General features: G+C 33.4%; 3 protein-coding genes and 1 long non-coding RNA gene across 13 annotated transcripts; 3 read left to right on the forward strand and 1 right to left on the reverse strand.

The window, feature by feature from the left end:
* Positions 1-1,866: 1,866 nt before the first annotated feature.
* Positions 1,867-5,942, reverse strand: LOC101263089 (uncharacterized). Of its 6 annotated transcripts, none has more exons than XR_003246003.2 (5): positions 5,848-5,942; positions 5,223-5,443; positions 3,189-3,288; positions 2,272-2,347; positions 1,867-2,188 (listed from the first exon to the last, which is right to left on the reverse strand). It is a non-coding gene; the product is annotated as an uncharacterized lncRNA (long non-coding RNA). The 6 variants fall into 6 exon arrangements; XR_011220003.1 differs by having other exon boundaries at positions 3,189-3,273; positions 5,848-5,933; XR_011220002.1 differs by lacking the exon at positions 5,848-5,942 and adding an exon at positions 5,619-5,783 and having other exon boundaries at positions 3,189-3,273.
* Positions 5,943-12,306: 6,364 nt separating this feature from the next.
* On the forward strand, positions 12,307-13,950 carry LOC138347614 (uncharacterized). The gene has a single exon (XM_069295916.1). It carries the CDS (start codon positions 12,307-12,309, stop codon positions 13,948-13,950), a length of 1,644 nt encoding a protein of 547 aa, XP_069152017.1.
* An 8,636-nt stretch (positions 13,951-22,586) lies between these two features.
* Positions 22,587-29,900, forward strand: LOC101262789 (probable LRR receptor-like serine/threonine-protein kinase At5g10290). 5 transcript variants are annotated; one of them, XM_010319776.4, is made up of 12 exons: positions 22,587-22,990; positions 23,635-23,785; positions 23,979-24,120; positions 24,265-24,336; positions 25,185-25,328; positions 25,422-25,493; positions 25,659-25,724; positions 25,834-25,898; positions 26,903-27,046; positions 27,276-27,617; positions 28,521-28,915; positions 29,390-29,900. In XM_010319776.4, exons 2-12 carry the CDS (start codon positions 23,719-23,721, stop codon positions 29,702-29,704), a joined length of 1,824 nt encoding a protein of 607 aa, XP_010318078.1. In that variant the 5' UTR covers positions 22,587-22,990; positions 23,635-23,718; the 3' UTR covers positions 29,705-29,900. The 5 variants fall into 5 exon arrangements, with proteins under 5 accessions (XP_010318078.1, XP_010318079.1, XP_069151089.1 ...); XM_010319777.4 differs by having other exon boundaries at positions 22,816-22,990; positions 23,671-23,785; XM_069294988.1 differs by having other exon boundaries at positions 22,816-22,990; positions 23,671-23,785; positions 29,395-29,900.
* Positions 29,901-34,206: 4,306 nt separating this feature from the next.
* Positions 34,207-35,442, forward strand: LOC104646423 (F-box protein At5g49610-like). The gene has a single exon (XM_010319826.1). It carries the CDS (start codon positions 34,207-34,209, stop codon positions 35,440-35,442), a length of 1,236 nt encoding a protein of 411 aa, XP_010318128.1.
* Positions 35,443-72,089: the final 36,647 nt, after the last annotated feature.

The raw sequence follows: 72,089 nt of genomic DNA on the forward strand, positions 1-72,089 counted from the left end.
AAATGAGAAACATAAAAAAAAGTGATGTGGCATTTATCTTCTCTTTATTAACCTTTTTCTTATTTAAATTAATTAATTTTTGTAAAAGTAATTTACTTAATTAATTAAAAATAATTTTTATTAATAGAGAAACATTTACAATAAAAACTTTTCACATACTACTTTTTTAGGAGTTAATAATAATCATCCATAACTCACATCTAATTTCCAATCCTAATAGATTAATTTTCCACTTTCTTTTCCTTTTTTTTTTATCTTCTTCTGATTATAATTTTAGAATAACAATTTTAAAAAAATATTTTAAATTATTTTCTCTTTATTATTTACTTACAACCAATATATCTATTTACATATAAAGTTAGAATGTTAGAAATAAATAAGATGATGTGGTACATTTCTATCACCTCCGATCACATTTATCTTTTCTCTAAATTATTTAGAATGTTTTTTATTTTTCTTCACCAGTGTGATATTGTAAAATATATTTTCAAAATTTCCTCTTCAAATAATTACTTAATAGTATTATTTTGCATAATTAACATTTTTTTTATATATGTAACTTTTATTTTTAATTGTAAATTGTTGATTAATAATATTCATGACTTCAAAACCTTGACCCCCTAAAGTAATTAATGTGCAAGTTATATAGTTTTTCTTATCTTACTTAGTTGCTACAAGTAACAATTTTAAAGAGATTTTCTATAGAGTTTTTGTATTTTATTAGTATTTTTTTTATATATTATAAATTTATAAGTGTTTATTAACAGTTTGGTATATTGCAACAATTGCTTTTTTTTCGTTCTGTAATAATAATTATTGTGTTGTTATTTTTTTAAAAATATTGAATGTTTGCTTTTCATATTAGATTCATGTTAAATTAAAAAAATTAAGTAGAGTATATTGTTAGTTGAATAATGAAAATATGATACTCCTATTGAATTGCTTATGTAGTGTTGACATGATTTTTCAATATACCGAAGATGATTTTCACCAAAATAAAAGTCAACCTTTTATTATTTTACAAGCAATAGATTCTAAAAGATGTAATTATTTTAGATAAAATAATATGATAAGCATGACTTGAAATTAGTTGTATATTTCCACTCTAGGAATTTCATTCACACACACATATATAGATATATATATATATATATATATATATATATATGATATGTTTTCTAATTTATTAAATTATTGGTTATCAATTTATTTAGAGTAACTTTTATCATTAATATTTTTTTTATGAACACTGTATAATTTAACTCCCTCCTAAAATATAATTTAGAATTTACTACAGCCGCATAAACAAAAAGAAAATTTTCATGAAATTATTTTTCTATCTTTACCTGTTTCTAAAGACAATATACCAAATAGATTTTAAACAAAAAAATTTATTCATAAATCTAATAATATTCGCGCGAAGCGCGGATATGTTAACTAGTTATATATAAAATCTAACAAATAAATATGTTGTGTGACCTTATAAAGAAGAACCACTGTTTATGGTGCAATCCAAAATCATAAAACACGCCAATTTGTCTCACAAAATCATACAACACGCCAATTTGGGGGCAATCCAAGTATTGCCTTTCACTAAGCAAAGTACGCCAATCTTAACTAATAGAATTGTCTTTCACTACGCAAAGGCAATTTGCACAAGTTAAAAAATCAAAGTGTTTAACCTTAGGGCTAGGCATAAATCAGTGAAGTTGTTTTTTCACCAACACAACAACATAATAACAATCTTAGGGCTAGGCATAAATCAGTGAAAGAAATTAGTGAAAATGTTTTTTCACTAACACAACAACATAATAACAATCTAACAAGTAATAATAATGCATCAGTATAGCTTCTTCCACGAGACCATTTTCAAGTTTCAAGTGCCAATAATAACAAACAACAATAATGAGCAACAAATAATGTAGCCTCTTCCACGAGATCACTTTCAAGTTTCAAGTGCCAACAATAACAAACAAAAATAACGAGCAACAAACAATGTAGCCTCTTCCATGAGACCACTTTCAAGTTTCTAGTGTCAACAATAACAAACAACAACAATGAGCGATAATGTAGTTTCTTGACTTTCTTTCACGAGACTACTTTCAAGACTCAAGCGCCAACAAGATTACAAAAAACACTAACAAAAGTTGGTACTTTATATCTTTCTTCATTGTCTCGACTCTTGGACCTTTTAAAATAAAATCAAATGTTAGAATACAACTTTTAGGATTAAAAAATGATATGATTAAATAAATGTCGTAATGAACTCACCACTATTAAATACTTGAGATTTGCAAGCCAATCATAGATCAAACAATGTAAGAGTTTCTTCCATTATTTGTCATTTCTATAAATAAGAAAATCAAATATGTCATACAACACAATAAGTATTTTATTTTTTCAAAAAAAAAATAACAAATCTTACCAAGTTCAATTTTTTCAATAAACTCCTAATTTTCTTCAACACAAATAGGCTTAGTTTCTTGTATAAACTAATCTTGGATACAAATAAGACATTACACACATTTGGGAGTCAATGAACTTTCTAAATGGATCAAGAATACGACCACCGGTGCTAAATGCACATTCCGATGCCACACTCGATATAGGAATGTCTAATACACAATCTCGAGCCAACTATGAAAGTATACGAAATCTAGGAGAATTAACTTTCCACCAAGTCAAAATATCAAATCCTCATATCCTCTTCAAGAAGATATCTATCCAACTCAAGTTTAACACCTAAACTTCCAGAATCTTCCTTTTGTTTCTTCATGTAAAACTTTGTTCTCAGAGATTTTATTTTCACATTTTGAGAAAGACAACAAGTAGATAAGTCAAATGAAGATGATTGATTTTTAGAACCTTTTGCATACTTACTTACATATACCGCAAATAAATTCTTCAAGCTAAGTAAGTCTCTACTTCCTTATGCACTATCTTTTTCTTTCTTCACCAAGTAATTCTTCAAGAGCAAAATTAATATACACAAATTTATTGTGAGGATTCAAAACAGAAGCAATAAAAAATATTTTGTTCATCTTTTCAAGAGTACCGAATATTTCTTGAACTTTTATTTCATCCCTCAAGCCATTTTACTCAAATAAACATCATCACTTATCATACATACTTTCAAATAATCATCAAGTTCACATATATCCTCAAAATGAACATTACAAGTAACATACCGTGAACCTGAAAGGAGATCATAACTTTTTTCAAGAAACTTTGTGATATTTCTCGCATTAGCCCAATCTTCATATTGAATTGAACCTGTAATACTTCCATCTTCACAAACATCAGTAGCAAAAAAAGAATTAAAATTACCATCATAAAAATCAAACCTCTCAAAAAACTTCTCAAACTCTATCGTGTCCAACATCAAATAGGTGAATTTCACCTATTAGGCACATCTAAAGACAACATTTTATCACACTATATATTTTGCATTTCAACACATTTCAAAAAGTTTCTTGTCCTTGAAGAAGATGATCCAACATATTCACCATTTGTCTCACTCGTTTGATAGAAGGACCAATTTTTTTCAAACCATCTTGCACAATTATATTAAGTATGTGAGACATACATTTCACATGAAGATACTTAGTTTCCATCATATTAGTTCCCCACATATCTAATTTATTGGATAACTTTAAAATTGACATATTATTTGAAGAGACATTATCAACTGTAACAGTAAAGACATTTTTCAATTTCCAATCAAGTAAACAATTACTAATACACTCAGTCAAATGCTCATCTTTATGACTAGTGATAGGACAAAAAATTAATATTCTTTTATCAAGCATCCAATTCCTATCAATAAAGTGAGCAGTCGAACACATATAATTGATTCTTTACACTAAAATCCATGTGTCTGTTGTGAGACAAATTCTTGGTTGTATTTCTCTTAAAGACTTTTTCAAATTCATTCTCAATTCACCATATACTTCATAACAATTAGAGTTGTCAATATGGGCTAGACCCGTTGGGCCGACCCGGCCTAATCCAGCATTAAATAGGATTGGACTGAGATTTTTGGAGTCCATTTAAGAAAATAACTTTTTATCCCAGCTTAAATAAATCTGTTGATTTGTGGGCCTGAGAAATATAGGTAGGGTCGGCCTGTGGGCCAATAAAAATTAATTAAAAAATAAAATATATTATTAAAATTTAAAATTAAAGCGAGTCCAAACTCAAACAAGTAGGTTAATATTTCTAATTAGATATTTATGCTTTTACTTGAAAAAAAAACTTAATAAATATTATAAAGATAACTTTATTTGTAGATTTGATTAACAAGTAGTAATATTAACATCATGTAATATTGTTTTGTCAATTTGTAATAATATTTTCAAATCATAATTTAAAATTTAATTTAATAATTAAAAAATATATATAATTTTTCAAATAGTGGACTGGCCTGACAAGCCTGTAACCCACATACTTGTGGGTTGACCAATCGTTTTCTAGCCCACACCAAAAACGGGCTAGCCCGGGCTGACCCATAAAATGTCAAAGCATGTATAGATTAGCTCAAATAGGGTGAGTTAGCACATATTGATAGCTCTAATAACAATCCATTGTTATGGTTCTACGAGAGTGGATATGAAACAAATGTTGGGCTTCAATCATAAACATCTTAAAGTCTTAATTTTCAAGAAACTAAAAAGTAGCTTTTATAATCTCAACTTAAGCTCTCCTAGCTACCTCTTCTCAAATTTTGAAGTCTCCATTGAAGAACTGTTACTTTGAATATTCAATAATTTTTGAATATCAGGTGCAACAGGTGGGGGCTTATACACTTTACACCTGTTAGTCAAATGTTGTCTTAGTCCACTTGTTCCATTTCTAGTTGTATTAGCAGCATAGTATTGTTTATAATGAAAAACACTTTACTTTAACTAATACATCATTTTCAAAACTAAAAATTCAAAATGTTTCCAAACAGTAGATCTAGGATCCACTTCTTTTTTTATGTGTCAATTGACGCATCATTGCTATTAGTAGGTGTATCATCCGTAGAACTAGCCATACTTATTTGACTTTGATCAGCCACACCCTTATTTAATTGATTTTGTTCAAACATCTATATATAAAAAATTATTTCACATTCACACACTAACTAGTAACAAAAACAAAAATTAGAAAGAAAAATAAATGAAAGAAGAAATTTTCATTTTGAAACTTCTTAACTTAAAATGGAAGAAGAAATACAATACCTGACGGGGATCGCCAGAAGTCGGCAGACGTCTAGCTGTGTGGAAATTGGGAAGGTCGGTTGGTGTGCTACGATTGCCTGCTGGTTGACTAGTTGCTGCTGCGTGCTACTGCTAGTCGTCGATTGTTGAAGCTCGAAAGTGGGATTGTTGCTGATGTAGTCTGTCGACGTGGGGAAGTGGGAAGAGGAATGGTCACTTTTGGCCTTTGAAACTATGGTCTCCTGTAAAGTGAAAAAAGAAAAAATAAAAAGTTTGAAAAATTTGACATACTTTTACTTTTTATTTTAGATTATAGTACTTATTATTTAACATTAGTTATTAATATAATATTAATATATATTACAAGATAATATATTTTGGTAAATCAAAATACCGAATAACACAAAAGTTACATACCGAAAACCAAATTAAAATACCAAAAAAATACAAGAACGTATATCAAATATCGAATCGAAAATTGAAATATCAAAATAATTTGATTTGGTTAGATGTCTCGGTTTTTGGTGTTTATGCACATCCCTATTTGAAAGAAAAAGAAATGGCTTAGCTATCCCACCCAGCCAAGCCAAATAAATAGAACATATATAAATTAGATGAAATAAATGAGTTGAAAAAAAAAGAATACTTAGGTTCTTCGATGGGTTCCTTTAATCTGCTGGTAGCACTTGCAAAATAAATTTCTTAATTGCTCTTTTTTCTATGTAAGTACACAAGTATTATGAATGACTTTGCTTCTATTTAAGCACAAATATTCAGAATGTTGTTCTTCACTTCAAACTCCTTGTTGACTTGAACTCTCTTTGACTTAGAGTTTTAATTTAAGTGAGTCTCCTTCTTCAATTTAAACTCCTTAACATTGGTCAAGATATCTTCATCCGTGGGGTTGGAAATATGAAGTGTGAGGGTGGTGAAATATTCCTTCACGTATGCTTTTGGAAATATGAAGTGTGAGGGTGGTGAAATATTCCTTCAGGTATGCTCGTATGTTGCTCGTTTGCTTCAACTCCCTAAACTTGTGCTTGCCTCATAGATGACATTATTGGGAAAGAAGACTTTCTTGAAATTTTCTCGGAGTTTCTCCATAGTGTTAATGGTGCAAAGCCCTTCCCTATCTCGGACTCTTTGCGCCTCTACCATAGCATGATCATCTCTGAGAGATACAACACGAAAATGTTGATCTTGTTCTCGTTGTACTTTACCCTGTTACATTTGAATTAATCCTCCAAATGTAAAAGAAAATTCTCCACCTTCTGCGCGTCACGAAGACCATTGAATATCGGTGTCTTAGGCCTCAAACTTAGCCTCCTTATTTTTGTCAAACGATGTCGATCCTCCAACGTCAAACCCCTCGTTCAGTGATTTCATCTCGACTCATGGTTTCAATTGTGCTAGATGCATCCATGAACTAACACTCAAAAGAAGCGATCCATATTCTACATGTTGGTGCCCTTCTAACTCCTTTCGGATGTTGTCATTCTCCACAAGGGTGAAGTCCCTCGAGAGTCTTGAAATTTCTATCGACCTCGTTCAAGCGCTTTCCTTTGATCTCCATAGCTAGCCTTGCCCTGTCAACCCTTACGATCCACTTTACTCCGGCGCGTGATGTCAATGAGATCCTCTCCATGTTCATCATCACTTGTTTCAATGGTCAAAAGTGGGGAGACGCTAGGGTTTTGCTTGGTGTATGGTCGAGTAACAATTCCTAGTTACTTTTAAGGTTCTTCCTTCCCTTTATATGATTCTTTCCACTATCCTGCTTGATATTGGTGGTGCTAGCAGCGTTGATGTCTCCCCCATTAATTATTCCTTTAGTAAAAACTGATTCTCATACCACTTTATTATAGAGTTAGACTTTTTACTAAGTACTCCGTGCGACACTTGACAACTTACTCACAGAGCTTTCACGTTTTTTAAAGTTCAAATAATCCTTTTCAAATTAGATCGCTAAGAGAATAAAGAAAGAAACAACAGAATTGCTAAGAAGATTTTATATTGCTTGGAGATTGCTTTTACATGGTTCATGTAACTACAAATAGGTATCACACTATTTATACTACTCATTAGGTGCTAATTTACAAATATTAATTATGTACAAGTTCTTATTCTAGAACACTCTACACAACTAGAAGATTCCAAGTACTCCATGCAAACCCATGCAACCTTAAGATCTTCAATAGAATTCTCCTGAAATTTCTAAAATATTCCATCAAAGACTATTGTTCTTTCAATATAAGTCTTCCACATGGACAATTTTATGCTATGTGACGTTTAAATGACATGAATAATGTGGCGAATCATGACAAAATGAAGTAATTGTTACTACGACTTTCATCATCCTCGTTCCAACAATGAATTGCCTTCCCAACTCTTGATTCTCATTTGTTTATTGCTATTAATTTTTTCATGATAATTACTATTCACATGATATAAAATTATTATAAGCATAATCAAATTATTCATGTATTAACATTGTCCTTATTCACTAATCATACTATCCTTGAAAAAATATAATTAAATTGCGGTTGGTAACTTGAGAAAATATAACGATAATAATTATTTTGTGCAAGATACAATAAAAATGACAATTTATTTCTCTATCCTAACTCATTTTTATTATTTGTCCAAGTATTTATATATTTCTTTTACAATTAAAAAAGTATTATAAAAGTATATGGATGTCATGTGGGTCATCCTTGAAGAGTCATCCTTTATTATATTAATATGATGACATGTGGAGTTACACATGTTTAAGGTGTAATCACTTGGACAAATGATAACTTATCAATGGTCAAGTGTTTAGTTTATATTTTCTTATTGGCTAAAAATTGCCATTGTGTTCTTCACAGAGAAATGTGAAGAAAAGTTTGGAATAAATTATTATACTCTTTCTTTGTTTGTTCTTATTTTTAATTTACTTTATTAATATTAGTTTGTTAACTAGTTATTTTATAACACGTTATCAGCACGAGACTCTGCCATCTTGAGCCACTTTAAATAGGTAAAAAGGGTAAGAATTTTATTTTTCTAAAAAACGTCCAATATTTCTAAACTTGAATTTATTGCGTTGGATATATCGGGCAAAGGATACTCATCTTGGATACTAGATGCTGAAATCCACCTGGATGTAATTGGTCTGGTAGAAACCATCAAAGATAATATAAGACATCCAGTCAAGAATGTGCAAAAGCTATGATATTTCTCTGTCACCATCTTGATGAGGGATTGAAAATCCAAGACCTCACTATTAAAGACCCCCTTGTACAGTGGAAAAATTTAAAAGATAGATATGACCACCTGAAGTTGGTCATTCTTCCACAGACACGTCATGATTGGTTTAATCTAAGATTATTAGACTTTAAAAGTATAACTGTATAGAATTATATCACAGTTAAATTTATGCGGAGAAGATTTCACTGAACATGATAAGCTTGAGAAAACATACTCCACGTTTTCTGCCTCGAATATGTTCCTGCAGCAAATATCAAGAAATGAATTTCAAAAAATATATAAAATTACTTTCACATCTTCTTAGTGCTGAACGACATAACGATCTTTTGATAAAAAAATCATGAAAGTCAATCTGTTTGTTCTATGCCACTCCCTGAAGTGAATCAGACAAATTATCACCAACAAGAAAGAGGTCGTAGCTCCTATCGTGGTTGTGGCTCAGATCATGGTCGTGGTCGTAAAATAAATTATAACCATGATGGTCGTCTTGCACTGAAAAGTAACCAACAGTATAAAAGGAAGGGCGAAAGACAAGAAGTGATACAGAAGAAAAATTTCAGAAAGTGTATGTCATAGATGTGGAGGAACGGTGCACTGGTCACATACTGGTCGATCATTTAAGCGCTTGGTTCAGATCTATTAGGCATCCTTGAAAAAGGGTGATACTAATCCAGAAGCAAACTTTATCTCTCAAAATAATGTTGAATCGTGCATAAGATGAATATAACGCAGAAGCAAATGTTGAGCCTATGCATCTAGATGTAGCTGATTTTTTTCTATTCCCTAAAGGAAAAACTTTCAGTGATGATCCCATGATAATCTAGATAATTTTCTTTTCTGTTTGTTTGTATTAGTTGGTATATTTGTATTTTTCTAATCCTTATAAATGTAATAACCATGTTTAATAGTAATATTAATTACTTTGTTTACATCTGTTTTTGAAGAAAATATATATGTGCCCCAAACTTCATTTGGATCAATGATCAATCATGAATAATTGATAGTAGAACAACGCACGCCATATTCAAAAATGAGAAATACTTCTCTCACTTGCTTAGAAAAAAAGGAAATGCTACTAATTGAACTTAATAGAAGGCTCCGAAAAAGCTATCATATTCTTGCCTAAGGGGACAAAACTTTTTATAAAAAATGCATAGTTTTCTTCTAAATCCCCAAGAAACTTGTTATGTTTTAAAGATATTCGCCGAAATGAATATCATATTGATACAATAAATAAAATGAATGTCGAATACCTTGGCATTTTGGCATTACCAAGATTGTCTCAAACCAGAAATATGTGTTGGAGAAATTATTAACTTTATCTTCTGGCTTATATTATGTAAAAATAAGCCAGTTAAAGTCATTCTATCGTAAACCAGAAGTTTACTGACTTAAAAACTTTGTGTTTTGGCATGACTGAATGGGTCATCCTGGATCAATAATGATGACACGAATTATTAAAACTCAAAATGGACATCTATTAAAGAACCTAAAGATTCTTACGTGTGATGAATTTTCATGTGCTGCTTATTATCAAGGCAAATTGATTACTACGCCATCACCAATGAAGGTTAACATTGAATCCCCTTAACTTTTAGAATGTATACATGAGAATATTTGTGGACCTATTCACCCATCTAGTGGGTTGTTTAGATATTATATGGTACTAATAGATGCATCTTCAAGATGGTCTCATGTGTGCCTCTTGTCATCTCGCAACCAGGCATTTGCAAAATTATTGGTACAAATAATACGATTAAGAGTGCCTTCCAGATATCCCATTAAGGCGATTTGCCTTGATAATGCTAGAGAATTCACATCCCAAGCTTTTAATGATTATTGCTTATTAATAGGGATAAAAGTTGAACATACGATAGCTCATGTTCATACTTGAAGTGGCCTTCCTGAGTCATTTATTAAGCGCTTACAATTGATAGCAAGACTTCTACTTATGAAAAGTAAGTTATCCACTACTGCTTGGGGTCATGTTATCTTACATGCAACATCACTTGTTCGTCTCAGACCGACTAATTATAATAAATATTCTCCATCACAATTACTATTTGGTCATGAACCAAATATTGCTCATCTACGAACTTTTGGATGTACTATATATGTGTTAGTAGCACCCCGCAACGCACTAAGACGGGCCATCAAAGAAGGTTAGACATATATATTAGATTCGATTCACCCTTCATAATTCGCTACCTTGAGCCATTGACGGGAGATTTATTTACTACAAGATTTACAGATTGTCGATTCGATGAAATAAATTTTTCGCAATTAGGGGGAGAGAAAAAGGAACTTAAAATTGAAATTGCATGGAAAGTTTTATCATTATCTCATTTCGATTCACATTTCCTTATGTGTGAACAAGAGGTCCAAAAGATCATCCTTTTGCAAAACATACCAAATCAAATGCCAGACGCAATTACTGATTTGAAAAGGATAACAAAGTCACATACTTCTGCATAAATGTGTCCATCCGAATTGACGTCTCAAAAGGACCATCTACAAGTGTCATGACTTCTGAATTACAAACACGTTTGAAGCGTGGCAAACCATTGAGTTTAAGGGATAAAAGTCCTAGAAATTTTTTTATGAAAAATGACACTACAAAAGAATCTCACGAAGAGATTCAAGATCTGTTTAGTCCTGATATTCCAAAAGAGATCAGTGAACCCGCTACTCAAGTGAATAAAGAACTTTCAATAAGCTCTATGTGTGATGGGATAAGTTTAGATCGATCAAAAATCATAGTTGATAATGTTTTCACATATAATGTTGCACTTAACATTATGCAAGACAATGATGATCTTGAACCCTTATGTGTCGATGAATGTTGATGAAGATGTTATTGACCAAAATGACAAGAGACAATTCAATCAAAACTAGACTTACTTGCTAAACTTGAGGTTTTGTCCCATAGATATTCCTAGAAAGGTTTTTAATGAGGCAGCAAGTAAAATATATTGTGAATGTCTATTGTTATTTGTAGTTTTGATGATTTGACAAACTTAGGGACCTTGTAAAGGTACCAGTTTCTTACTTGAGTACTGCAGGTTCTTACTTGAGTATTACTGATAAAACAAACCCAGGGACCTAGTAGAGGAACCGGGCTCTCATGATGACGAGCCAGTGGACTGCCAGCTGGAGACGGTACAGAAAGTTGGTGCACACTTCCCGATGACGTCAGAAAGTGTGACTTTTCCAGCCAATGGCAAAGAGGTTTAGGAAAGTGACCTATCCACATAAAAGGCACTTTCCTAAACATTTTTGAGCAGTTTTTGCAACTTGATAAAAACTTTTCAAAAACTCTTGCAAAGGCTACTACAAAACAAAGGCAAAATTATTCCAAGAACAACAGCAATCTCTGGAGCTTTTTGTCTAGTTTTTTAGGAATACATTCTCTTGTTCTTAAACTGTAAACTATTCCTGAATCTATAAAGGAATCGATGTGTAGTGTTAAAAGTCTAGGTTGTCCAGGTGGGATAACTTAGTGGGTAGATTGTTTTCTACTTAGGCTTGTTAAGCAATAGAGGACTATTGCTTAACTGTAAGATTGATAACTCTTTCTTACATTTGGTGTAATCGTGTTTTAATTTTGCTTTTGAAGATTAGTGAAAACGATTGAAAATCCTGTGAGACAGGTCGTGGTTTTACTCCCTTAAGCAAGGAGGTTTCCACGTAAAATCATCGTATTGATTTTGCTGCATTTAACTTTCTGTTTTTATTCATTAGTGTAGTAAGGGACCTGGTCCATTACTTGTTAAGTGAAGGCATATATTCTATCAAGTGGTATCAGAGCAGGCACTATCTATTTGGTCAACACCAACGAAGTGATATTTGCTCTAGAATGGCAGCTCCACTTAACCTCGAAGAAGGTCAGTCGTCAAACAGACCTCCTCATTTCAATGGAAATTTCTACAGTTGGTGGAAAGTTAGAATACACGATTACCTCATGGCTGAAGACAGCGAGTTATGTGATATTGTACTGGATGGACCATTTGTTCCGACAATGAAAGAAAAGGATGGAGAGAAGACTATTCTTATTCCAAAGCCTAGGCAGAAATATGACAAAGTGGACAAGAAAAAGATTGAAAAAGGTTTCAAAGCTAAAACTCTTCTTGTCTGTGGGATAGGACCTGATGAGTACAACAGAGTGTCAGCCTGTGAGTCTGCTAAGGAAATTTGGGACTGCTTGAAGACTGCACATGAAGGAAATGAACAAGTCAAAGAATCTAAGATTGACATGCTTACCTCACGATATGAGAACTTCAAAATGAAGGAAGGAGAAACAATACATGACATGTTCACCAAGTTGTCTTCCATTACAAATGAGCTGCGAAGTCTGGGTGAACCTATAAGCATGACCAAACAAGTCAGAAAAGTGCTTCGAATTCTTCCAAAGTCTTGGGAGAGCATGGTTGATGCCATTACAGAAGCCAAGGATTTGAAGGTGCTGACTATGGATGCTTTGATTGGTAATCTGAAGACACACGAGATGAATCAAAATTACAATTTATCGAAGAAAGAAGCCAAGAAGGACAAGTCATTGATGCTGAAGTACAAATCAGATGAAGATTCCAGTGATGATGATATGGCATATCTCATCAGCAGATTTCAAAAAATTGTGAGGAAAAACAAAGTTTATAAAAGAGGAACAAATGGTACTCGAAATGCTGCTCAAGGTGATACTTGCTACAAGTGTGGAAAAGCTGGGCACTTCATCAGAGAGTGTCCTTTGCTCAAGAATGAAAGCAAAGAACATCAAAAACCAAGAAGTGACAAAGAGAATAGAAGGGACCTGGTACTCGGCAAGAGAGATCGAAAAGCTGCTGCAGATTTGGTTGTCAAAAAGGCTCTTGCTGCATGGGGTGATTCCTCAAGTGATTCAGAAGACTCTAATGAGCCAAAAGATGTGTCCATGGTTTCTGTACATGAGGAGGAAACTGTCTTCAATGAAATGTTTGCTCTCATGGCTCACACAACAGATGAAGAAGAGGACAATCAGGTAACTCTTCCAGATATGAAAAATGACTTGGATAAATATTCTCTTAAAAAATTGAGAACTTTGGCAAAAGTCATGATTGGTTCTGTGATAGAGTTAACATCTGAAAGAGACACCATGAATGCTGAACTTGACAGTTTAACTGAAAATGAAGTTAAACTTGAAGAGAAAATGTCAAGAATGGTGTCTCTAGAGTCAAATAACTCTGAACTTAAGAACCAGTTGAACCAGATTACTGAAGAAGCTGAAAAATTGAATGGAATGTCTAATGGTTTGCAAGCTGAAATTCAAGAGAAATTGAAAAACTCTGAGAAAAAACTTGGTCTGTCGCTTGAAAAGAGTAACAAATTAGAACAGGATATTGTCAAACTTAAGGAAGAACTTGAAAAATCTCTTAAGTGGACAAAATCCTCAAAGTTACTGTCAAATGCAACAAATCAGAGTAATTTCAAAGAAAAAATATGTCCCTGCTCCTATGTCCTATGTTAGAAAGCTTCAAAATCTACCATATTGGAATAAATATAATCTAATCACTCCTTTGTCTGCCTACTGGGAACTCAAGCTGAAATGGGTTCCCAAGCTAAACAAGCGATTCTTGGTGTAGGTGAGTGAGAGGAGCAGCAGTCAATGTTGGTATATGGACAGTGGATGCTCTAAGCATATGACTGGTGATATAAAAAACTTTCTCTCACTCAAGACACTCCAAGGAGGAGGTGTCTCTTTTGGTGATGGTAAGAAGGGGTACATTTCGGGAGTTGGCAAAGTAGGAAGATCTCTTGAAGATTCAATTGACAATGTGTATCATGTGGATGGGTTGAAGTACAGTTTGTTGAGTGTGTCACAAATCTGTGACAAAGGAAATGAGGTCAAATTTACTTCTGAGAAATGCACTGTGGTGAGTCTAACTACAAACAAGGTAATTCTCACTGCACACAGAAGTAAAAATATGTACGTGGCAAACTTAGAAACGTCTCATGGAGATGACTTAACATGTCTTAGTGCTCAAAATGAGAATGTTGATCTCTGGCATCGTAGGCTGGGGCATGTAAGCTCATCTTTATTGAACAAACTGATTTCTAAAGACCTGGTCCGAGGTCTGCCCAAACTGAAGTTTGCTGAAAATAAAATCTGTGTAGCTTGTGTTAAAGGAAAACAAATCAGATCATCCTTTAAGCCCAAAAATCAAGTAACTTCATCAAGAACACTAGAGCTGCTTCATATGGACTTGTGTGGACCTTTAAAAGTTCAAAGCAGAAATGACAAGAAGTACATTTTGGTGGTTGTTGATGATTACTCAAGATACACCTGGACGAGATTCTTGAAGTCAAAGGCAGACACAGCTGAAGAGTTGGTGGTATTTTTCAAAATAATTCAAATCAAATTAAATCAAGTTATTTGCAGCGTTCGATCTGATCATGGTTCTGAGTTTGAGAACTCAACACTGGATAGATTCTGCATGGTGAATGGTACGAGCCATAATTTCTCTGCTCCAAGAACTCCTCAACAAAATGGAGTAGTGGAAAGAAAGAACAGAACCTTGGTGAACATTGCCAGAACTATGATTATTGAATCAAATCTTCCTCAAAAATTCTGAAGCTGTTAACACAGCATGTCATGTTACCAACAGATGTCTAATAAGAGTTATTTTGAATAAGACCCAATATGAGCTGCTCAACAACAGAAAGCCAATGCTGAGCTATCTTAGAGCATTTGGATGCAGATGTTTCGTGCTGAATAATGGGAAGGATGATCTGGGAAAATTTGATCCTAGAAGTGATGAAGGAGTGTTTGTTGGATATTCTTCATCCAGCAAAGCTTATAGAATATTCAATAAACGAACTCAATGCATTGAAGAAAGCATTCATATTGTATTTGATGAAGATGGAAGCTTGAAGAATGATGGATCAAATGATGATGATGATGTGATGAAAATGATCAAATCAAAAAAGACTGATAGAGATGAAGCTGATGCAGATCAACAACTGAAAAATGACTGTGATGATCAGAATCATAGTCTACCTGAAGAGGCTGGTGCTGAGGTTGAAAAGGATGATATGGTACCTGGTACTATTCAAAATTCCAGCTAGAGTACATCATACTCCCCAGAAAATGATGTCACTCTTGATGAAGAAGAACATGCTGATCAGCTCAATCAGTCTGCTCCAAGATCAGGATGGAAGCATAGTTCATCACATCCTCTTGATAATCTCATTTCTCCTTTGAATTCTGGAATTCATACTAGATCAAAAACAAGAAATCTAGTTGCATTCTCACCATTCATATCATCTATTGAGCCCAAGAATGTGAAAGAAGCATTAGGTGATGCAGACTGGATCAATTCTATGCAGGAAGAACTTCATCAATTTTAAAGAAGCAAGGTATGGTACCTGGTTCCTTGACCTGAAGGCAGAACAGTAATAGGAACTAGATGGGTTTTCAGAAACAAGCTTGATGAAAATGAAGTGATTACTAGAAATAAATCCAGGTTGGTGGTGCAAGGATACAATCAAGAAGAGGGAATAGACTATGATGAGACTTTTGCACCTGTTGCCAGAATGAAAGCTACTAGAATTTTAATAGCTTTTGCTGCATTTATGGGGTTCAAGTTGTATCAAATGGATGTGAAGAGTGCATTTCTGAATGGAGATCTTAAAGAAGAGGTGTTTGTCAAGCAACCTCCTGGTTTTGAAGATGCAGAGCTACCAAATCATGTGTTCAGATTGAATAAGTCACTATATGGCCTGAAGCAAGCTCCAAGAGCATGGTATGAAAGGCTCTCAAAGTTTCTGCTGAAGAATGGGTTCACACGAGGCAAGATAGACAATACTTTATTCTTATTAAAAAGAGAACAAGAATTGCTTATCATTCAAGTTTATGTGGATGACATAATTTTTAGAGCTACTTCAAAACATCTGTGTGAAAGAATTCTCATCTTTAATGGGAAAGGAGTTTGAAATGAGCATGATGGGTGAATTGACATTCTTCCTGGGTCTGCAAATCAAGCAATCATCAAATGGGATTTCAATATGTCAGGAGAATTACATTAAAGAGCTGCTGAAGAAATTCAATATGTTTGATTCTAAACCTATTGATACTCCTATGGGGACAAATTCCAAGATAATAGTAGAAGAATTTGATCCTCTTGTGAATCAGACAATGTAGGGGAATCATTGAATCCTTGTTATATCTGACTGCTAGCAGGCCTGATATTGTGTATAGTGTTGGAATGTGTGTCAGGTTTCAAGCATGTCCTCGTGATTCATACTTAAAGGCTGCAAAACGTATTCTCAGATACTTGAAGAAAACAGGGGACCTGGTTCTCTTCTATCCTGCAGGTGACACTTTTGGTTGGTTTTGCAGATGCTGATTTTGCTGGTTATCAAGTTGACAGGAAGAGCACCTCTGGAATGTCTCATTTCATTAGATCATAACTTATCTCTTGGGGTACCAAGAAATAGAACTCTGTGGCTCTTTCAACTGCTGAAGCTAAATATGTAGCTGCTGCAGCTTGTTGTTCTCAGTTGATGTGGATCAGGCAACACTTGGAAGATTTTGGGATTCACATCAAAGCAATTCCTTTTATGTGTGACAACACCAGTGCTGTTAGTATGGGAAAGAATCCAGTCCACCATAAGAGAACAAAGCATATTGATGTTAGACATCACTTTTTGAGAGATAATGTTGAAAAGGGAAATATTGTGCTCACATATTGTCCAACGGAGGAGCAAATTGCAGACATTTTCACCAAGGCTCTCAGCAAGGATCAATTTGAGAGAAATCGGTTGAAGTTGGGCATGTTGATCTCCAAGTGATGCTTTTGGCTTCCAACAGTTAAACTCCCTTGATGGCTGAAATTGCAGTGCAGGTATCCTTTGTGTGAATATTTAAATATTGAAGAAAGATCCTTTTTGTGCCTTTTGTAGGTACACTCTTAGTAAGGACCTGCTTAGCAAGGGAAGCAACTAGAACAACTGAGGAATAAAATTTAACTGTGCTATGGTACCTGGTGCCTGTCCAGGTTAGCATTTATACATTAAATTGAAACTGAAAATATGACCGTTGATAATGCCACGTGTCAGTCATCGGTTACTCTGACTGTTTGTCCCATCGTTTCTCTCTCAAACAACGCATCCAATCACGAACCTGGCACCTTTTCTCTTTCTTTAAAAACCCTTACTTCTTTTTGAAACTCTCATCTATTTCTTAACTTCTTCTTCCTGTTCACGAAGGGTTTTAGCAAAATTTCAAAAGGCAAAATTTGTCTTCTTCTTCTTCTTCTCCTCGCCGTTCAAAGAAACTATTCTCTAGTGTGAAAACCATGTCTTCTCCCTCATCTTCTTCCAAAGAGATGTTAAATGCTCTCAGTGAAATAGAGCCTCTTGCCTTCTATTCTCCGACCACTACACAAGCCAGACTTCCTCCCCCTTCCAGTTCTCAACAAGACACCCCTGATAACCCTTTTTTCGCCATAGATCTAAACAGTTCTGTCGTGCCTACCGAACTTGGTCCGTTTCAAGACATGTTGCCTGACAATATGTTTGAAGGGGATCTACCCAAGCATAAGGCTTCTGAGTCCAACATATTGGCAGCGAGTGAAGAGCTGGTGATTGAAAGCTTGGCCATGATGCGGGAAGAAGCAAGGGCAGAGCATACTGAAGTCTTGGAAAGGGAAGAGGTAAGACCTACTCAACCTATCTTTGATAAGACCCCTGATATAGGAAGGTACTCTTCTTCATCTTCCTCTGACTCTGCAAGCGAGGAGGAACCTTTAAAATGAAAGGTTCAGAGAAGAGAAGGGGAGAAATCTAGGAAAGGCTATAGAGAAGGTTGAAAACACAAAGTCAAAAGGGAAGAGATCTGAGAAAAAGAGAAAGCGGTCACAGGGACCTGGTTCCCAAGCCAGGATAGTTGAGAGTGTCAACATGCAGGAGGTGGTTGACAGCCTGAGAAACCAAGCTGTCTTGGCAGGAAGAATTTTTAATATGGGAATCATAACTCTTCCTGGCATGGACTCTCTTCAAGATATGGTAGAGATCCAATCTTGGTTACACTTGTTCAACAGAAAATCCCCCATCCTCCATGAAGAAGAAGTGCGTGAAATATACTATAATATTCAATTCAAGGACGATGGGAGCATCCTCACACGAGTAAATAACATTGTTGTATGTTTAGATGAGGGTGTGTTGAGCAAAATTCTCAGGGTGCCTAGAGAGGGGACCCGGTCTGTACTGGGCAGAACTTGCTCTTCTGAGTTTACTGCTGTGATTTCTAAGACACCCACAACCAAGGTTGATGGTATTTATAAGAAAATCATGAAGAGTGAGTACCAGTTGGTCTTTGAGTTCATCAACAAAGTTTTCATTCCTCGCACTGAAAAGAGGACAGTAGCAACTGCTGCTGATTTGTTTGTGATGTAGATGTTGTGCAACTTCGAGACTCTGAACCTCCCTGGTCTAATGCTTGAGCATATCCACAAAACTGTTATTGAGAGAAAAGGTGTTCACGGAATGGGTTATGGATACTTTCTCACGGAGGTATTCAAGCATTTTCAAATTCCTCTCAGTGTGGGAAAAATGGGGAAAGTTAAGCAGACTATCTCCGAAAGTACCTTAGTTGAGTGCGAATTCATTGAAGGAAGAGGCTATCCTAAGAGCAAGATGGCCCAACTTATTGATGATCAAGATCAGCTTAAGCACGAGGTTGAGGAGATTACTGTGTGATTAAGTGGTAGAGAGGCAGAGATTGCTATACTCAAAGCAGAATTGCTTACTGCACAGAGTGAGGGACCTGGTTCTTCAGTGGTTCAAGCTCTGGAGAAAGAGAATGCTGAGTTAAAGGCGAAGATAACTGCCCTGCAGGAAAAGGCCATCAAGGACAACGATGCTGCCAATGCACGACTCACTCTTGTTATCCAGTCCCTGTCTCATCCTCCCCCCTCTTCCTAGCCTGTTGAACAACCCTCCCTGTGTCAATTTTTTTGTGTGGCTTATTAATGTGTTGATGATATTCAGTTTGTTTTTAATGTATTTATGTTATTATGGCGTGCTGGTTAATTTATTCCTTTGCTGTTCTAATTATCTTCTTTTGTGCATGCTTTTCCATTACTAATTGATTGCTTGATAACTTTGATCTTGTTCAGTGTTTATGTTGAACTCACTAGTTTATTGCATATCTTTTTTATGATGCCAAAAGGGGTAAGTAAAACTGTGTGTAGCTAAATGATAATTCAGTGAAGTGGAATATACAGTGAGGGGGAATATAAAAAGGGGGAATGTACAGTGAATGGGAATATAAAAAGGGGGAACAAAGTTGGAGAAGATCCTAGATCATTGTTTGTCATCATCAAAAAGAGGGAAAATGTTATTTGTAGTTTTGATGATTTGACAAACTTAGGGACCTTGTAAAGGTACCAGTTTCTTACTTGAGTATTGCAGGTTCTTACTTGAGTATTACTGATAAAACAAACCCAGGGACCTAGTAGAGGAATCAGGCTCTCATGATGACGAGCCAGTTGACTGCCAGATGGAGACGGTACAGAAAGTAGGTGCACACTTCCCGATGGCGTCAAAAAGTGTGACTTTTCCAGCCAATGGCAAAGAGGTTTAGGAAAGTGACACGTCCACATAAAAGACACTTTCCTAAACATTTTTGAGCAGTTTTTGCAACTTGATAAAAACTTTTCAAGAACTCTTGCAAAGGCTACTACAAAACAAAGGCAAAATTATTCCAAGAACAACAGCAATCTCTGGAGCTTTTCGTCTAGTTGTTTAGGAATACATTCTCTTGTTCTTAAACTGTAAACTATTCCTGAATCTATAAAAGAATTGGTGTATAGTGTTAAAAGTCTAGGTTGTCCAGGTGGGATAACTTAGTGGGTAGATTGTTTTCTACTTAGGCTTGTTAAGCAATAGAGGACTATTGCTTAACTGTAAGATTGATAACTCTTTCTTACATTTGGTGTAATCGTGTTTTACTTTTGCTTTTGAAGATTAGTGAAAACGATTGAAAATCCTGTGAGACAGGTCGTGGTTTTACTCCCTTAAGTAAGGAGGTTTCCACGTAAAATCATCGTGTTGATTTTACTGCATTTAACTTTCTGTTTTTATTCATTAGTGTAGTAAGGGACCTGGTCCATTACTTGTTAAGTGAAGACATATATTCTATCATCTATGTATATTTGTTTTCAACTTTTCATTTATGTAGACGTCCAAGGTGAGTGTTGTAAAAGTATATGAATGTTATGTGGGGCCATTCTTGAAGAGTCATCCCTTCTTATATTAATGTGATGACATGTGGAGTCACTCATGTTTGAGGTGTAATTACTTGACCAAATGAATAACTTATTAATAGCCAAGTGTTTAGTTTATATTTTCTATTGGCTATAAATAATCTTTGTGTTCTTCACAAAGAAATAAGAAAAAAAAGTTTGAAATACATTATTATACTCTCTCTTTGTCTATTCTTATTTTTAATATACTTTATTAATATTAATTTGTTAACTAGTTATTTCATAACAAAAAAAACATCTTTTCCTATTAAAATTAATTGTCGGGAAAAATCTCATTCCATCTAAAAACAAAGGAACACTTGGAATTAATTACTCTAGCTAAAATCCACTACTAGCTAGCTACTATGAATGAGACAAAAAGACAAAGCAATACTCCATCAGTGACACAAGAATGATGAGTTGGCTATTTGACGGTTCACATGCTTTCAACAAACTTAATTGATTGGAAAAAATGTTACCTACTCAATATACACATACTAAAATAAATTTATTTCACATTCAAACAATGAAGTACTTTGAACAGTTAAATCTTTTTCGAGAGTTAAAAAAAAAGACAGGTCATTAGGTAGATTATATAAAAATAATGTTAAAAAAAAAGTGTTTACTTAAGTAGCTTATATTATTATTATTACATTAATTATATATAGATGATTTTTTTATGCATCATTTGATTTAATGTATTGAAAATAATGTGTATTACATAAAATTATTTAGTTACAAAGAAAAAATATATTTTTTTTAAGAATTAACTGAATCTTTAATCATTTTTACATGTATTAGATCATAATAAAGGAATTCATATGGGTTTCACAGCTTAGAAAAAAACCAATTTACCATGTTATTTTATTTATTAGAGATTTTTTAAAAAATAAATAATATTAAAAAGAAATACCTAATACAAGAATGTTGTTGAAAAATATACTAATGTTCATTTTAAATTTTTTAAAACAACACTTATTTTAAAATAGTTTATTTTAGTGTGAAGTGATATTTATTTTAAAATAAAATAATATATTTTGTAGGAATAAGAAAATGGGAACATTGCAATATTACAATGACGATTATGTTAATACTTGATTTGTTACGCCCAACACTTTTGTAATGATTTATCTTCCATGCTCGACATCCTTGTTACGTTATCAATAGGGTCATACTGCAATTTTCTAAAATTAATCTTTGTCTTAAAATATAATCAGCGCCATGATTGAATTTTTTTTTTTTTTATGATTTTAAATTTAAAAGTAGTTTCTTACTAAAATTCTTCATTATTTCACTTTTCTCCCATTGTTGCTGTAATTGTGTATTCTTAAACACCCTAGAGATTAAGGTGTAATCTCATTTGGGACAGACAACGTTAGTAAACATCTTAATGTGACCATCTTTTTCTCAATCTTAATTTTAGTTAGCATTTATCATACACTATTCTAACTTAAGTAATAGGAGTAGCAAAGGTTTTTATTTATACCTTGAACAAACAATGACCAATATCACTAATCTTTCCTAGCATTTGATTAGAGAATATCAGATTTCGAGAATTTATCTGTAAATATTTATTTGATTATGAAATTTAGTTAGAATTTCATGATAACTTTTTGAGATTTCTATTCAAAAGTTTAAATAGTTCAATATCATTTCAAAAATTCAATTCTTAACTTTCTAATTCCTAAATGTATAACTAAATTGGAGCTTGAATTTTATTGGGACTACAATTCGAGAGCTCAACCGAGAAACGCAATTCCTGATGGGGTCCACTTTAGTTTGACACTTTGACCGTTGAAAAAGAAAAGAGAAAGAGAAAGAGAGAAGATAAAGAATATTTTTGTTAGTATTTCATATCAAGGAAAATGTTTTTATTTGAAAAGTATATTTTAGAAAAATATTTTTTATTTAAGGAAATAAGTTTTTCTTTAAATATTTAATAAGTAAATATACTTATATCTAATTTAGCAAAATATTTTGAGATCAAAGAATAGAATTAAAGATATTGGCGGATGTTTCTACTTTAAGTAGTCATTTTTTTCTTTATTTTAAATAATATATTAGTACTTATTTTTATTAAACATAAAAAAAAAAAAAATGTAAGACCAAACAGATTACACACTAGTGTTTTTCTTGTTTAGTTTTAGTTGGTGCTTAATAGTCAATAAAGTGGAAACAGATTTGGGTGGATTCGAAGTACATATATTCTGTTCTTTCTTTCACATTTTCAAAGCCCTAAAGTTTTTGCTTCTTCCTTAAAAGGTAAGCTAATTTTCCTTTTTCCTTTTACTTGTTATCAAGCTTTGAACGTTTGAATTAACAGTTTAATGTTCAATTTGTTGTTAGAGTAATCAAATTCCGAATTCGTTGTTGATTTTGTCATTTCTTTTGGTTGATTCAAATTGTGTTTAAGTACATGCGTCTGTGCTATGTTTAATGGAGTTTCATAGCCTATCTTGTTTCATTTGATTTCTCATACCAGTTGTTCTTTTCACTTGTAATCTGAAATCTTACCAATTACCATATCTTTTATTATGATTCATATCTCAATTGCTATCTATACTTGGAGGAATGAAAGACTTGATGAATTTGTAGCTCCTAGCTATGAGCAAGGAAGTGATTGTCACTGTCATAAATAGTTTTGACATATCTAGTAGAAAAGACCAATGTCTTGTTGATTGACAGCTATATTACAATTGAAAATTGTGTACATGTTTTTCTCAATTTGATATGGTATTTCAGGGTTTTTTAGATTGAGGCATAGTTGTGGTTGTTATGTGTCACCCTCTGAAGATTCAGCTATTTTCTCTCTACGAATTTGTTTTTTTTTTGGTCATATCTTGTTAGGTTTAAGTGTGCCTAGTCTTGACCAATTTCCTCTTATTTTTTTCTTTAATGTTTTGTAGACATATTTTCATGGAAGATGGTGTCTTATGTCACAGTTATAAATTGCAACAAGGATACTTGACATAAAGTGCTATATCCAAAAGATGGTACTATTCTTTGCAATTGTGATATTGGCATGTCTCCGCTCATTTGTCTTACCTGATGCGCAAGGTACCTGGTTCTTCCAGTTTTACATCATAAAAACCAACTTTCTTTTTATTTATTTACTCAAATGGATAAAGAAAAATTTAGACGTGACTACTATATCTTGTTTACATTTTGCTTCTTGCCGGTGAAATGTTGTCTTTGTTCTTCTAACAAAGTCGGCTGACATTTGTTTTTTTTATACTCTGGCCCATTTTAGGAGATGCACTATACGCATTGAAGATCTCACTAAACTCACTAAATGCTTCAAATGGTCAACTTGCTGATTGGAACCAGAATCAAGTTAGTCCTTGTACTTGGTCCAAGATCACTTGTGATGATAAAGGCAATGTCATTATGGTGTAAGTACTATTGTTAGAGCCATTAGAATCACTGTGTGCATATACTATGATGTTACTGTTTTTATGCACTAGAAAGGTTAATCTTTGGTTGGTCAACTTCCTTTACTGGATGTGGTTTGATAATGTCTGAATCTGTGTTTGCAGGTCATTATCAAGTTTGGGATTCTCGGGCACTTTAACTCCCAGAATAGGTGTTCTAAAGAATGTGAATACACTGTACGTTTAAAGTACTCTGGCTGAGTTACTATTGATAGAATGTTGGCTTGAATGCTGCCCACATATAATTTTCTTGATGCTTATTGCTACTTTAAAATGTTGATTTAAGTTTTATTTCTGAATATACAAGTTTGATGTCATGGCATCGAACTAGAACAAAAATCCATTTTCAGATCATCAGATTCAACTAAAAGTTGAGAACACGATGATTACTATTTTCAAGGGAGCTTCACTTAGCTGAAGGGGAAAAAACAAAAACAAAGTACCTTTGTGATGTTATAAATGAACAAGGAGAAATATTTGGCCATTTCACAAAGGCAAACAGCTTTAAGAAAGATGGAAGTTGCATGAGCTGATCTAGCAAATGGGAGTCTCTGTTGGGATGGCTCTCTTTTTTCTTGTGGTACTGTATGGTGTCTCTACACTTATGGCTGCTGGTTCCATTGGACAAAGAACAACCTAAGCCATTTCACGAAGACTAGAAATGTGAATTGTACAAGATTAATCCTCAGTATCAGTGGCTTTATCTCTTTTCCGGAGTGGTCATTTCGTCACATTGGTCTTTGCACTTTGTCTACTTCTAAGGGCCCTAATTTAGTATTTGACTTATATATTTTTGAAATCAATAATTTGGGTGCATAACTATATGGAAGAGTACAAAGTTCTTTGATGTAGCTCTCGATGAATTTTGATTTGTTAGTATGTTGTTGAGCTCAAAATTTTTAGGTCTATGACTAAAATTTTTGGGACGATTTCTTGTTTTCTTTGATCCACAACTAAAATTTTTTGGATGATTTCTTGTTTTCTGCTACTAACCTAGCTGACTATGTCGTATTCACTTCCTGTAGGTCCTTGCAAGGGAATCATATAACTGGTGAAATTCCCAAAGAGATTGGAGATTTAACAAGCTTGACAATGTTGGATTTAGAAAATAACCGTCTTTCCGGAGAAATGCCAGCTTCATTGGGCAATCTTAAAAAGCTTCAGTCTCTGTAAGTCATATTATTTCATTTAATCATTTGAGGATAGAACTTAGTTTACTTGGTGATTAGAATAGGTGTGAACTCTATTATTCCATTGAGCAGGTTTTTGAGTCGAAACAATCTCACGGGGACTATCCCTCAGTCACTTTCGGGACTTCCAAACTTGATGAACCTGTAAGTTATTTATCTTGCCTTTTCCTTATTCCAAGTATAAATTACTTTTCTGAATAGGAAAACAATACATTTTCTTTTGGGCTGTCACCTTCAGACTTCAGTGATCCTTAACCTGTTACCTGTATCATTCGATGTTTGACTTGATTCTCTGATTCCTCATTGCAGTCAGCTTGGTTCCAACAGTCTTACTGGCCAAATTCCTGAACAGTTGTTCCAAGTTCCAAAATACAAGTACGATTACAGTTCTTACTTTAGACAGTAGCTCAAGGCTTCTTAGTTTTTGCCTTCTCAACTAATGCATAATCTTTAATGTTAGTATAACTTCATTTGGTTATTCTAGTTTTACAGGGAATCATTTGAATTGTGGCTTAAATCTCACTCATCATTGTGAATCTGCTAGTGGAGGTAAGTTCTACCAGCAAATATGTGAACTTTTTAACTGTATATACTTCATGCTTCTCTATTCTGAAACAATGAAAGTAATGTAGCTGAAATTTTTGAATTTTACTACCATTATCTAGATTTATTTTCTTTTAGCTAGAAAGGACGCTTTATCTTTTAGTTTTACTTTGTTAGAGAAAAATCTTTAGTATTTTCAAGAGGTCTAGCTTGTTTGGGATTTCATATTCTATATCTAGTATAAGTGTGTACTTTGTTTGGAACGACACTTGATGAATAGACTCTATGTTATCAAGCACCTCATGGTGCTGCCTGGACAAAAATGGATGAGTTTTTTTCCATTGGTACTAATCTTGGAGAGGTGTAGCTTGTAACACTTGCTCACTTGTAACACTTCCTCACTTATAGGTGTCAAGCATTCTCAACGGAGGGAGAATGATGTAGCTGAAAAATATAGCATTATTTACTACCTTTACTGTTGATCTATTGTCGTCATCTTTTAGCTAAAGTTTGAGGTTTGATATATCTTTTTTAGAAATACTATTATATATAGTAGGAGAGATTTTAATAATTTTTGGAGTTGTAATGCTTAAAAAAGAATTTAGTCATTCCAAGAGTTGTAATGATTTTTAGAAAAGAATTTTTTAACTCTTAAGAGTTGTAATGATTAAAAAAAGGAATTGTAACAATTCTAAGAGTTATAGTTATCTAGGTTCCCTAATCTGTAATTAGAGTCCATAATTCCTTTTTTTGGAACAACATTTGATGAGTAAATATTGTTGATCTCCTATCGTATATCTCGTCCCCTTTTCTTCTCGTCCTCTCCCTTAATCATCATGCTCATTCTCTCTCCTTTTGGTGCTACATCTCAGGAAGTTTCTGAAGTTGATAAAGCTGTTGATTACCTATCCGATGTATTACTATTCGTTTAGCGAGGAAATCGTCATTTAACATATGCACCTTGTTGAGCTTTCTGTACAAACCAAACTCTAGAGTTGAATTTCTTGCAGGTTCTCCTAGTAAACCAAAGACTGGTCTCATTGTTGGTATTGCTGTTGGATTTCTTGGACTTCTCCTTCTTGGAGGATCTGTGTTATTGTTCTGTAGAAGACGGCACAAAGGCTATAGACGTGAAATCTTCGTTGACGTTGTAGGTTTGTGTCACATTTTTTTGACAATACTTTCATCTGTTAAATGTACTTGTTATTCTTCTTAAGGGAAGAAGATATTCTGGCCATGCATTGTTGTATCTTGTAATTCCATCTTAAGTTAGTGACCTCATTCTTTATACACCAATACTTAGGTTTCATTTACCTTCAAGATGGTGTGATTCCTTTGAGTATATTATGATACTGTATTTTATGTTCTATTTGGCGCGCTCAGGTGAGGTTGATCGACGAATTCCATTTGGTCAATTGAGGAGATTTTCATGGAGGGAATTGCAGCTTGCTACTGATAACTTCAGTGAAAAGAATGTTCTTGGACAGGGGGGTTTCGGCAAGGTTTATAAAGGAGTGCTCAATGACGGCATTAAAGTTGCCGTGAAACGGTTAACTGATTATGAGAGTCCTGGGGGAGATGCTGCATTTCAGCGAGAAGTTGAGATGATAAGTGTGGCTGTTCATAGGAATCTCTTACGGCTTATAGGATTTTGCACCACACCGACTGAACGCCTGCTAGTATACCCATATATGCAGAATTTAAGTGTTGCTTATCGTCTACGTGGTATTGTTTCTTCATAGCAGTGTTTTTATTCACTGTATTTTCTTTTAATCCTGAGCATGCTATTTTCCCTTACTATGCCTGCTTCATCTAATTTATTTTATCCCAATCAATAGATCCTTCATTTCATTAGTCTTACATCTCCTCCGGCGCATATTCTGATTTTGTCAGCTTGGTTGTAGACGATCATGAGTCATTTCCCCGTTCAATCTGTGAAGGAAGTGTGCATTTGTCATTTTATGGTCTAAATTGACTATTAAAGTACTATAGAACTGCTGATTTAGTAAAAGAACTTTTACATGGCATCAAGTTCGGAGGGCATGCTTATAGACCTAATGCGTGTAGCTTAATTGGCAGCAGCATCTACCCTTTAGTTTGTGTTTTCATACTTCAGAATCTTATTCTTTTTCCTTCTCAAAAAAGAATCTTATTCTTTCAACTTTGAATGAATTGCTAGAAGCTTAATGCCTTAGGGAGTTAGGGTTGCATCACCATGAGCACAATTTGCATGCTTCCTTTTTTCTCCCAGAATATGGTAAGGGAAGACAAGTTCTGAGCAGATTTAAGGGTTATGTAGAAGTATTTTCTGATATATATTAAATGGGTTGAGTGTCCGGAGATTGCAATTTTATTCGGTCAAATCATACCTCATTAATCAATAAGGAAGTATTCAGTTTTTTTAAAAAAAAATTATCAAAAGATGTATGTGCGTTAAGTTGGTATCACAGATCGTGATAAGAAAGAGCTATGTGACTACATAAATTGATTCTCGTGATCCTTGCTTGAACTAAGAGGTGTTACATGAAGTAGTTAGTGTTGCTAAAGATTTCAGCAATTTTCAGCTAGAGTTAATGTGTCTGTTACTAGTTTCCAATGGTGTCTTATTAAGTTTTTAATCACTTACAGAACTTAAACCTGGGGAGCCTGTTTTGAATTGGCCAACTAGGAAGCGTGTGGCGGTGGGTACTGCACGTGGACTTGAATACCTACATGAACACTGTAATCCAAAGATTATTCACCGTGATGTTAAAGCAGCTAATGTGTTACTAGATGAAGATTTTGAAGCTGTAGTTGGTGATTTTGGCCTGGCAAAGCTAGTTGACGTTAAGAAAACCAATGTGACTACTCAAGTTCGTGGTACAATGGGCCATATAGCTCCTGAATACTTATCCACTGGCAAATCATCAGAAAAAACTGATGTTTTTGGCTATGGAATCATGCTTTTGGAAATTGTAACCGGCCAACGTGCAATAGACTTCTCACGCCTAGAAGATGAAGATGATGTCTTGTTGCTTGACCATGTGAGTGTACTTAACCCAATGATCTTCATATATTTCCAAATGGTCATCAAATAATTGCGTTAAACTTTTCATATATCGTATCTCTACTGATTAATCTTTGTTTCTGTCCATATTCTATTGGGATGACTCATTTGTCCTTTGCATGAGAGCCTCTTGTATGATATACATTTGTTTATCTTTCTCCTATTGGTGAAACTGCTGCAATCTTTCTGTTGTAATTGAAATGGTACAAACAATTATTATTTTTTGTGTGGCACCAGGATACAAATGCTTTGAATATGAGCTAGGTCTTAATATTGAGCCTTTTTAGGCACAAGTAATATGAGACTATATATATATTTGATGCTAATTTTTTTTGTTCCAAAATTGTGGATATGTGGACCCTGAGCCTCTCTTATAACTTTACATGATTATTCTTTAAGCTTCATAGGACCTCTATGTTGTATTAGTTGCTAAAAGGGGATCATCTTGAAGGTCAGAAAACTGCAAAGGGATAAAAAACTGGACGCAATTGTAGACCGCAACCTGAATAATAACTACGAGCTGGGGGAAGTGGAGATGATGATTCAGGTGGCATTACTGTGCACTCAGGCATCACCAGAGGACCGTCCAGCAATGTCGGAGGTGGTGAGGATGCTGGAAGGAGAAGGGCTTGCTGAGAGATGGGAAGAGTGGCAACACGTTGAAGTCAATCGTAGACAAGAATACGAGAGACTTCAGAGACGATTTGATTGGGGAGAAGATACAATGTTTAATCATGATGCTGTTGAGTTGTCTGGTGGAAGATGACAAATGAGTAATAATTTTGAACCACAAAAATGTTTCTTGATATATATATAAATATATATGCCTGGTTGCTAAATGGCCAGCAATCAACAGTGGACTCTGTATTTATGTAAGTTTTAGTCATTATTTTCATGTTCCATTAACTCCAAGGAGTGGGAATACTCGATTCCTCAAATGGTTACATATTTTCCTCACTAAACTATGTTTTGTCACTCAACTTTTAGATATTCCTGACTGGAAAACCAACTAAATCTCACTGGAAAACATGATTGCCAGAATATCATGTTAGCTCAAATAGAGAAGAGAAGCTTACTATTTAAGGTATTCTTGGAGAAATTGATTAGTGAAAATACAACATTTTGAAGGTAAAATCGCCATAAAATGCATAGTATGTTGATCAATTTTAGAGCGTAAACAAGATGTATTTTTGGAAAACACCAAATTTTGACCAGTATTACAATAGTTTTAACTTTTTCTAGAGAAGCTTCTAGAATGATCGGTTGTAGTATTTTGGATACTTATATTAATGGTGATTCGTTTGACCGAGTGGGGTAAATTATGATACGAAGTTATATAAAATGAAGTTGAAGTTTTGTTTGGAGATATAATTTAGATTTTTAAATTATATTTTTTGCTCATAAACATAAAAAACACATAAGTTGTGAAAATTATCAAAATTGTATCAATTTTTTTTATGTAATCTTACCAAATAAGCAAAAGTTGATTACACACGTGTAAGCTATTCTTAAAAGAACGCAACATTTATTGATCGAACTTTAACTTAATAAAAAGGTAAAACTAAACATGAGTTATAGCGTACTACTTTTTAATAAAATTGAACATGGTTAATATCATTAGTAACTATATCATCATGTTCATACTTCGTGAATATTTCATTCTCCTAAGATATTCTCGCAAAAAAATGATGTAGATATAAATGGTAGGATTCTTTATTCAAAATATAAACTTGTAGGTTAATTTTCGTGTTTGAGAAATATGAAATTCTCAAATCAAACTTTTTGAAGAAATACTATGAAGGAAAAATTAGCAAACTAGTCATAATCTCTAACATAATTAGTAAAAACATCTACACTTTAAAATAATTATTGAAAATATCAAAATGTCAATATTTTAGAAAGTTCAAATTTTATTTCTCAAAACAATCCAACTTCGAATTAAATTCTACACCCATTACCCATTTACACTTCTTCATATGCTTTAGTACCATTAAATTTATTTTTCATTTACACTTTTTAATTTTTTCTCTTTCATCAACTTTTCAATTTTCACCATCCCATCATTCACTTTTCTCTTCTTTTTTTTCTTTTATCAAAATTTCACTATTATTCTCTCTCATTGTTGAAGAAGAACTAATTATTCAAGTTTGTAACAATTTGTTCAAATCTATCAATTAATAAAAAAATCTCTCAATTGATAAAAGTATTTTTGAATTCATCATTTATTTTGTGAGATTTTGTTTTCAAAATCACACATTATATTGAATTTTGAATTGTATGTATTGAGAATTTTTCGTCATTTTTTTTTAATTTTTATGTGAATTTGTTAACATACTCATCAAATATTTATGTATTTCAGATTTTTAGTATTTAAAATAATTTTTGTTAATCTTTTTTTTATTATTTGTTTTTATATTTCAAATTTAGTAGAATCTACATTAGCATTTAGGCATTGAGTGATTTCGCAAAAGTATTTGAAAGTATTTTGAATGTTTTGTAGTTTGTAGTCAAATTTATTTTTACAAAGTGATAATCTAAATACAAACCTATATTTTGATTATTTAAAATTGTGAATGAATACTAAATCAAAGATAAACTAGTTGGTATAAACATATAATGAGCAAAATAAAATACAAAACTATATGACTGATACAATTAGGATGAATGCACATATAATGAATACATACATATATAAACTGTATTTTGGCTATTTATAGTTGAGAATGAATGCGAAATCAAAATATAAATACAAAACTTTATTGTATATATTAGGACGATTACGAACTCAAATCTAAATACAAACTTTATGGTATACATTAGAACGAATATAAAATTAAATCTAAACACAAACTATTTGGTATACAAAGTGATATTGGAAATAAGCAAAATAAAATACATATGTGAGATGGATTAATACCTATACCATGAATAATGAGTATTGTATTTTGAATATTGAAAAATTTCTTAAAAGGAGATACATAAACTTCATAACCTTAACATGATAGCCCAATAACTTCGTAAAATTCCAAATATTTTTAAAGATAAATTATAATTTCATAACGTCAAAATGATGTCTTAGTAGAATAAACTGATTTAAATATGATAATATATGGCAAATATATGTGTTTAGAACAAAAAAAATTAAGAAAATTGAATATTGAATTTGTAGATTAATGGTGATAGGCGTGTTCTTTAGAACATTGTGAAAGAAGAAGAAAAAGATGGAAGTTGTTGTATTTTGATAAATTGCTAATTAATTCTTTGTTTTTAAATTTTTGTAACTGATAAAACTTTTAAACAATTGTTTCTTTTTTATATGTTTCTTTCTTCTTAATTTCCCCTTCGTGTTAATTGTTTCTTTTTTGACATTTTTACTTAATATTGAAAATATTGACAATGAATTCTATTAAATGTCAAAACATTGACATTTTGTAAATTTTTCCAAATATAAAATCGCATGCAATTGCCCATTTGTCGTTGCAAATAGGGATGACCTTTTAAGTCATTTGTAATCGATCCATATGAACCAAAACTAGTCCAATTCAATAATAAGTGTTCTTCCTATCAAGTTATCCTTCCCAAAATCTTCCTTTTCCTTTTTTTGTTCAATCTCCCTTTTTAGTTGAATATTCCCATCCTAATTAACGATTTTTGTCTAAGATAAACCAATCTGACTTTATTTTTTGGTTATTCTCTACTTAAGTTTCAAAAATATTTTTTTTTTCAGCTGAAATTTTTTCGAAGAACATAATAATATCCACAATGTAGTTATTTAACGAGTCTTTGTTATCTCAATATTTTATATACTTTGCTCTATTGATATTCTTATAGGTGAGCTAATTGGTCTCAAATCATATCAAAATATTTCGTTTCTTCTATTATAGTTTTCTTTGTTATCTGATTTATCATCACCGTGATATGCAATTATTGATGTTCGTATGATCCAGAATCCCGGTTATTTCTATCACAACATAATATATAGATATAATATTTATTTTAACATCAATTATTATTTCTATTCCCTCTGTTTCAAAAAAAATGTTCCTACTTTCTTTTCAGTTTATTTAAAAAAGTATGTCCCCTTTCCTTTTTTAGCAGCAGTTTAACTTTAACTTTAACTTTCTACTTGACATGTTTAAGACCACAAGATTAAAAAACATTTTGGTAGATTTGACGTAATTTTAATTTAGAACCACAAGATTAAAAAATCTTTTTTTTTAAGTTCGTTCCAAGTCAAATTACGTCATCCTTTTTGAAACGGAGAGAGTACTAATTTTGTTTTTTCTTACCTATTGATTGACAGGATACACACAAATCACATATCCTGAACTAATTGTTATTAATTACACTACACCAATTTAATTTAGGAATCCAGGTTAAACAATCTAATAAACTGAAAATATACATTAATTAATAAATAGGCCGGCCGCAAAGGCAAAATTAATAACGAACCAAATTGCCCTAAAAAGTCTCCACCAGGACGTAAAGCAAATCAAATTGTATGTTCCCTAAATTCCAATATTTATTTATGTAAGTTCTAATTTATGTTTTAGCAAAAGTTAGTAGTTTTGATTTTTTAGTTATACCCATTGAGTTAATCTAGCTCATATTTTGATTTTTAATTTGAATGTTGTTGATATTGACTACTAAAAAAAACTGTATTCACGGACAAATTTTATAACCAAACAACAAAATCTGTGGCTAATTTTACTTAGCAACAAATTAGCGACAAACTTTCGTTAGCTAGTTCGTAGCTAATTATAGTGATTTGAAAATAATAATAAGGAATTAGGAGGTTATAACTTTGGTTGAATTGACATAATTCTAAAGTATGTGTGATTCCTCAAGTTTATTATTGTTATGTTGGTCTTCATCAACTCATGATCATTCAATGTGATAGTTGATTCATGTTTTATGGTTCGTTTGATTGGGGAATAAGTTATTCGAAATCAATTATTCGGAATTAGTTATGTATATAAAGAGCACTAAAATCATGGGGTAAGTTATCCTGCCAATCAAACATGAGATAAACTATTCTTAAATTAATCGTGGATTAGTTAATTTTTATCCCTAGTATCAAACGAGATGTAAGAGTGTAAGATGTTCATTCACTAATAAATTATTTCTGTTCTGATGTACTCTTTGTGGGGTGTGGCTATACAAAACTTAGTTTTCTGATCCTTTGTTTCTCTTAACTTTTTTTTGTTTGATCTCCTTCAGAAACGTATATAGAGCTCGTTCTTTTTCTGGTGTACGCGTGCTGCAAGAATGGGGGATGAAATCGATGACATTGAATTTGCTCGACAGATGTTGAGCTTAAAAGAAAACAAGTATGAAGAAAATAAAAGCGGAGGAATGAAACAAGTAGTTAAGAAGAGTCATAAGATCAGCACTCCTTCTGATCTTCCTGATGGTATCTTATTTCACATCCTAGTGAAGATTCCGCCAAAAGACATTCATAAGTATGTCATGCGCGTCTGCAAATCATGGAAAGAAATTGTCTCGGAGAGTTTCTTCATTGAGAAAAATTTCATGGAATCGAAAACAGAATTAGTGATACAGTCAGGATTAGGAAGGCGTATGAAAACGAAGTTGATAGAGATTAGAAAAGAATTTGAATGTGAATCGCGTGAAGTTGGACTAAGTAAATTAAGCAAGATTCATTCTAGCTGTGACGGATTTCTATTGATGAGTGAACCAGGGAACAATGGGATGCTACAAATCATAAATCCAGCAACAAAGTTCTGCCTTACTATCCCGCGATGCCCTTCACATTGTCAACATAAAGCTTGTAGTGCAGCACTTGTCTTTGACTCTTCGACAAAACAGTACAAAGTAGTGCATGTTGTTACAGATTCTTATGGTTTTGAAATATTTAATGTGAGCAGTGATGATGATGAACTACATTGGGAACGAGTTTCTAGTCCGTGGGAAGATTTAAATGATCGACCCTTTAATCCAATTAACTTTCACTGGAAAAATCCAGTGTCGATTAATGGAAGGATTCTGCATTGGTATGTTGATTCAGCTGAATATTTCATTACAATGCAAGTAAAAGAGGAAAAATTCAGTCGAACTTATCTTCCAGAACGTGTTAAACAAATTAATAAAACGAAGAATTATGCATTGGTGGAGTTGTATGAATTTCTTTCTTTTATCAACTGCGATTCGGAGAAAACAATGAATGTTTGGGTTCTGGAAGATTTTCGAAGGAAAGTTTGGTTCAAGAAACACACGATCGTGGCAGAATTGACAAATTATATATGTCCATACAAATCATCAAGACAGGATGAGCGAAGAATGCCAAGATTTTGGAACCTTGTTGTTGTCGCTGGTGCGAGGAATGGTGAAGTATTGATTATAGAGCATAAGAAGAACTCTAGCGTATTTATATATGACACGAAGAGTAAAGTGATGAAGCCTGTTAGCAGTAACATGAAGAAATTAGAATCTTTTGTACCACACAAAGATGGCCTCTTTCGTATCATGAAGTCGATCGCGTAGCTAGTGTCATGATTTAATATGGAGATGCGGTTAAAAGGAGCGATTTTGTCTTGCTTGGATTAGGGCGTAGTTAATATTTTTTTTATGTTAGTAGTTTGTACCTTGTCTAATGTCTACATTTATGCATATGTTACATTTGATTCTTGTTGTTTGATCTTCTCTTACCACAATTGAGCATGTTTCATGTGCCATTGAGGATTGTTGAGAAGTTCCCTATTGCATTTACGAGTATGCGAGTTGGAATGCTAAAAAGTACATAGGCTTGAAAGAAAAATCTGAAGAACTTTCCTGACTCAACTCATCTCTACAAGACTGAAATCATTTCAATATAACACAATTTAAATCAAGTGCAATATAAGGAAAACTATTTAAAACATATTGTCAACTCTATGTGTATGCAAAGATATAATATAACCTTGAGATGTATGTAAAAATACAAATAACTGTGCATATAAAATACAATATGATTTCATCTCTACAAGACTGAAATCATTTCAATATAAAGCAATTTAAATCAAGTGCAATATAAGGAAAAACTGTTTAAAACATATTGTCAACTCTGTATGTATGCAAAGATACAATATAACTCTGAGATGTATGTAAAAATACAAATAACTGTGTATATAAAATACACTTAATTTCTGTGAGAGTTTCTCTAACCGACAACCATCACTTAAGAGCTATAATGATGATGCAACGTTTTGCCTCACACTGCCAGGGTCACCCTATACCTTGCCATTAGTATAGAACCTGAACTAGTAAGTAAATCCATTAGTCTATGTTAAAAAGCACTAAAGAAATCATACTAAAAATATAAAAGAACCTAAAATACCCTTGAAGTATTAAAAATGATACAAAATTACCCTCCATCCACTTATTGGCTCCAAAATACCCTTCTCATCCACCTTTTGGTTCAAAATTGCCCACTTATTTAATGGTTTTAAATTTAATCTGTTTTAATTATTTTTTAAATACTTGGCACTCAACTATTGGTTATAAATTAATCTATAACTATAATTTATAAACCAACCCACTACCCACTCATTATCAATTAAACTCCATCCAATTAACAAATCATTTCTAATATCAAAAACGCCCTAAACACTACTAGAACATGACTAAATTACAGATTCCGGAAAAAGTCATCCAAAATTATTCAAGTTCGAATCAAAGCCCCAATAAAATTTAGGTTGAGCCACTAATTTAGGAGGACATTTTCAATAGGATTCTCTTTCAAGCTTGAATTTGAAATTTATGATTAAAGACAAAGGAGTAGTACATTCCGATTCATGTACTTTTTTAAATATAATTTTATAAATATTTATGATTTGTTTTAAATGTTAAAACTTTAATATTCTTTTTCAAAAATTACCTATTATGTAACATCATATAATTGAGACGAAGGAATAATTAAATGCGCATAGTTAGACTTTTAAGTTTATCGGTAATTTATATTTATACCCTTGAATTATAGTATGTTTTGATTAAGGACTTGAATGCATGATAATGTATCTTTATAGACATTTTCGCCTCAATTTTTTTAGAAATACTCATTGGCAGTAACTTTCATGTTGTTGCATTAATAGTAATATGGGGGGTTTATGAATTGGGTATAGTTTAATAAGTAATGGGTGGACAGTGGGTAGATTTATAAATTATATTAATAAGTTAAATTATAAAAAAATAGTTGAGCGCCACATATTTTTTAAAAAATTCAAATAGTTTAAATTTAAGTCTATTAAATAAGTAGTTAGTTTTGAACTTAGAGGTGGATGACAAGGGTATTTTGGAGCCAATAGGTGGGTGAGAAGGGTATTTTGGAGCCAATAGGTGGGTGAGAAGGGTATTTTGGAGCCAATAGATGGATGGAGGATAATTTTGTATCATTTCTAATACTTTAAGGATATTTTAAGCCATTTTCCGAAAAATATGACCCTTTTTCTACCCATGGTGGCTACATGGTTTATGAGGGCTGTGAGTTATCTAAACTCTCCCCCATATCGGTGCTCAGTACTACTCTCAAAATATTAGCTCATATGTTTTTAAAACATACTTCCTTCTATGATTTGAGATTAGTGCTCAAAATACTTAGCTCAAAGGCTACCTTGGAAATCAAAGTTTCCCCTCTTGCTTTATTTAGAAAGCGATTACCTTTTTAGAAAACTAGCTCAAAATCTCTTTGGAAATCTCAGTTTCCTTTTTTATTTAAAAAAGAAAAATATTTACTTTTTGGGAATTCATAGTCCCAATATACTCTTTTGAAGAAATGAAATCAACTCTTCACTTATACTTAACTTGAGACTGGAGTCTTAAAAACAAAGTTAAAACATTGATAAGACTCTTGAAAACTTTTAAGAACTTTGCTTTGACTTGCTTCTTAAACTTTAGACTTGACTCTTAACTTCTTTGATTTTGATCTTAACTTTCCTTGAATTGGATTTTGGATTCATGATTCATGATCTCATGTGTATAGACGATTTCTTGATGTTTATATGTACCTTAATAGTTTCTAAAGAACAAGTAAGAGAGAAAAAGAAAAATATTGGTTAGATGAAAAATGGAGCGCATACATCACAAGCAACACATATATGTCAATGAGTGAGTAGGACTATTTGACAAATGTCCTACTTATAGTGTATGCTCTCCATTTTTCATATAACTCCTTCTTTTCTCTCCGTCTCTCTTACTTGTTCTTTGTAAACTACGATCTGGTGTTACCTTTTAGGTCTTTATACACTTCTATTTTTCCATTTGCTCTTTGGTGATATCTTTTGTTTTTATGAGACTTAAAACCTTGTTTCAAAATTGCGGTGCTCTTCTTGTTGTGTGTTCTGCGGTAAAGAATGCAATGGTTTCCCTAACACATGTTTCTGTTTCTGAGTAGGAGTGCAGCGAAAGACTTCTTGAAGTTGGCAAATAGCTACTTCAGCATCTCTTTTTTTCTAAAGATGAGCTTCTGGAGAAACTTTATATGAGAGTCTTTACTTCTTCTTTGCTCAATGTCATAAACCTTGTATAAGACGTAAGTTAACAAATTACAACCATATGAATTACCTTTTTCTTGAGTATTAAGTGTCTAGAGTATAATTTAATAACGTAAACTAACTTAAATTGGTGATGTAACATCTTCCTACTAAAAGGGACTAGAAGTAAGTGTAAAATATGTAAATAGTTACTTTTGGAAAGTATAAGGAAATCTGGAAATTTTGAAGTAAGTTAAAAGTGAGTTTTTGGTCAACTTTAAACGATCATAAATCCTACCTCAAGATGAGTTAGGTGTAGTTCCAGATATGGTTGTAAAGCTGTTCGAATGATCTTTCCAATGCTGCCAAGTTTACGCGATTCCGAGTTTGTATGAGTGATTTATATTTTTCGGAATTGGCTGTTGGATTAAGAAAAATTCAATCCGGATTTGGGAAGAGAAAATTTGTTTTTTCCTAACCTAATTATGTTAAAGCATTTTAGGGATTAATTAGGGTAAAACAAGAACAACTTAGAAAGATTTAGAATTTACGCTAGGCCTTGCAGAAAAGAGAAAAAAAAAGAGAAATCATAAAATTGCCAAGAACATTCAATCTTTGCATGTGAAATTCATCGTGGGTGATCCCTAAAAAGGTATGTGAGATAACATAGAGTTGATTCAATTCACCCACGCTCCAATCATGCTTCAATTCAGCAAATTTAAGTTTTTGAATGTTACGAAAGTGAGTCTTGATAAACATTGTTGAAAATTTTGTTGTGTTCTTAATGGTTGTTTTGTTTAAGTTTCCTAATGATTTGACTCATGTTTCCCGGTGAACTTTCGAGTAAAATCTATTGTATGTTGAGGGTACTAATGATCCTAAGAGTTTGGGGAAAGAACCATGGAAGTTTAGAGGGTTTAGAGATGACAAACAAAGGAGAAAAGTCAGAGGTTTTCTAGGCAAGGCTTGGGCCGTCGCGCCTATCAGAGCACCACAAAAGTCCCTCTGGCTTTTGACCTATGGCGAATTGCGCCAAAGATACCTATCAGGTGGATACAATGTCTTCTAGTCAAATCTTTTGTCTGTCGTGTGTTGAGCTGTAGATTCTTGGATAATTACCCATTTAAAGTAAAAAATACCGACTCGCAATGGAGTGACTTCCTGTTGAAATTGGACCTAATTGTTCTTTGTTTTTCTAATTATACTTTCTCTTTTGAAATAGCAGACTCAACTGAGAACTTATAAATACCATTTAAAAAGGATAAGGGTAGCAATGATTAGTAATATGTTAAGTGAAAAAGCGGGAATTACTAATTTACTAATTTACTTATAAATTCCTCTCTGGTGATTTCTTTTGGGTTTTTGAGACTTAAAACCTGGTTTTAAAATTGTAATGCTCTTCTTTTTCTTTGTGTGCTGTGAAAAAAACAAAATGTTTTCCTTGGCTCTTGCTTCTGTTTTGAGGAGGAATGCAACAAAAGACTTCTTGATGTTGGGAAGGAGATGCTTGAAAAAACACCCCTCCCCCCTCGTCCTCCCAAATCTTCTAACGAGGAGCTTCTAGAGAAACTTGATGCGAGAGCCTTGTATTTTTCTTTGCTCAATGTCATAAGCCTCGTTTAAGTGATAAGTTGACAAATTACCAACATATGAATTAGTCTTTTTCTTGAATTTTAAGTGTCTTTAGTATAATTTAATAATCTAAACTAACTTAATTTGGTGAATTTCAGGATTTGGAGCTAAAGAAGTCAAGCAATCAAGTATTTGATCAAGAATGATGAAGAAAAGATGAAAGTCGGAGCAAAACACTTCTTGAAGTTGGATATCATCAAAATAATAGTGTATGCGAGATGTTTTGGAGTAAAGAAATATATGGGAATATTCTGTTGAAGATAGACACTTCAGAGGATATCTCTAATGAACCCTCCAATGGCAAATAAAGAGGAATTAGCTAAAGCTGAAGATGATATTATAAGACAATATCATCAATAAGAAGAGGATTACTAGAGAAAAAAGTATGGGATGCAATGGTTCAAAGAAGGAGACAAAAATATGAAGTTTTTCATTCGTATTTGAAAGGTATGAGGAAACCGATGATTAACGAAATTCACACAGAGCGGGGGATACTATATGTATCATTCAAAACATAGGAGAGGAAGTAGTTAATGTTAGGGAACAATTTAAAGAGGGTCAATGATATAAAGATCAAGCAATGCTCGAAAGCGGTATAACTACAAAATAGATTATCGAAATGACAAGAGCGCCTATAGAGGAAGAAGTTAAGGAAGAGGTGTTCAACTTGAATAAAGAGAACGCATGTGGAGCTAATGGATTTTCAGAAGAATTTTTTTAAACATGTTGAGAGGTTATAAGGAAATATATGTGGCTGATGGTGATGGTTAATTTTTGTGGTGGTGAAATACCAATATATTTCTGACAATGAATATAGTTCTAATTCCGAAGAAGGTCAATAAATTTTAAGATTTTTGACCTATCAACTTGAACTCTTTTGCTAATAAAATTTGTCAAAGGTACTGCATAAAAGGATAATTTGGGTTCTACTTGATATTATCTCTAAGAATAAGTCGGATTTTATGAAAGGAAGAAGCATTACTAAATATGTTATACAAAGGCAAGATATAATTAGAGACATAAATAAGAGGAATGAATACCATAATGTTGTGGTGAAGTTGTACATGACTTAAGTGTATGATAGGATTTCACAAATATTTTTGATTCAAGTTATGAGAACATTTGGGTTTGATGAGAGGATTATTTATATAGTGTGGAAATTAATATCTAATAACTGGTACTCCAAGTTAATTAATGGTCAGTATTTTGGTTTTTGCAATCTTCTTAGGACGGAAGCAAGGTGATCCCTCTCCCCCACTTTGTTCATCATAGCAGCGGATGTATTAGCCTGAAGTCTCAACAGGCTAAATGATGATTCAAAATTCAAGAGATTTGGGAGGCCTAAATGGAGTAGAGAGATTAGTCAATTGTATTATGGGGATATTACAATCTCTTTTTGTTCATGGCATAAGAGGTCAATGAAAAAAATAATGAAGATTTCTCGGAGATATAAATTTGTGTCAGGGCAGCTCATAAACCTTAACAAAAGCTATGTATATCTGCATAAAAAGGTTCTTTTTCTGTATTGGAGTCTCACGAGGTGTCTTTCCTTTTACATATCTTGGATGCCCAAGTTTTTACGGGAGGAAAAAGAAGTCATATTTTGAAGATTTGATAAAGAAAGTTGCAAGAAGAGTAATGGGATGGCATAATCGATTTTTGACTTATGGGGGAAGCTATTTTTAATAGCTCATGTTTTACAATCAATCCCTATTTATCTTATGTGATCTATGAATCCTCCTAAGGGCGTAATAAATCAAATTCATAAGATTATGGCAAAGTTTTTTTTTGGGGTAACATAGGAGGAGTAAAATGGAAACACTAGATTGTTTGTGAAACAACGTGCTTACAAAAATCAGTGGGAGGAGTGGGTTTTAGATCAATGCAAGACGTATCAGATGCTCTATTTGCTAAATTATGATGGATACTCAGAACATCTACTAATTCTTTATGGATTGAACTTATGTGGAACAAATATTGTAAAAAAAATGCATCCAATAATGGCACAAAAAGACACAAGGCATATCATGTATGGAGAAAGATTATTGGACAAAACAAGGGGCTTAGAACTATGTGGAAGAAAATAACGGGGGGAGGAGGAGCTAAAGGAGAAAAATCTTATTATAGAAGATCAGTGGATAGAAGGAAAATCTTACATTATATTTCTGAAGAAACGACTTATCACATTGCGAGTTCTATCTCTCTAGTAATGAATATAGGAGGTCAGGATAAACCTTTGTGGATAGGCAACTCAAAGGGTTATTTTTCAGTTAAATCAGCTTGAGATTAAATGAGAAAGAAAAAGGAGAAGGAGGAAGCATATGATATGATTTGGGTGAAAATCTTTCCTTTTAAGATTAATTTCTTTTTATGGAGGGCGTTGAAAGGGAGGACTGCCACATATGACTATTTAAGGAGAATGAGAATTAAAACTGTCTCTTAATGTTGGTGTTATAAGACAAAACAAGTGAAAACAATGTCAAATCTTTTTCTAACACTAACATTGCCCAAAAGCTTTGGTAGTATTTTGCTTCATGAGAAAGTTTGGACACAAAAGGCTGAAATTTGATGCAGAGAATCAAGAACTAGTGGTCTATGGAAGCTCCTACAAAACGCAAACAAACTGTTAGAGTTATGAAAACTCTCATTTTGTGGAATTTGTTCAAGAAAAGGAACTATATCAAGCATGGATGTCAGTCCACCTTTGAAGAGTTGGTACAACAAGTGGAAATGAACATTTAATTGCCGGTGATAGTGAACAATTCAAAGTCATAAATAACTAGGAAGACTTGGCCTAAAATGGTGACAATAAAAGAACTTATAATCCAAGGATTTACCACCAGATTGTACAATGGAAGCTACTGAAGGAAGATCAAGTAAAGTGTTATGCAGATGGTGCGAGTAAAGGAAATTCAGGAGAAAGTGTGTGTGGCTTCTGTATAAGAAACAAAATTAGAGACCCCATCTATGCACAAGAAGACAAAATTGGTATTTCTATGAATATTGAAGCGAAGGCAAGAGCAATACAAGAGGCCTTAAGGTTTAGTGCAATGAATAGTTTACAGAACATTCTTATAAAAATTTATTCATTCACTCTAAAGAAAATTATTCAGCAGACATGGAGAGTACAATGGGAAATTGGAGAAACCATGGATGAAATAATCAAAGAAGTACAACAACAAAATTTTACAAATTCAATATATTTTCTGGGAGGGCAATCAAATGGTGGATTATTTAGCTAATCTAGCAATCATTAGCACAAAAAAAAAAGGAAATCAGAGAGTTTGAGGAATTACCAAAACCAAGAAACCGCATCATTAATATTGACAAAGCACATATGCCATCCACCAGGATAAATTTTTTTTAGATAAAACCATATGACAAATGAGAATTAGATTCTTAATCCTGCAGGGAAGGGATGATCCAGAAATAATTACATAAGATAACGCACACATATGAGGGGTCATTACAGCTATATTTCATTAGAACGTAAAAAATTTCACCAAACAAGCAGGGGTACAACATCATCTCTCGCAAAAAAAAGCATGGAGATCACCTCGAACCAAAGTAGAAGAGAGCTTAAAGCACAAATTCAGCTGGAACAATCCAAAGGAGGGAAAGAGATTAAAGTAGGGTCAGATCTAAAAGGGGGAAGTGCAATCCTAAAGAAGGAGAGGAGGAACATGTATTCATATTTCACGCCTCAAATAGCTACATCCAAGATTTCCACACATCGGTGGACTTCACAAACAAAGACTACCAAGATCAAATATCAAGAAATGGAAAATAAGGTGAAAGAAAGGAAGGAAGAAGAGTTATCTTTCAGTAGTAAATGCTCTTGCGCGTACTGCATAAAGTGGAGGAAAGGTGGAGCAAGAAGAAACCAAACCCATAGGAGAAGACGGCGAAGCTAGAGGTTTCAACAACTCATGGAAGGGACCATATGGACAAGGAAAACAAAATAGAAAGTGAGTGAATGAGGCGGAATTTTATAGGGTCACCTTATAGGCTGGATTAGATATTTTCTTGCCTTTAATTTCTTATTTGGGCCGTTTGGCCCGACCTATTTTGCTTGTCAAAAAATAAATGGCCATGAGGCCAACAAAAATTTGTTAAAAATTGCGAGAACATGATCACAAGTACTGATAATTTCTATGATATTGTTTTTCCTACTATAGTTAAATGTAAATTATTTGATCTTTCTTGTACGAAGTTGAATTGTAAATTCATTTTTTTTATTGTTGAAGTTGTTAAAACGAAATACTTACCACCATTACAAATTATGGTATCCTTTAACGATTATGGTATTTGAATTGTAGGTTTCATATATAATCAAATCAAACGTTACAATCCATTGTAAATCAAATTGTATATATTTACCACCATTTATGGATAATATTGATTTGAAAATCAATGGTAGATACAATTCAAGTTTCACCGTCCGAGCAAGAAATTAATATATAGGGCTAAAATCTAGTGTTCGCAACCTCACAAAGTAAAAAAAAGTAGATAATCACAACCCAAATAATAATAAGCAAGATAACCAAGTATTCAATCACATAAAGTCATAAGAGTCTACAACCCCAACTAATAGGTTTAGCTACTCATACTAGAAGAAGATACAATATGAAGTATAATAATAAACATAGTTGAAGATTAAACAAATAAGAAGATGGAAACTCTATGGTGAACATCTCTTAATCCATGCAAAGTTCACTAGAGATACTCCTCTTGGACTACTCAAATCAACAGATTCTCAAGAAAAATGACCTAATTCCTATTTATATAACTCTCAAAATCTGGGCAAATATGACCTTCTGTTGCCAATTTTGTTGAGCAACATCGTGGAGACATTCCCATTTTCGTCTCCGCATTTTCATTTCGTGGAGTGAGATAGACATGTTCCTTTTTCAGACTTTTTAGCCAAATTCAAGCTCCTTTACCCTCATAAACGACTCCACAAAAACTAAACTTGGGCACGGTTTTTGTGACTAATTCTTAATATTTACTTTTAATATTATTTTGCTCTCACTTCCATATTTTTTTTCATCGTTGTTGATCAAATACTTGATGGCTTGACTTTTTAGCTCGAAGTCTTGAAATTCTCCAATTTAAGTTAGTTTAGGTTGTTACATTATACTCAAAGACACTTAAAACTAAAAAAAAGAGGCAATTCATGTGTCGGTAAGTTTGTCAACTTACGTCTTATACAAGGCTTATGATATTGAGGAAAAAAAGAAAAGACTCTCACATCAAGTTTCTCTAGAAGCTCCTCTTTGGAAGATAAGGGATGGTCAAACAACTATTTTCCAACTTCAAGAAGTTTTGTGTTGCATTCCTACTCGCAAACAGAAGCATGTGTCAGGGAAACCATTTCCTTTTTTCACAGTGGATAAAGAACAAGAAGATCACTGTAACTTTGAAACCAAGTTTTAAGTCTCAAAAACCCAAAAGAAATCACTAGAGAGCAAAAGAAAAAAATATAAGTGTATGAAGACATACAAGATAACGCCAGATAGTAGTTTACAAAGAACAAGTAAGAAAGACGGAGATAAAAGGAGGGGTCATATGAAAAATGGAGTGCATACACCATAGGCAGCGCACATCTGTCAAATACTCCTACTCACTCATTGACATATATGTGTTGCTTAAGAGTATGCACTCTATTTTTCATCTAACCATCCTTTTCTCTTTCTCCCTTCAATTTTCTTTTAGAAACTAGTATCTGACGTTACCTTTTAGGTATTTTGAACTTCCATTTTTCCCTTTTCTCTCTAGTAATTTCTTTTGGGGTTTTCAAACTTAAAACCTAGTTTCAAAATTATAGTGCTCTTTCTGTTCTTTGTGTGCTGTGAAAAAAAAGACAATGGTTTCCCTGGATCGTGCTTTTGTTTGAGGAGGAATGCAACAAAGGACTTCTTGAAGTTAGGAAAGATCTGCTTGAACAACCCCCCCATCTTCTAGCGAGGAGCTTCTAGAGAAACTTGATTTGAAAACCTTTTCTTTTTCTTTCCTTAATGTCATAAGCTTCGTATAAGTGGTAAGTTGACAAATTACCGACATATGAATTACCTTTTTTCTTGAGTGTTAAGTGTCTTTATTATAATTTTATAACCTAAACTAACTTAATTAGATTTGTGGATTTCAAGACTTAGAGCTAAAGAAGTCAAGTAATCAAGCATTTGATCAAGAATGATGAAAAAAGATGGAAGTTGGAGGCAAAAGGCTTCTTGAAGTTGGATGTTATCATAGCAATAGTGTATGTGATATGTAGTGGAGTAAGAAATATATGGGAATATTTTTTTAAAGATAGCCACTTCGGAGGATATTGCTAATGAACCCTTCAATGGCAAATAAGGAGGATTTAGCTAATGCTGAAGATTCTCTAATAGAATATCATCAAGTAGAAGAGGAATACTAGAAACAAAAGAATGGGATGCAATGATTAAAAGAAGGAAATATAAATAAGAGGGTTTTTTATTCGTATGTGAAAGGCATGAGGAAACCGATGATTAATGAAATAGAGATATAGCATGGGATATGATACGTACCACTCAAAACATAGGAGGGGAAGCAGTTAATGTTAGTGAATAATTTAAAGAGGGTCAATGATATGAGAATCAAGTAATGCTCGAAAGAAATACAACTAAAAAAAAGAATATCGAAACAACAAGGGCGCCTACATAAGAAGAAGTTAAGGAAGCAGTGTTCACCTTGAATAAAGAGCACGCATGTGGGCCAAATGGATTTTCAAAAGATTTTTCTCAAACATGTTGGGAGATTATAAAGAAAGATATATGGCTTATGGTAATGGTTATTTTCAATACTGGTGAAATACCAATATATTTCTTACACGAATGTAGTTCTAATTCTGGAGAAGGTCATTAAACTTTCAGATTTATGAATAAATAAACAATACCAACAATGAATAAATAATACATACCAACAACCAAAATCAAAGCAAGAAGTATAAATAATGAAAACTACCTTTAAGCATGGATAGAAACAAATGGAAAGCCACAGAGTCTCACATCCATTATATTTACCGAATAATTTATGGCTATTACAAGGGAAACATAGTTGTGAGAAAACTTACCTAAGATGTCAGCTAGCAAAAAGTAATACAGTCACCAGCAAAAAGCTTGATTTAAGGAACTAGATTTGCATTATATGTTCTTGCATCCAACCAAGATATAAAGAAAAAGGAGCTTGGGAATAACTCGAATTTCTCCGGCTTTAATTCAATTGTTAAAATAGAAGGGGTTATCTAGTAGATCAATTGAAATAAGGTTGAAAAAAAATCAAGAGTACTTACACAGATCTACGAAGTTGGAATACAGGTTCTAACTTTGTTTCAAGTTTCTCACAAACTCATGCACCACTGAATGGTACACTTTCTATGGAGTAAGAAACACCAAAGCTACTTTAAAATGAGAAAGTAACAACAAAAGAAATCTACCATTGATCGGTGAGCAAAAAACAAGAGATCTATCAACTATGAATAATCATTTATCGCCCATAGAAAAAGGAAAAAGAGACCAATATTTGAAAAAAAACAAATGTACTCACATGTATTCATGTTTAATACATGTGAGTTTTTTTTAACCGGATAGAGGGGGGGGGGGGGGGGAGAAATGGTCAATGTGGGCTTGATTTATATATTTTGATACAATTTATTTTCTAAAAAATGACAATAATTCATTTAAAGTGTAGATATTCTTTTATAATTATGTTAGAGTTCGTGACTAGTTTGCTAATCCAAACTTTTTCACAGGACCTATTATTTATAAATACAATAAATTCTAGCGGGCTCTAAAAAGGAGTCTATAAAAACACACACACACAAAAAAACTAACATTTGAGTTGGCCCAAAAGCGACGGAGGTTCAGTTTAATAACTACAAGACCCTAAATAATAGGGTTTCATTAATTAAACCCCAACCCTTTCATCTTCTCTATCTTCTTCTCTCTGCCATTGAGGATGTGGCCATTGTTTTTTTTAAATATTGGTCTCTTTTTCCTTCTTTTGTGGGCGATAAATGATTATTCATAGTTGATAGGTCTGTTATTTCTTGCTCACCAATCAATGGTAGATTTTTTTTTTGGTCATCTTTTAATTTTAAAGTAGCTTTGGTGTTTTTTACTCCATAGAATGTGTACCATTCAGTGCGGGTCCATGAGTTTGTGAGAAACTCGAAAGAAAGTTAGAACATGTATTCCAACTTCGTAGATATTTGTAAGTACTCTTGATTTTTCTTCACCCTTATTTCAATTGATCTACAGTATAACCACTACTATTTTAACAGTTGAATTAAAGGCGGAGAAATCCAAGTTATTCCCAAGCTCCTTTTTCTTTATATCTTAGTTGGATGCAAGAAAATAAAATGTAAATCTAGTTCCTTAAATCAAGCTTTTTGCTGGTGACTGTATTACTTTTTGCTGGCTGACATCTTGGTAAGTTTTCTCACAACTATGTTTCCCTTGTAATAGCCATAAATTATTCGATAAATATAATGGATGTGAGACTCTGTGGCTTTCCATTTGTTTCTATCCATGCTTAAAGGTAGTTTTTATTGTTTATACTTCGTACTTTGATTTTGGTTGTTGGTATGTATTATTTATTCATGTACCTTAGTAACTTAAGATCTTTTTCTAATAAGATTTGTCAATGGTACTGCATGGAAGAATAATTCGAGGTTTTCCTGATATCATCTCTAAGAATTAATCAGGGTTTATGAAAGGAAGAAGTATTGTTGAAAATGTTTTTCAAGGGCAAGAGATAATTAGAGACATAAACAAGAGGAATGAATACCATAATGTTGTGGTGAAGTTGTACATGACTGAAGCATATGATAGGGTGTTAGGGATTTTTTTGATTCAAGTTATGCGAAGATTTTTTTTTATGAGAGGTTATTTATATGGTGTTGAGATTAATATCTACTTACTGGTACTCCATGTTAATTAATGTCCAGTCTTTTGGTTTTCTCAATCCTTTTAGGACTAAAGCAAGGTGATCCCCTCGCCCGCACTTTGTTCATTATAGCAACAAAGGTATGTATTAGCTAGATGTCTCAATGGGCTAAATGAGGATTCAGAATTCAAGAGATTTGGGATGCGAAAATGGAGTAGAGAGATTACTCATTTGTCTTATATGAATGATACAATCCTTTTTTATTCATCGAATAAGAAGTCAATGAAAACAATGATAAAGATTCTACGGAGATTTGAATATGTGTCAGGACAGCTCATAAACCTGAACAAAAGCTAGGTATATCTATATGAAAATGTTCGTTATTCTGTTTGTTAGAGGATTAAAAGAACTACTAGAGTCTCACAACGTCTCTTTCCTTTTATGTATCTTGGATGCCCAGTTTTTATGGGAGAAAAAGAATTCATATTTTAAAGAGCTAATATAGAAAGTTGCCAAAAGCGTGAAGGGATGGCAGAATCGACTTTTGATTTATGGGGGGATGTATGTTTTAATAGATCATGTTTTAAAATCAATGTCTATTTATCGTATGTCTACTATGAATCCTCCTAAGGGCGTAATAAGTCATATTCATAAGATTATGACAAAGCTTTTGGAGTCACACAGGAGGAGTAAGAAAGGAAAACACTAGATTGAATGGGAAACAATGCGCTTACCAAAATCAGAGGGAGGAGCGGGATTTAGGTCGATACATGATGGATATTCATAACATCCACTAATTCTTTGTGGAGTGAATTTATGTAGAATTGTGAAAAAAATGGCATCCAATAATGGCACAAAGACAAGCGGCATCTCATGTATGGAGAAAGATGATTGGACAAAACAAGTGGCATGGTACTATGTGGGAGAAAAAAAAAGGGGGGAGGGAGGAGGAGATGGAGGTCAAAAATCTTATTATAGAAAATCAATGAGATAGGAGGAAACTCATACAGTATATTTCTGAAGAAATGACTGATCACATTGTGAGTTCTATCTCTCCGGTAATGAATATAGGAGATTAGGATAAACCTTAGTGGATGGGAAACTCAAAGGTTCTTATAAGTTAAAATAGCTTGCCTGTTAAGATTACTTTCTTTTTATGGAGGGCGTAGAAAGGAAGGATTGTCATAAAATGACAATTAAGGAGAATTAGAATGAACATTGTCTCCAACATTGGTATTATGAGACACAACAAATAAAAATAATGTCAAATCTTTTTCTAACATAGCTTAAAAGCTTTGGAAGTATTTTGCTTCATGAGCAGGTTGGGACACAGAAGGAAGAAATTCAATGAAGTTGATAAGAGCTAGTGTTATGTGGAAGCTCCTACAAAACTCAAACATATTTTTAGAGTTATGCCAATTGTGATTGTGTGGAATTTGTTGAAGACAAGGATTCATGTCAAGCATGGGGTCACTGTGGGCGAGTTGGTACAATAAGTGGAAAGGAGCATTTAATTGTTGGCGATAGTTAACAATTCAAAGTTCAAAATAAATGGGAAATCTTGGCCTGAAATGGTGAAAATAATAGGAGCTTATAAGCCAAGGATTTACTACCAGATTGTAAAAAACTATCGAAGGAAGATCAATTGAAGTGTAATATGTATAGTGCCATTAAAGGAAATACAGGGGAGGGTGCGTATGGTTTCTGCAAAAGAAAAAAAACTGGAGACCTCATCTATGCATATGCAGGTGAAATTGGTATTGCTATGAATATGGAAGTGGAGGCAAGAGCAATACAAGAGGTTTAAGGTTTAGTACACTGAATAGTTTATAGAAAATGGTTATTAAAACTGCTTCTCTCACTCTAAAGAACCTTATTCAACAGACACATAAAGTATCAGGGGAAATTACAGAATTTACGAATGAAATAATCAGAGAAATACAACAAGAAAATGTTACTATTCAATATATTTTTAGGGAAAACAATCAAATAGCGGACTATTTAGCTAATCTAGTGATCATTAGCACAGACAAAGAAGAATTCAGTGGGTTTGCAAAATTACCAACAGCATGAAAGCGCATCTTTATTAATATTGACAAAGCACAGATGCCATCCATCAGGATAAAAACAAAATAGATTAAACCACATGGGTAGAATCAGGTTTATAATATGAAAGGAAAGGGATGCAATAGAAAGAATTAATAAGAGAACGTCCACATGGGGGGGGGGTCATTACAGTTACAATAACAAAGCTCTTACTAATCAACATTAACACATGAAAATTTTCACCAAACAGGCAAGGGTAAAACATCATCTCTAATAAGAAAGCATGGAGGTCAGCTCGAAACCAAAGAAAAAGTGTGTTTGAAGCACAAATTCGACTTGAACAGTTCAAAGGAGGGAAAAAAAGAAAGCAGGGTCAGATCTAAAGGGGGAAAAGTGCATCCTAAGGATGGAGTGGAGGAACCTGTGATATTGCACACTCTGGATAGCTACCTCCAAGATTTCCACACACTGGTTGACTTCACATTACTTCACAAACAAAGGCAACCACTAATTCAATATCAAGAAATGAAAAATGAGGCAAAAGAAAGGATGGAGAAGAGTTACATTTTAGTAGTGAATGCTCTTGTGTGAGCTGTAGAAAGTGGAGGAAGGGTGGAGAAAGAAGGCACCAAGCCCATAGAAGAAAACGCTTAAGCTGGAAGTTTTAAAGACCGCCAGATGGGAGCATATGGACGACAAAGATACAAGGAAAGTGAGAATGAGACGGAAGTTTATAGGGTTACTTTCTGGGCTGGATTTATATCTTATTGGTGCCATTTGGTCAGGCCTATTTTGCTTGTCAATTAATAAAATGGCTATGGGCCCAACAAAAAAATTGATCAAATTATTTTGCGAGGATATGAACAGAAGTATTGATAATTGCTATGATATTGTTGTGCCTATGATATTTAATTGTAAATTATTCGATCTTTCTTGTACGGATTTGAATTGTAGATTCATTTTTTTATTGCCAAAATTGTTAAAACGGAACATTTAGTATCCTTTATAGATCATGGTATTTTAATTGCAGGTTTCATATATAATAATTAAAAAATGCTACAATCCATTATAAATCAAATTTTATATATTTACCACCATTTATGGATAATATTAATCTGAAAATCAATGTTAAATAATAATAAACACAAATCTTAATTAAATTGGTTATACAAAATAATTGGTATATTCTTGATTAAACTATGGTGTATATGTTGGTTTAAATTATGTGTTTTGTATCATAGTGCACTTTACATCAAAGTTTCTAGCTGACCTCAAATTGACAACATTCACATATAGTAATTTGAGGAGAAAGTGTCTAGTAGAAAACTAGAAATACATTATCATATGTTTTAAGCAGAATGTAGTTCAATTGTTTAAATCAAATTTTCTATAAATTTAAGGAATTGTCAATGTTTTCCGTTTTCTTCTATTGTACAGTTTTAAAAGGACTAAGAAATGATTCATTTTTTTATTTCTTAACGACTTAACCAAAAAAGGAACATGCTCTTAATATTTAAAGAAAACTTTCATATATAACCACACAAGAGCCTGGTTGAAACTACAATTCGTAGCAACATATTATAGGGAGTCGATAGGCAAGCGAGACTGGGAGAGAGTGGCGAACGAGAGAGGTGAGTTATATATGTATATTGATAAGATGATTGTATATTATACATATGTATATGTATCTATGTCAAGAGAGATTAGGAGAGGGAGGAGAGAGGCGAGCGAGATTGGGAGAGGGAGGAGAGAGGCAAGCAAGATTGGAGAGGGAGGAGAGAGGCGAGCAAGATTGGGACAGGAGGAGAGAAGCGAACGAGATTGGGAGAGGGATGAGAGAGGTGAGCAAAAGATGACATGGAGTGGGAGACAGGTGAATTGTATATTATATCGGTTAGATGATTGTATATTATACATATGCATTTGTACATTTGGCAAGCGAGACTGGGAGAGGGAGGAGAGAGGCGAGCGAGACTGGGAGAGGGAGAGAGAAGCGAGCGAGAGAGGGCAGAGAGTGGGAGTAAGGTGAATTGTATATGTATATCGATTAGATGATTATATATTATACATATGTATTTGTATTTCTGGTGAATTATACAAATACAGATGTGGATAATTATATAAACTCGAAGTTAGCCACGTAATTAATGTTTAATGTTAGTCGCAAGTGGTAATTATAGAAAATCATCGCTATGATGATTAGTTAAGTAGTATAAATTTGTTTAACCGCATAAATTTTCCATATTTAAAGTCACAGGCCCATTTAAACAGGCTTAGCTAATATTATTTCAAGAATATTTATAATACTAAAGGTAAAAAGGAACCAAAATAATTAATTTATAAAATAGCAAGTAAATTAAAATAAATATTTCTAGTAACCTTTTAAACGAATATGGTGGGGAATAGTATTTATTTTCTTAGCGGGACTCTAATTACACATGGTCAAGGATGGTTCCTTTTTTTTTTCAGAGAAAAAACTTTCTATAAATACCAAATCAAATAGGTTTATCACATTATCCTGAAAAATTTTAAGTGCTTAGATTTTCTTTAACAACAACAACAGACCACATCAAATTGTACGTTTTCTTAATTTACAATTTTATTCACCTTTTAATTATTTTCTAATTACTAATTTAAGTATTAGTAAGAGTTTTATTTTCTGTGCGATTAGAACTTTTATGATCTAATTTTTATCAATGTTTAAGTATCATAGTTATAGCGTTGATGCATAAATTAAATAACCAGAAAATTCAAAAATTACCTGAAACTTTTATATCTTATAAAACATATCCATTATTTATTAAGTCCACTTAGTACTTGTTACTTCCTCCTCCGGAAAATTTTGAGTGATAAAATTGAAAAAAAGAACAATTTGTTTTGTTTTAATGTGTAATAAATATAATTGAATCAATGAAAAGTTTGATTATACGATTATTATATCACTCTTGCATATATTGTTATTTTATGGTTGTTGATTGATATCATTCACTATAAATAGATAATACAAATTTATACATATTTTTAATAGTTTTAGAATATATGGGTATAAATCATATTTTTTTTAAATAGTCAAATATTCTTAGAAAAAGTTGAACCCAAACACAAGGTGTAAAAAAATTGATCCAAATATTATTTATCAAAAAAATATTTAAAAACTTGGGATAAACGCTAACTATGGGCCAAATGCCTTGGGAACTTAGGTTTAGGGCTAGAAAAAAAAAATTATAAATAGGCTCATAAAATCTCCAGTCTACGTCTCAACTCTTATCGATGGAATAAAATTGCTCTTAAGTCTCCCACAGAGCCAAAAAGCAAATAAATTTTTTTGTATGTTCTCAATTCCAATATTTGTTATATATGTTTTCAATATTTATTTATTATATATGTTTTAGTTATAGCTAGTAGTTTTGTATCTTTTAATTATATAGCCACCATCTCTAGGTCATACAATTTGACTTCCTTGATGAATGTTTGATGGTGTGGATATACCGTTAATTCGCTGAAAAATTATACTATTTAATATTTAGTTCGGTCAAAATTTTAGTTTTATAATGTTGATTCCCCTTATTCTCTATTTGTTTCATATTATTTAATAACGTTAGATCAAAATTTAAGTTATATAATGTTGACTCCCCTTATTTTCTACGTGTGTTTACTTGTTTCATATTTTTTTGACAAGGACTTTGTGAAAATGTTGGCTCAGTCTGGAGATGCATCGTATCATATATAGCGAACTAAACTTTCGCATCGAATTATACTTTTAAAATTATATTTTTTTTTCGAGTTTCCTACCTTAACTAGCACTCACTTCATATTTATATGCAAACTAAACTTTCGCATCGAATTATATTTTCAAAATTATATTTTTTGCAAGTTTCCTATCTTAACTAGCACTCACTTCGTATTAAAGAACACGGTGATGCTGAGTTGACTTTGTTGTCGATTGGTAACAAATATTTGACCAACTGAGCATTGAGGTCTCTCTTAATACAAAGAGAGTCGATAGTTTAGGCTTGTAAAGAGAAGAAAGAATAGTTGAGTATGGGATTCGGAAAAAAACTATAGTTTAGATGTATTTTTGACCATTACTGTCTCGCGAGTTGCTAATGCCTTGTTTATCTTACTTTTTAGCAGTTACTGCATTCTTTTACGCGTGCTGCTACAAGAATGGGGGATGAAATTGATGACATTGAATTCGCACGACAGATGCTTAGTTTACAAGTAAACAAATATGAAGAAAACAGAAAAAGAGGAATGAAACAAAAACAAGTAGTTGATAAGAGTCATAACATTACTCCTCTTTCTGATTTTGAAGAAAAGATCATATTTAACATACTTGTGAAGATCCCGCCACGATACATTCATAAGAATGTCATGCCCGTTTGCAAAACATGGAAAGAAATTTTTCTCCACAACTTGTTTCATTGAGCGAAATTTCAAGGAATCGAAATCAGAGTTACTAATACAGTCAGGATATACAAGGCATATGAAAACGAAATTGATTGAGATTGGAAAAGATGTTGAATGTGAATCGCGTGATCTTGGACTAAATAAACACGCAAGATTCATTGTAGTTGTGATGGATTTATATTGATGAGTGAGCCAGATGATTTCTACTTTGGGAAATTACGAGTCATAAATCCCGCCACAAAGTTCTGCATCACTATCCCTGGATGCCCTTCGCATTGTGAACATGGAACATGTAGTGCAGCCCTTGTATTTGACTCTTCGACAGAGCAGTATAAAGTAGTGCACATTGTTAAGTACTGTTTTCATTTCTAAATATTCAATCTTAGCAGTGGGGAAGAAAATCGGAAATGGGAACGAGTTGATTCTGATCTGTGGGAAGGTCTAATTAATCAGCCATTCGATGTTAATTTTTGCTGGAAGAATCTAGTATCGATAAACGGAAGGATTCTGCATTGGTATGTTAATTCGAGTGAGTACTTCGTTTCAATGGATGTAACGCGATGAAGTGGTTAATAAAACTAACAATTACACGTTGATCCAATTGGATGAATTTCTCTCTTTTATAACCTGTGATTCCGAGGCAACAATGGATGTTTGGATTTTGGAAGATTTTCATGGGCAAGTTTGGTCCAAGAAAAACACGATCGTGGCAGAATTGACACATTATGTATGTCCATCTAAATCAACGCGACCAAATGAGAGATCAATGCCAGAAATCGGGAAACTTATTGCTGTTGGTGGCGTGAGGAACGGTGAAATGTTGATTCTTAAACACCAGAAGAACTCAAAGGAATACTTATATGACACAAAGAGTAGGGTGACGAAGATGTTCAACATTTATAACATGAGGAACTCAGAATCTTTCGTAACGCACAAGGAAAGCCTCTTTTCGATGAAGAGGATCTCCTAGTATTTGGAGATCATGAGCTTAAAAGGAACGGCATGGATAATCGATTATAGTTTGCTTGGGTTTAAGGCATAGTTATTTTTATCTTTATATTTTTTTTAGTGTTTGTAGTTGGTACCTTTGTTTACACTTATGCATATTACATTTCAGTAAATTTGATTTGCTGTTTTAGATTTTCTCCTTTACACCTTGTTTGGATGGTTTTTGAATGTTCATTTTTATCGTTATTTAAACGTTAGATGTTATCGACCAATTTGATGTAATTGTGTCATTACTTTAATATTTTCTTTCTTCAACCTTCTGTTTTATGTTATCTTGCTTCTACCTAGAGTCGTCAATATGAGCTAGGTTTGTCGGGCCGGCTTAGCTTAATTCGGGATTTGATAGGGCTAAACTAAGATTTTTGGAACCCATTTAAGAAAATGGTTTTTAGCTTGGTCTGAATAGGCGTGCTAATTTGTGGGATTCGAAAAATATTGGTAGAGCCCGTGGCCAAGTAAAAATTAATTAAAAATATAATATAGTATTAAAATTTTAAATTAAAGAGAGTCCAAACTCAAAATAATTATATTAATATTTCCATTTAGATATTTTTACTTTTAAAAAAAACATAATAATTATTATAAAGATAATTTTATATATTGTTTTGATTAACAAGTAGTAACATTAACATCACGTAATATTGTTTTGTCGATATTTATGATAATATTTTTAAATTATAACTTATAATTTAATTTTATAATTGTAAAAAACAATATTTTAAAAGTGCGCTGACCCGCCAAGCCTGTAGCCCACATACTTGTGGGTTGGACATGTCGTTTTCTTACCCACATAAAAAAATGGGCTTGCTCGACCTGACCCGTAAAGTGTCTGTATAAGTTAGCCCCGGATGGGGTGAGCTAACCCATATTAATGGTTCTACAGTTCTACCCTATTTTTCTCGTTGATTTATCATTCAAATTGTTTTTATCTTATCTAAATTATATTCAATAAAATAAATATAATATGATACAATATAATATAATACAATACAATATATTATTAAAATATTCTTAATAACCATCCAAACAAAAGTGGGAGCAAAGACAAAAAAGAAAAAAAGAAGAGAAAGAGATTAGATAATTTCTTTCTATCTATCCTAATTTTGGTGAAGAGAGAATATCTTATATCCTATTATACTTATAACACAACATCAAATGTGATAAATTATCCGATACTTATTTTCCTCAAAATAATAGAATCTCAAGTGTGCATATCACAAATTAACACAAACACCATAATTATATAAAAAAAATATACTAATTCTATAAATAATAATTTTAAAGAAGAATTGGTATTGTCTTGTCAAGACGAATTATATATAATTAAAATAATAAGGTGGAAAAGCTATCGCCGGCTCCATCAATTTACCATTGAAATATATGAAATAATAACTATTTTCGCTGTTCACTTCTATTGGTGACATTTTATTGTTATATTATATAATTTTAATAATGTAAATCTGTTGCCTAAATTAAATAACAATATTTAATAAAATTATCCATATAATGTTTTACTTAATTAGTAACTACACCCTATGATGTTATTCACTTCTCTCTTTCCCCAATTCCTCCTTTTATCTCTCTCCTAAAGAGTTCAAATATTGGCACAACATACTTGGTAAGCTTCAAAACTACTTCTCTCTTTTTAATTTGATGTTCAAGTATAGTGAAAAAGCTTTTTAAGCTTTTATTTATGAGTCAAAATTACGTAATTCATTGGAAAATATGTAAATGGCATTTTTACTTATTTTTTAAGGGGTGTTTTATTTCAAGAGTAAGGTGATTTATGAAATTTGAAAAATTACCAAAAACTTATTCTCACTTTCATTTTAAATTACTCAAAAATAATTAAAATAACTCCTCCAATTTGTAAGCATCATCAAATACAATTGTGACTTTAAAAAATCATTTTTTTTACTTTGATAAATATAATTTTATTCTAAATATTCACAATTTTCATGGCCCAACCCCTTAATAAGCTCGAAGAGTCTGTCAAACAATCATTAGACCATGAACACCATGATCGATATTCAGAAGGATCCTCTATAGTACCATGACCCTAAGGTCATAAGTATTCTATTATTGTTATTTATTTTCATAGTGTTTGATAAGTAAACAAAAGAACATTATATGGGTGGCATGGAGTAGCGAATATGGGTTTCGGGTGTAGGGCTTAGGAGAATTTGAAGGTGTGGCATAAACAAGGAGCTTGAAATGCTATGAAACATGTCTTCCTAATTAATCTGTTAGAGTGATTATTTTTCTTTATTTTTAACGAAATTGTTTTCAAAAGAAAATATTATGATTGTATATAATAATTTGGAGATTGCTTATACATCGTATTATAGTTTATTTCTACAGGTTCTTTGTGATTATTGGTATATGATGTCTCCTAATGAAAGAAAGTGTTGTCGAAGTTTATTCCCAGACGTACTTAGTAACCTTTCGGATAACGTAAATGATGTCATTTTGAAATGTTTGCCTTGTAAATATTCTACAAGAACAAGTATCTTATCGAAAAAATGGAGGTATAACTGGTGTAGGCGTACAGAGTTGAATCTTGATAAATCTCATTGGATAACAAAGAATGATTTGCTATACCCTACAATTATTTTAAAAAGATTATTTCCCAGTTGTTGACTATTCATGATGGACCAATTACTAAGTTTACCCTCGACATCATTAATTTGGAAATCCTGAGATTGACAACTTCATATATTTTCTCTCTAGAAATGGCATTCAACATCTTGTTCTTCACCTTTCATATGAAATACAATACAAATTACCTTTTTCCGTTTTCACATGTTCGCAGTTGAGACATCTAAGTCTTCATAATTGCTCAATACATCATTCTTCGGCATTTAAAGTATTTAATAGGTTAATTAGCCTGGAATTATGTGAAGTCATAATTTCTTCTGAATTATTGGAAAGTTTAATATATCATTGCCCGTTGCTTGACCAATTGGTGTTGGTTATCTTAGAAAACTTAAATACAATCGAAATTAATGTCCCAACGTTGAGAGCACTCGATTTCACAGGTTATACTTCTATATGCCTAAAGAATGCCCCTCATCTAGTAAAAATATCTCTTGAAGGTCGCTATATGGAGGTAGAAGATCTAGAATTCGCAAAATTTTTTGAGTCTTGTTCTGCTCTTGATCACCTCTTCTTTGACTTCTCTAATTTCGAGGTAAATGTTGCTCCATGAATTTATTATTATTCACTTCAGCGGATTGAATTTCTTGTATGACGACTTAATCTTGATTTTTGGTAATTTTTTTTGTAGTTCTATGCTGAAGAAGGACATGAATTACCAACAAGACTTCCTTTTGATCTTAACAATATCAAGCGATTTAATCTGCCTCATTATATGTTGATTGAATCATATAAGCTTTCATACACCTTTTTCTTGATAAAAAGCTTTCCATACTTAGAGTATCTCGTAATTCAGGTTCTTAGTATTTTGACTCTTTTCATAATTTTTTAACCCTCAATAATATGAGAGTTTTCTTCTTATCTTTCTTAGTTGTACTCTGGAGATGAAGAGGATGATCGTATCTTGGAATTCAGGTTCTTAGTATTTTGACTCTTTTTAGACGTGACATTTAATCACCTAAGGGAAGTTAAGTTGAAATGCTTCGGAGGAAAAACACCTGAGATGCAACTTATCAAGCTTCTACTATCCAGCCTCCCCTGTTGGTGAGAATGCTAATTGACCGATAGTTTCTGGATAATGGATCTCTTGGCACAAGACTAAAAATATTAAATGAAGTATCAAATTTTTTGTGGGCATCACCGAAAGCAGAAGTAGTCTACATAGATCTGTCTGAAACATGAGTATTGCTAGATAGATGTTTTGATTAGTTTTCTTTATAACACGTCTAGGGTTTCCCCAAAGTGGAATTGACCAGTGGTGCTTGATCGAAGTTCTAGTAGGTAGTCATTTCTTTATCAGGGAATTGCACGTGATACTTCCACCTCATACGACTCCAGAAAATGGGCTAAAATCCCCAATTAACAACTTACATGTTTAAGGATTTTTACATTTACTTCTTACACATGAAAGAGTTATGAAATGTGACTTAATACGCACTGTGTTGGTTTATTTCAATTATTAATCATAAACCCAACAAAAGTTGGGGTCGATCCCACAAGGAGTACGCCCATGTAAAGATGTCAAGAGTGTGAGAGTTAATAACTTTCCTAAGCTTATCTTCAAATAAAAGGGTGATTGAGTAATTAAAAATAAAGTTTAGATTGTTTTCTAACATATGATTTAATCAACAACAAGAGTGCAGTAACAATATTTTGTTTTTTAATTAAGAGAGCGACCGGGGTTGTAGCCTCAATATGATAGAACTGCTACATGAACACAAGTATCTTGCTCAAATGCATAGGACTAATGACAACGATCCAATTGATAATTACTTGCAAAAATTTTCCAACTCTAGCAAGCTAATCCCAAAGGTTCTCCCAAACTCAAAGGAAAATATTAAGAGTCAATTGATAGACCCAAGTAGAAATCTCCCTATTCCTAGTTCAACTTCGTTAATCAACACAATTAATTCCTTAATATACTTCTTTCTTTGATACTTGTTAAATATTCAATCAAATTTTCACCATTCCGAGCAAGAAACGAATATATAGGGCTAAATCTAGTGTTTGCAACCTCACAAATAAGAATGTAAACAAGTAGATAATCACAACCCAAATAATAATAAGCAAGATAACATAGTATTCAATCACATAAAAGTCATAAGAGTCTACAACCCCGACTAATAGGTTTAGCTACTCATACTAGAAGAAGAAAATGCAATATTAAATATAATAATAAACATAGTTCAAGATTAAACAAATAAGAAGATTCACACGCTATGTTAAAAATCCCTTAATCCTTGCAATGTTAACTAGAGATACTCCTCCTAGACTACTCAAATCAACAAGAATAATGACATAGTTAATATTTGTATAACTCTCAAAATATAGACAAAGATGACCTTTTGCTGCATTTGCGGAGTGAAACCATGAAGAAATTCCAATTTTCATCTCCCCATTTTCATTTCGTGGAGTGGGACAAACTTGTTCCTTTTTCAGACAAAGCCAAATTAAAGTTCTTCTACCCTCATAAATGGCTCCACGAAAGTTAAACTTGGGAACAATTTTTGTGACTTCTCAATCTTTACTTTTCTTCTTCTTTTGCACTAACATCCATGTTTTTTCATCATTCTTGAGCAAATACTTGTTTGCTTGACTTTTTTAGTTCCAAGTCCCGAAATTCACCAATTCAAGTTAGTTTAGGTTATTAAATTATACTTAAAGACACTTAAGACTCAAGAAAAAAGGTAATTCATATGTTGGTAATTTGTTAACTTACGTCTTATCCAAGGCTTATGACATTGAGGAAGAAAAATTAAAGACTCTCACATGAAGTTTCTCCAGAAGCTCTTCTTTAGAAAATAGGGGATGCTGAAGCAGCTATTTGCCAACCTAAAGAAGTCTTTCCTTGTATTCCTACTCAGACACAGAAGCACGTGTCGGGTAAACCATTTTGTTTTTCACCGCAGACAAAGAATAAGAAGAGCACCACAATTCTGAAACCAGGTTTAAGTCTAAAAAAAAAAAGAAACCAGAGAACAAAGGGAAACATAGAAGTGTAGAGAGACCTGAAAGGTAAGGCCAGATAGTAGTTTACAATGAACAAGTAAAAGAGAAAAGAAGGGGTTATATGAAAAATAGAGTGCTACACTATAGGAAGTGCACATCTGTCAAATAGTCCTACTCACTCATTGACATATATGTGGTGGTTGTTCTATTACTTGTTCTTTAGAAAATAGTATCTAACGTTACCTTTTAGGCCTTTCTACACTTCCATTTTTTCCTTTACTCTCTGGTGATTTCTTTTGGGTTTTTGAGACTTAAAACCTTGTTTCAAAATTGTAGTGTTCTTATCGTTCTTTGTGTGCTGTGAAATAAGACAATGGTTTCTTTGAATCGTGATTCTGTTTTGAGGAGGAATTCAACGAAAGACTTATTGAAGTTGGGAAGGAGATTCTTGAACAACCCCCCATTTTTTATACGAGGAGCTTGTAAGAAACATGATGTGAGAGCCTTTTCTTTTTCTTTGCTCAATGTCATAAGCATCGTATAAGTGATAAGTCGACAAATAACAAACATATGAATCAATCTTTTATTGAATTTGAGTGTCTTTAGTATAATTTACTAATATACACTAACTTAATTTGGTGGATTTTAGGACTTAGATCTAAAGAAATTAAGCAATCAAGTATTTGATCAAGAATGATGAAAAAAAGATGAATGTTGGATCAAAAGACTTCTTGAAGTTGGATATCATAATAACAATAGTGTATGCGAGATGTAGTGGAGTAAGGAGATACATGGGAGTATCTCTTTGAAGATATATATACACTTTGGAGGACATTCCTAATGAACACTTTAATGACAAATAAAGAGGATAATCTAAGCCTGAAGAGGCTCTTATAAAACAATATCATCACTAGAAAGAGGATTACTAGAAACAAAAGTATGGGATGCAATGGCTCAAAGAAGGAGATGGAAATATGAAGTTTATTTCTTTGTATCTGAAAGGCATGAGGAAACCGATGATTGATGAAATTTAGCGGGGGATATGATATGTATCACTCAAAACAAAGGAGATGAAGCAATTAATGTTAGGGAACAATTTAAAGAGGGTCAATGAAATGAGGTTCAAGCTATGCTCGGAGGAAGTATAACTACAATATAGAGTATCAAAATGAAAAGAGCGCCTACAGAGGAAGAAGTTAAGGAACTAGTGTTCAGCTTGAATAAAGAGCACACATGTGGGCCTAATGGATTGTCAGAAGAATTTTTTCAAACATTTTGAGAGGTCATAAGGAAAGATATATGGCTGATGGTGATGGTTGTTTTTTGTGGCGGTGAAATACTAATATATTTCTCATAGAAATGTAGTTCTAATTCCGAAGAAGGTCAGTAAATTTTAAGATTTACGGCCTATAAACTTGAGCTCTTTTTGCTAATAAGATTTCACAAAGGTACTGCATAAAAGAATAATTCGGATATACATGATATTATCTTTAAGAATCAGTTGGGTTTTATGAAAGAAAGAAGTATTTCTGAAAATGTTTTACGAAGGCAAGAGATATTTAGAAACCTAAACAAGAGGAATGAATACCATATTGTTGTGGTGAAGTTAGATAGGGCGAAAGTGTATGATAGGGTGTCAGGGATATTTTTGATTCAATTTATGAGTGTACGATAGGGTGTCAGGGATATTTTTGATTCAATTTATGAGAAGATTTGGGTGTATTAAGAGGACTATATATATGGTGTGGAGATTAATATCTAATAACTGGTACTCCGTGTTAATTAATGGTCATTCTTTTGGTTTGGGAGGCCTAAATGGAGTAGAGAGATTAATCATTTGTCTTATGTGAAAGTACAATCCTTTTTTGTTCATGGCATAAGAGGTCAATGAAAAAAATAATAAAGATTTTTCGGAGATATGAATATGTATCATGGCAACTCATAAACCTTAACAAAATCTATGTATATTTGCATGAAAATGTTCTTTATTTTGTACCGGAATCTCCGAGGTGTTTTTTTCTTTTACTTATCTTGGATGCCCAATTTTTATGGGAGGAAAAAGAAGTCATATTTTGAATAGCTAATAAAGAATGTTGCCAAAAGAGTGATAGGATGGCAAAATCTACTTTTGACTTATGGGGAAGCTATTTTTTAATAGCACATGTTTTACAATCAATGCCTATTTATCTTATGTATGCTATGAATCCTCCTAAGGGAATAATAAATCAAATTCATAAGATTATGGCAAAAAATTTTTGGGGTCATATAGGAGTAAAATGGATACACTAGATTGCCTGGGAAACACTGTGCTTACCAAAATCAGAGGGAGGAGTCGGTTTTAGATCGATGCATGATGTATCAGATGCTCAATTTGCTAAATTATGATGGATATTTAGAACATTCAGTAATTCTTTGTGGAAAGAATTTATGTGGAACAAATAATATTGTAAAAAAAGGGCATCCTATTATGGCACAAAGACATGAGGCATCTCATGTATGGAGAAAGATGATTGGACAACAAGGGTTTTGGTTATGTGAAAGAAAATAAAGTGGGGGGGGGGGGAGCTAGAAAAGAAAAATCTTATTATAGAAGATCAGTGGGATAGGAGGAAACTCTTACAGTATATGTTCGGAAGAAACGACTGATCACATTGTGAGTTTTATCTCTCTTGTAATAAATATAAGAGATAGGATAAATCTTGGTATATAGGCTACTCAAAGGGTTCTTTTTCAGTTCAATTAGCCTAAGATTTAATGAGAAATAAAAATGAGAAGGGGGAAATATATGATATGATGTGGATGAAAAGCTTTCGTTTTAAGATTAAATTCTTTTTTATGGAGGGCGTGGAAAGGTAGGATTTCCACATATGACAGTTTAAGGAGTGTGAGAATTAGTATTGTCTCCTGATGTTTGTGTAGAGAGTAGCATAAGAAAAGAATAATCAAGAAACCCTTCAGCTAGTCCAAGATCGTTAACTAAGATCGGAAGATTCAACTAAGGAAGAGGAAGCTAGAAGAGAGAGAATATTTTTGATAAAAGTAACTTTGTTATAAAATAAGACTACTTGATTTTGGTTGCTTGGGTTGCTTACAAATGTACAAGACCACCCATATTTATACTTGTTCAAAGATGGTTCTAGAAATTTTTCTAGATACTTCTACAAAGAAAATTCTAGAGAACTTTATCTTCTGCCTTCGAATATCTAGATATATCTTGAAGATAACTATTCTAGATTCTACACTAAACTATTCTAAAAACTATACTAGAATAATCTATGATATTCCAAAAATTAATTTTATTATTTTTCACACTCCCCCTTAAAGTAATTTTTGGAAACTACCCCACACATGTTTTGGAAGAACTCAAACGAAGTTTTGAGGCACGTCTTGGTGAAAATCTCAACATTTTCTTACGGACTCCTCTTTCTTCTTCAAATGATAAAGATTTTTCATCGTCAGTTGAATCATGTAGATTATCTCCTTGTTGAGTTCTCAAACTCCCCCTTTCTCTCAACTTCTCAGCAATTATATTCTCTTATCATCTCACTAATATATTTTTCGGCAGCTTTAAAGCTTTCAAAGAGCATATCGTTTGACTCCAAGACTTTAATATCAACTTCTTCCTCTATTTGATCTTTACTTTCTCCATCTGTTTTCAAAAATTGCTCTTAGACATTAATTGGTCTTGATATTGCAGATGACCGACCAAATATTTATGTTCTTCCAGTGCATCTCCATCAATGATTTCTCTGTAAAGGTCGCCACTAGCACATGTAGTTTTGGATATTGCTTATCGGGATCTTCTTTTTCTATTTATTCAATGAAAGCTACCATATCAACCACCTAGAACATCCTCCAAAATTTCTTGCTTAATGTCGACAACATCAGTTTCTTGCTTCTCCAAGTGATCGGCAATATTATATTCTAAATCCTCGATCCAATATCTTTCAATATCGATGGAAATCATGACATCTATTGCTTGAGCCTCAGCTACTAAAATTTTTTTCCAGTCTTCTTCAGCAACTTTTTGAGTCATATTTCTCTCCTTGGCTCGACAATATTTCTTAACGTGCCCTACTTCGCCACAACGATAACATCTGAGAGGTTTCTTACCATAATAGTTAGAAGGATCTTCCTTCTCTGTAGGTGAGCACGAACCACCTGATGATCGAGAGTGTGGCATATCTCTTTTTTTCCTTTAAACTTTCTCTTGTCGGCTACAAGAGCATCTCCTTCTCCATCTTTGACAAGCATACTAGCCAACTGTTTGGCTAGTAATTCCTGTGACGACAACAAATTTTCAAACTCCTCCAAGGATGGTTATTGAGCCCATCCTTGAATTGACGTGACAAATGGAATATATTCAGGCTTCAACCCACGAATGAAAATTCTTCTCATTCGTGCTTCAGAGATAGCCACTTCCGAGTTCAACAAAGATATCGTTCAACAAAGATATCTCGAAACATAAGTTCTTGAGTGTTGTAAGCCAATTAATTTTCCAATATCTGTAGTCGAGCTTCATTCTTCTTGTTGGACAAGCGATCGAGGGTCTCCCATATTTCATGATCTGATTTACACTTTATAATGTGATCAAATAAACTGAAGGAGGTTGTCCTCTATAAAATGAAATCCTTTTTCGCATTAACCTGCTTCCACTTCTTGTATATGCTACTGTTTTCCTGTCCATCAGCAGTAGGACTTGTGTCATTATCATTAACAACATCCCACAAATCCTCTCCCACAAGGTATGATTCCATAGATGTCTTCCATACCATGTAATTGGACTGGTTCAACAACTCCATTCCAAGTCCATTAACACGGCCACAAAATTCCATATAGACAAACTAATTGAATCTACCTCTTATTAGATCTTGAAATAACACCCAAAAAACATGTAGGGTTATTGCTCTGGTATCATGTCGAGAATAGCAGAAGAAAAGTATAATCAAGAAACCCTTCTTTTAGCCCAAGATCGTTAACTAAGATCAGAAGAATCAACTAAGGATGAGGAAGCTAGAAGGGAGAAAGAATATTTTGGATAAAAGAACATTATTATAAAAGATGACTACTTGATTTTGGTTGCATACAAAGGTAAAAGACCACCCATATTTATACTTGTTCATGGATGGTTCTAGAAATTCTTCTAGATACTTCTACAAAGAAAATTCTAGAGATCTTTATCATCTACCCTATAATATTTAGATATTTCTTGAAGATAACTATTTAAGATTCTACACTAGACTATTCTAAAAACTATACTAGAATAATCTATGATATTCCAAAAATCAACTTTATTATTTTTCACAGTTGGTGTTATGAGACACAACAAATGAAAAAAATGTCAAATCTTTTTCTAACATCTAACAATTCCCAAAAGCTTTGGAAGTATTTTGCTTCATGAGCAGGTTTATATAGAAGGCAGAATTCTGATGCAGATGATCAAGAGCTAGTGGTATGTGGAAGTTCCTACAAAACTCAAATATATTTTTAGTGTTTTTCCAACTCTCATTATGTGGAATTTTTTCAACAAAAGGAACCATATCAAGCATGGAGGTAAGTCCACCTTCTAAAAGTTTGTAGAACAAGTGGAAATGAGCATTTAATTGCCAGTGATAGTTAACAATTCAAAGTCAAAAATAACTTAGAAGACTTGGTCTGAAATGGTGAAAATAATAGAACTTATAAGCCAACGATTTACTACCAGATTGTACAATGGAAGCTACCGAAGGAAGATCAAATGAAGTGTAATACAGATGGTGCGAGTAAAGGAAATTCAGGAGAAAGTGTGTATGGTTTTTGCATAAGAAACAAAACTGGGGACCTCATCTATGCACAATTATACGGAATTGATATTTCTATGAATATAGAAGCGAAGGCAAAAGCAATACAAGAGGCCTTAAGGTTTAGTGCAATAAATAGTTTACAAAACATGGTTATTAAAAATGATTCACTCACTCTAAAGAACATTGTCAGTAGATATAGAAAGTATTATGAGAAATTGCAGAATTCATGGATGAAATATCAAAGAAGTACAATGCCAAAATGTTACAGTTCAATATATTTTCAGGGAGGGCACTCAAGTGGCGGATTATTTAGCTAATCTAACAATCATTAGCATAGACAAAAGGAATCCAAAGATTTTGCGGAATTACTGATATACCGTGGTTTCACGGTATTATTAATACTTTTTCATTAAGTTTAGTGTGTCCAAAAGCCTTTTTTGTGCTAATTCTTATATAAGTTTCTCCTTATTTGCAGGAAATCTGTCCATAGATAAATGTGGAGGTTTTTGAGCGAAGAAATGCAGAAGAGACCACCTACGGAGCTTGTGACGGTCCGTAGGTGGCAACATAGTGCAGCTGCTGAAGGAATATGGGGAAGTCTAACCAAGTGTGGGCTTACGGAGTCCATGACGGTCCATCGTGTCTACGACGGTCCTTCCTGCAGGTTCGTCATGAAGTTCAGAGAAGTAGTCCCAGTACCCATATTCCAAGAGTTTAAGTTTTTTGGAACGAAGACCCTCGATGGACCGTTGTGCCTGTAAAGATCCTTCATACTTGCCGTCGAGGGTAATAAAGAGAGTAGCAGAAGAAATTGCACAAGTATGGGACGACGGAGTCCATGACGGTCCGTCGTGACCACGACGATTCCGTCGCGATGTCCGTCGACCCAGTCGCGTTTCGACAGATTTCCAGCAAATAGAGTCCTTGTTTAATTAGGTTTTTATTTTCTATAAATAGTTCGAAAAAACCTCGTTTTTTAGGTTAGACTCTGGACCATTGTTAGACTTTTGAATATTGTGAGAATCTGGATTATTTGGTAAGGCCTTTGATTATCATTAGACTTTTTGTGAGATTCTTGATTACTTTGAGATTCTTGTAAGTAATTGTTGGTGATTTTTGTTGATTAATCAAGGGAACTTTCAGATTTAACTCTTTCTCATTGAAGTAAGTACATGAATTCTTATATCATATATTTGAATATTGTGATTATGACTATGAGTAACTAAACTCCATAACTAGGGTTCTGGGAACCATAGGCAAATAATGAGGTAAAACCTAACTAAAATAACAATTCTAGAATAGTTTCTTGCATGTATTAATAATTCTTTCTCTTAGAAGTATTTTTAACGGATGACCAACGTTAGAACTCGCCTTAATGCTACTTGCCGGACCAAGGAGGTAGATAATAGGAAAAGAATTATCAACATAGATTTAATGTACACTATCTAATAGGCTAGTATTGATTGGTACTAGGTAATAACTTAGTCAAATATCGAATATGATGCTTAATATGAGGTAAATATAAGGGTTAGGATAGCAACACACGTAGCCAAACCAAGGTGCGGAGTGACATTTTCTAGATGCCGGACCAAGGATTTAGAAATACATAACTTATCACTTTGCATGCAAGATACTAGGAAAGAATTGTTATAGTTAGAATTATCAAGTTATGAACAGGTGGGGAACACGTAAACCCTAGTTACTTTGATTAATTGATTAAACTCCAACGTTCGAAGCTGTTAGTTGTCTCCTTTTATTTTGCTACTTATTTTCATTTACTTAGAAATAGAAACCCCCCCTTTTATTTTTTTTGCTTTCCAAGGAAGTAATTAACTGAACAATAGTAGTAATAGATTGAAGTTAACTCTAAACTATTTTCCTCATGGGAACGATCCCAACCTCACTAGTTGGGTTATTTACTTGACACGACCGCTTTACTTCTTATTTGAGAAGTAAGTTTGAGCGTATCAATTTTTGGCGCCGCTGCCGGGGAAAGTAGCTTTTAGATTAACTTAAACTTATTACTATAGTTTAGTTGATATTTTCTTGATTTTACTTTGTTTTATTGTTTTTTATTCGTGCAGAAGCACCCTCCTTGTATGCCAAATACACGGAGAGGAAGAGAACCCTTGTTTCCCTACGATCACAAATTAGAGCGTACACTACGCAACATGAATAGAAACTTGGGGATCAATGATGATGATCCAAACCAGAACATCCCAGCTCCGGTTGATGTTCATGGTCAGTTGTCACCCGATGCTCCGGGTGAACACCAACAGAGTGGACAAAATCCCGCTCCACGGCTCCAAACATACTACAGAGGCTATGACAACATAGCAGAGTCTGATGGGCGACTTGTCTTGCCTCCTCTACCACCAGGCCACACCTTTGTGGTAACTAGTAGCCTGATTCAAATGCTCACTGCCAGAGGTTTGTTTTCAGGGCTACCTTATGAGGATCCACATGCTCATATAGCTAAGGTAAGGGCAGTGTGTAAAAGTTGTGTAGGGAGGCCTGACTTGGACTTGGATGTAATATGGCTTAGAGTGTTTCCTCTCTCACTGACGAGAGAGGCTGCTATATGGTTCACTGAGCTCTCTTACAACTCAATTTTCACTTGGAACCAACTAAGGGATGTTTTCTTAGCACTCTACTATCCGGTCTCCAAGAAACTAAACCACAAAGACAGAGTGAACAACTTTGTGGCACTACCAGGAGATTCAGTTAGCAGTTCTTGGGATAGATTCACCTCGTTCTTGAGAAGCGTCCCAAATCACCGTATAGATGATGAGTTACTGAAGGAATACTTCTATCGGTGACAGGATGATAATAATAAAGCGGTGTTGGACACTATAGCAGGTGGATCTTATGGGGAGTGTCCTTATGCTGAGGTTGCTGAAAAATTAGAGAAATTCTCCCGGAATAATAAAACTTGGACTACTAGGAAGTCAGATACCGGGAGAAATACCTTCGCAGTACAGTCCACTCACAACCCAGCCACCGATGAGATTCATGAAGAAATGGCTCAGATGAGAACTGAGCTTGGGTTGGTATTGAAACATATCACTGGGGTGCAGAAAAGATAAATGAAGTTAACCACTTGCCTAAACCACCTCCTCCTAATGATGAATGCTATTATGTGGAGGACTCCTATGCAGTAAATGAGCAGACGGGGTGTTTCCGACCGAGCGCCCAAGGCTCAAATCGGGATAATTGGCGCCAAGGTCAAGGGAACCAAGGTCGGATCTATGGTAACTACAACAGTGAGGGTCATTATGTCCTAGATGGAAACTATAACCGCGACAACAACTTCAACAGGGGTAACTACGGTAACAGAAATGATAGGAATGGGCCCTATGTCCCTCCTCAAAATCGTGAAGTTACTCCTAGGGATGGTGGAGATAGTATGGCGCGAGTTGAGGATATGTTGCACAAAATGGTGAGGAGGTTCAATGCTAGTGATGCGCACATTAAAGAGTTAAGGTCTGATTTAGAAAGTATTGGGCAAAAAGTTGATACACATGCAATATCGATTAAGCAGATCGAGTTGCAAATGGCCCAATTATCTGTGACAGTGAACACACGGCAACCAGGCACTCTTCCTAGCAACACTGTCCAAAATCAAAAAAATGATGCGCACTGTATGGCAATTACTACTCAGGGTGGTAAGCAAACCATTGACCCACCTATGCCGTCTAATGAGGAAAATGTGAGAAAGGATGATGATAAGGTGGTAAAGGGTAGTGGTGAAGCAGAGGAAAGCAATGGAAAAGATGCAGAAGTCCCTATGAAGGTAATTCCCATGCCTAGGCCACCACCACCCTTCCCTCAGAGATTAGTGAAAAAGACCGAGGATGGTAAATATCGGCGTTTTGTGACAATGCTGAAGCAGCTTTCTATCAATGTCCCTTTGGTAGAAGCTCTAGAACAAATGCCCAGTTATGCCAAGTTTATGAAAGATCTGGTCACAAAGAAAAGATCGGTCACTTTCGAGGATGATGATAGACTTTAACATCGTAGTCCTATTGCTATAAGATCCCTCGCACAAAAGAAAGAAGATCCGGGTGCGTTCACTATTCCTTGTACAGTTGGGTCATTACATTTTGCGAAAACATTATGTGATCTGGGGCAAGCATAAATCTCATGCCCCTCTCGATTTACAAAAAGTTGGTTTTGGGTGATCCAAAACCCACTGCAATGCGGCTACTGATGGCTGATCAGACAGTGAAAAGTCCTATAGGGATACTCCATGATGTGCTAGTAAAAGTGGAGTCATTCATATTTCCGGCTG

The sequence above is a fragment of the Solanum lycopersicum genome, chromosome 3 (assembly GCF_036512215.1).
Source record: "Solanum lycopersicum chromosome 3, SLM_r2.1".
Classification (NCBI taxonomy): Eukaryota; Viridiplantae; Streptophyta; class Magnoliopsida; order Solanales; family Solanaceae; genus Solanum; species Solanum lycopersicum.

Excerpts from the sequence above, each read along its gene's own strand:
- LOC104646423 (XM_010319826.1), top strand. The coding sequence starts at position 34,207 with ATGGGGGATGAAATCGATGACATTGAATTTGCTCGACAGATGTTGAGC.
- LOC101262789 (XM_010319776.4), top strand. The coding sequence starts at position 23,719 with ATGGTACTATTCTTTGCAATTGTGATATTGGCATGTCTCCGCTCATTT. Across the intron at positions 23,786-23,978 it reads TGTCTTACCTGATGCGCAAG|GAGATGCACTATACGCATTG; the intron begins GTACCTGGTTCT and ends GGCCCATTTTAG. Across the intron at positions 27,047-27,275 it reads AATCTTCGTTGACGTTGTAG|GTGAGGTTGATCGACGAATT; the intron begins GTTTGTGTCACA and ends TGGCGCGCTCAG.
- LOC138347614 (XM_069295916.1), top strand. The coding sequence starts at position 12,307 with ATGGCAGCTCCACTTAACCTCGAAGAAGGTCAGTCGTCAAACAGACCT.